At 33.4% G+C, this 53,760-nt stretch overlaps 7 protein-coding genes across 10 annotated transcripts; 3 read left to right on the top strand and 4 right to left on the bottom strand.

The window, feature by feature from the left end:
• Positions 1–6: 6 nt before the first annotated feature.
• Positions 7–1,394, bottom strand: LOC114753286 (basic leucine zipper 19-like; the record flags this gene model as incomplete). Its single annotated transcript, XM_028941960.1, has 2 exons — positions 1,209–1,394; positions 7–731 (listed from the first exon to the last, which is right to left on the bottom strand). A coding segment is annotated over exon 2 (669 nt), but the record flags the coding sequence as incomplete, so codon positions are not given.
• A 1,466-nt stretch (positions 1,395–2,860) lies between these two features.
• On the top strand, positions 2,861–6,462 carry LOC114753287 (structure-specific endonuclease subunit slx1-like). 3 transcript variants are annotated; one of them, XM_028941961.1, is made up of 3 exons: positions 2,861–3,186; positions 5,032–5,138; positions 6,012–6,462. In XM_028941961.1, the coding sequence occupies exons 1-3, from the start codon at positions 2,957–2,959 to the stop codon at positions 6,191–6,193; spliced, it is 519 nt and encodes a 172-aa protein (XP_028797794.1). In that variant the 5' UTR covers positions 2,861–2,956; the 3' UTR covers positions 6,194–6,462. The 3 variants fall into 3 exon arrangements, with proteins under 3 accessions (XP_028797794.1, XP_028797796.1, XP_028797795.1); XM_028941963.1 differs by having other exon boundaries at positions 6,113–6,191; XM_028941962.1 differs by having other exon boundaries at positions 6,110–6,182.
• Positions 6,463–7,735: 1,273 nt separating this feature from the next.
• On the bottom strand, positions 7,736–9,218 carry LOC114753285 (acyl-CoA--sterol O-acyltransferase 1-like). Its single transcript, XM_028941959.1, has one exon. The coding sequence runs from the start codon at positions 8,975–8,977 to the stop codon at positions 7,817–7,819; it is 1,161 nt and encodes a 386-aa protein (XP_028797792.1). The 5' UTR covers positions 8,978–9,218; the 3' UTR covers positions 7,736–7,816.
• Positions 9,219–12,820: 3,602 nt separating this feature from the next.
• Positions 12,821–14,689, top strand: LOC114753284 (serine/threonine-protein kinase-like protein At3g51990). The gene has a single exon (XM_028941957.1). The coding sequence runs from the start codon at positions 12,986–12,988 to the stop codon at positions 14,459–14,461; it is 1,476 nt and encodes a 491-aa protein (XP_028797790.1). The 5' UTR covers positions 12,821–12,985; the 3' UTR covers positions 14,462–14,689.
• An 8,760-nt stretch (positions 14,690–23,449) lies between these two features.
• LOC114753283 (protein transport protein SEC31 homolog B) lies at positions 23,450–34,539 on the bottom strand. Of its 2 annotated transcripts, XM_028941956.1 has the most exons (23): positions 34,328–34,539; positions 33,908–34,253; positions 32,782–32,836; positions 32,537–32,659; positions 32,282–32,378; positions 32,136–32,172; positions 31,929–32,034; positions 31,795–31,852; positions 30,996–31,093; positions 30,755–30,874; positions 29,769–29,811; positions 29,453–29,574; positions 28,645–28,772; positions 28,003–28,555; positions 27,800–27,892; positions 27,101–27,286; positions 26,782–26,995; positions 25,774–25,871; positions 25,508–25,678; positions 24,822–24,944; positions 24,470–24,716; positions 24,122–24,360; positions 23,450–24,030 (listed from the first exon to the last, which is right to left on the bottom strand). In XM_028941956.1, the coding sequence occupies exons 2-23, from the start codon at positions 34,222–34,224 to the stop codon at positions 23,935–23,937; spliced, it is 3,324 nt and encodes a 1,107-aa protein (XP_028797789.1). In that variant the 5' UTR covers positions 34,225–34,253; positions 34,328–34,539; the 3' UTR covers positions 23,450–23,934. The 2 variants fall into 2 exon arrangements, with proteins under 2 accessions (XP_028797789.1, XP_028797788.1); XM_028941955.1 differs by having other exon boundaries at positions 33,908–34,539.
• Positions 34,540–41,949: 7,410 nt separating this feature from the next.
• Positions 41,950–44,794, top strand: LOC114753288 (bidirectional sugar transporter N3-like). The gene is made up of 6 exons (XM_028941964.1): positions 41,950–42,001; positions 43,171–43,207; positions 43,358–43,568; positions 43,656–43,820; positions 43,942–44,061; positions 44,549–44,794. Exons 1-6 carry the CDS (start codon positions 41,950–41,952, stop codon positions 44,792–44,794), a joined length of 831 nt encoding a protein of 276 aa, XP_028797797.1.
• Positions 44,795–46,254: 1,460 nt separating this feature from the next.
• LOC114753282 (lactoylglutathione lyase-like) lies at positions 46,255–47,195 on the bottom strand. Its single transcript, XM_028941954.1, has 2 exons — positions 47,179–47,195; positions 46,255–46,780 (listed from the first exon to the last, which is right to left on the bottom strand). Exons 1-2 carry the CDS (start codon positions 47,193–47,195, stop codon positions 46,255–46,257), a joined length of 543 nt encoding a protein of 180 aa, XP_028797787.1.
• Positions 47,196–53,760: the final 6,565 nt, after the last annotated feature.

Genomic DNA, 53,760 nt, shown 5'->3' with positions numbered 1-53,760 from the left:
TTCACAGTTCCCTTCACATGGAATCATAAAATTTTCATTTCCACAGGTACCAACCTGAGATGATAATCCTGCCTGTTGATCAAAGCATTGGAAATTGGTCTGACACTGAAGATCAGTCCCGCGGTCTGTGGGCAGCATGTTGGTGTGCCCCTCTTTAAAGATTGAGGAAGAGCCATTACACTGCTTTTTATAGGGGAAAACACCCAACTCATTGTCAATTTTTCCCTTGAGGTCAACCAGGATGCTCCTCAACCTCAAAACCTCAGCTTCAAGATGTGCATGCCCTTGTAGCTTCCTAACTAATTGCTGATTCTGCAGACGCAATTTCTTAACTTCCTCCTCTAGGTAAGCAGTCTGTGCCTTCTTCTTCTCCCTATACTTTCGAACAGCTTCTCTATTACCCGAAGGCCGTTTTCGTTTTGTGTTGGTATGCTCCTTATCATCTGTATGATCATCTTCTTCAGACGCAATGACTTGGGTGTGTGTGTGGTAACATGTGTGGGTATGTGCTGCATCTGGGCCAGGAGGGTTGCAAGTGTGAGTATGGGTGCATGTTCTGGTGTTCCTCAAGAATTCATTGATTTTATTCATGGATGTTGAAGACTGAACATTGCTCGACGATTCTGGATTCGACAATAAGAAACCATCTGAAAGCTCAACATCTCCATCATTCATATTTCCTTTATTTGCTTTGAATGATATTGCAGTGGCTTATCGACAGAAGAGAATATCTGCAACATCCAATTTTAAAGTCAAGGCAAATGCAAAGAACTCGCAAATGATTTTGACTTTACGTTACTGGCACCAACTCAGATAAAGCAGAAACCGATTATTGTCTCCAGTTGATAATATTCAAGAATATATTCAAAGAAGCATTTCTGTAGTCCTGAAGAACATATGAAACGAAGCCACTATCTCTAAAAGATACGTGAAACATCAAGCCCAATCTAGATATTCATGGCCTAAGATTTCAGAATCAGCTTAACAATTTATAGATTACCCAGATGGATTCTCCCCACTATAATCCAGAATCGAGAAGAAAGGCTAATTTTTGATATTGAAATAACAATTGGGGTTAGAGAATCCGGGCAAAAATTGGGACGCGAAGACAGACAGATTATGAACACCAGAAATTAGAATCGGAATCAGAGAGAAGAGCCAAAAGAAAGGTACAAATCGTTGAATAAGCTATAAATTTGAAGCACAACCATATACAGTAATCATGGTAACTGCGAAAATCTGCTACTTTAGGCCCAAAGAAGCACCTCCAGAAATCTGAATCGCTATGCCTCTGTTCCTCGATCCTGGATTCTTCTATACTTCTCGTCAAAGAAGCGTAACTTGTTGATTGAGATTTTCCGCTAAACTACAGTTGGGCTGACCCCGAAGCTCTATGAAAGATATTTTAATTAAATTATTATGGCAATTGCTAATTAAAGTTTTTCCTTTTTCTATCAGAAGGGGGGGGGGGCACTTAAGAACTGGATTCCATAATTGGATACTAAAAGATTCCATATCTAAGAACACGCATAACAACAAATTTGTGTGTGTCCCAATTCGTTTGGATAAAACGTGTTTGTCTGCATATTAGGAGTGTTTGGATAGGATAAAAAAAATTTTAAAAATATTTTTACAGATATACAAAATAAATATATAAAAAAGTTTGTCTCATCTTGTTACTTTTGGGTGCTTCCAAACACCCTTTTAATCGATTGCATTAGAAGAATTAAATTTTTCTTTGTTCCGTTCAATATCAATATATCTGTGAAAAAAACTAAGCCAAGTCATCAATAGTTATTTATACTCCTCCTCTCCTCTCTCGTCCACAGCATATAATCTTTTTTTTCTTTAAAAAAAAAAAACGTTTTTGGGGGCATTTTTACACTTTCTTCTTTCTTGGACCCCCTCTATTTATGGGCAAGGATAATGCGGGGCACACTACTGCTTGTCTGATGTAGGGAACTTTAAAACTTAAAAGTGGCCTGTTGTTGTTTCTGTCTATTTAATACCCACGCCACTGGGCATTGGCCAAGCATGACAACTACGTTTGGCTTTTCTAAGTTTCATTTGTCTTGGTGCAACTGAATTTATGAACTTTAATTTCATGAAACTCAATCATTAGTTTTTATATTTTAAAAAAATTATGTATTTTATGAGGTGTTAAAATTTTAAATGGTTACAATTATAGAGATTGAACGGCAATAAGTTAAATGATTGAATAATACAAAATCAAAACTTAACAACCACAATGTAAAAATCAAAACATTAATTTTTCTTTATAATTTTGTTTTGTGCTATGGCACAATACCCATGCTTCTCAATCAATGTTCCCCTTTAAGATTGAATGAAAGAAACCTGAAAAATAAGTTATTTTTTTTAAATTATAGTACTTATTATGAAATGGAGGGAGTAAATGTTTTTTCTCTACAAAGTACAAGGGTTATTTTTTTTTTTAACTCTTATCATTAGATGAGATGTTGAGTATTGTTAACTCACAAAATCATTCAATGTCATTATAATATTTAATATAAAAATATAAATCACTTCTTAAAAATGAATTGTAAAATTTGTGAGAAAAAGTGTGATTATAAAAAAATTATGACAAGTGAACAAGTAGAGATTTTCTTTGGAAAAATTCTTAAAAAATATCTCTTGACTTTCAAAGCTCTAAATTAGCCTTATTTATTATATTTTGATAGTTTAACAGCAATTAACTACTTTTGAAAAGTAAATGATAATTTTTGTAAGAATTATTATTTGAGATTTTGAAATTAAAGAGATTTTTTGTTGTGGGGGGCTATTTTTCTTCAGTGCAAATTTCCAGTAATTTTTCCTAATTTTTAGCAGAGCAATGGAGGCGTCAAGCCGTCAACGAACAAGGTGAAGGACAATAACGACAACAATTTTCCCATTCTTTGAAACGGGAAAGCTAACCCGTTTAAGGTAGTTGATCTGTATGATGAGAGCGTTGTCTAATACATTTCGCTCTGTTAAGCACCCAATTGCTAACCCTAATTCGCCCAAATTATCTTCCCCATCTTCATCATCCTCATCATCTCCTGTTTCGAATTCACTTCCCGAATTGAGGCTTAATTCCAAATCATCCTCTTGGTGTGTTTATCTCATCATTGCCACTAGTCCCCCCGTCAAAACCTATGTTGGTGTCACGACTAATTTCACTCGCCGGTATGTTCAATATCAAGTCTTTTGATTTCATGATGTTTTGGGCTATTTGACAAATGATTTTTGTGCTCAATGTGCATTTAGCTTGGATTTCTCGAGGTTCAATGGGCATAGTATTGTTTTCATAAATTATAATTATATTAGGCTTCAGGAATTCAGCACACAAGTATTGTTGAGTATATCTGAGATGAAATGGATCGTGCTTGAATAAGCACGTTTTGTCTACTTGGTACTCAGATTATTTCTGGGGCTTAGAATCCGTATGAAGAATTTAGGTGTGAAGTGCTGATTCCATGAAATAACTATTTTTGGTTTGAGTTGGCAAAGAATGGTTGTAGAAGAATACAATGCCTTTTTGATGGAACTTGTAACTTTTATAGGATATATGTGGCATGCTTAAAAATTATGTTTCGTTATGGAAACAGCAGTTTTTGACACCAATAAAGCTGTCTGTTTCAATTGGGAATTGGGGATAGACATACATGCACATCTCCTTATCAATATTTAAAATTTTGTACATTTGGAAGTTGTATATACTTGCTGTTTTCGAGTAGTTGGTTTGATTTTAATTTTAACGATTCATCCAAAAATTAAGAAACTTCTATGGTTATTTGTGGTCTTGATTACTTGGAGCAATTCTTACTACTTAGTACTTACTAGCTGCTCTAAATTTTATTTTTACAAGTTCATTTTTTTTTCCTAGCTCGTGCCAACCAGTGTGATACTGATATTTCTGAACCTTTTGCCAAGTTTTATAGTAGATCCTATGTTCTTGGAAACAGCCACCAAATCCAGTGTATTTTCCCCATGCTTGTTGACATAGTTAATTACTTAATATATCAGGTTGTTTGTTGCTGAAAAATATGGATGGAGCTTTGTGTGCTGAAGAAAATTCTTCATCTAGAACAAGTATCCCTAGAGATTATAAAGCCAAGATCTAGCCAGGATCCATTGTTCACCTATGTTACAATCAACCATAACCACTTACTTTAGCAAATGGACTGAGAATGATCGAGAGCCTACATTTTGCCAGTGAGATCCCTGGAAGTGACTCGTTTGCACTGTTTAATAACATTGCAGGAGAGCAAAGAATACAGGACTGGCAAATTTAGTTAGCACTGAAGAGTGCACGGCATATAATCTGCAATGCTGCCCTGTTGCCAATGGAACCTGAGTACCAAGATTAGCTAATGTCATTAGTAAGTTTGCACTGGATTATTAACATTGCATGTCAAGTGAAAACTGTTTGTTAAGTCATGCATAGGGATTGTCAAAAATGCAAAATTTAGGGAACAGAAGCAGATGCAAAATGGTACAGAGGATAAAAAGTTCATTAATACTGAAAGGGGATGAGCAAACAAGAGCAACGACTTAATGCTGAAGGAAGACTAGTTCAGAATCATCAAAGATGCTTTTGGTGCATAATACATAATTATGATGGAATTGAGGTTCTCTCTTTCTGCTTCTCACCAGAAGTGGAAGCTTTGAATTGTTAGACTGACTTTTGCTTCTGTGATTAGGATATCGAATTTGGTATCTACATAAGAATATACTTATAGGGTGCAAAAGCTATCCTTTTACATGTTACTCCAGCTGTCAGCAAGTCAATTCAGCTGATTAAAAGTGAATTAATACTTTCCTGTATGGCATTGATAGACTGCTGTTTTTTTTTTTTTTTAAATTAATTTTTTAAAAATTGTGTAGCTAATGCCTAATTCTGCTTTCTTCTCAATTTTTAGAATTTTGAAATGACATCACAGTTCAGCTCAAAAAAAAAAGAAATGACATCAAAGTATGTCATGGATTTCAAGAAATATATATTTGATGTACATATCTTAATGGATGTAGTTTGAAGCAACATAATGGTGAAATCAAAGGGGGTGCAAAAGCATCCCGTGCCGGCAGGCCATGGATCTGTGCATGCATCATTTGTGGTTTTACAGACAGAAGTGAAGGTATATATCTAGTTTGCTTTTTCATTTTTATTTGCATCTAATTACGTGTTCTGGAGAAAAGAAAATGTTGATTTGCTGCTTACCTTGAAGCTTATATAAAAACTTTCGATGATCAAGAATGCTGATAGCTATAGTAGTTATTTATTAATTGTAAAATCCATACTTTCTTAATATTCTTGAGAAGAATGAGATGAATGCTATTCAGTTGCTTTTAGCATGTTCATCCCATTGGCTTTTGTCACTGATCAACGTGAACTCCAGTTGTCACATTTGAAAACGAAAGCGGAGAGCAAATTTGTCTGATTTTACTTTCTATTCTTTCGGTGTTAAAATTCTAATCATGCAATATGTTTGGTGAACTTCAATGATGTGTTAACTTTGCTGAAGGGAATATTTCCGAGTTTCATACATCATGCAACCCTCAATCCTATGCTAGATGATAACCATGAATTGATTCATTTTGAGCTTTGACAAAAATTTCCAGTGACCTAATATTTTTAGTCATGTTGATAGCTCTATTAATCATCTAAACATTCATTTGTAATGAAGTTCTTTTAATATTGCTTTTAATTGTTCGCATTTCCAGTAAAAGCATAACAAGTAGATGTTTTTAGACGCTCTGCATCACATGCTTAAATGTTTCAGAAAATTCCTTAATGCATGCTAGTATATTCATCGAAAACCGGATAATACCTTGGAAAATTTCAACTGAGTCAGGTCCTTTCTGAAATCTCTAGTTCCGCTATTTTGAGATATTCAAACTCAAGATATTATTGTCGTATTTTATGTTTAACCTCTGTATAATTTGCAGCATTCAATATAATTCTTTTTTTTTTTTTTTGGTTGAATATTTTGTTGTTTCCCCCATTTTAGCTTGTATGTTTGAATCAAAATGGAAAGCTTCGTCAAGAGAAGTTCCCCGGAAAAGGCAAAATAAGCAGATTGATGATTCATCAACTGCATTGCTGCAGCAGAGACAGGAAGCTCTAAACAGAGTGAAAAGTTCACTTGATTGCAATCACTTGCAAATCAACTGGCATTTGAATCCATTGTGATTCACCGTCCAAGATTTTTAGTGACGTGCCTAACGAATTATTTAATTGCAATCTGTCCAAATGCCAAGGACAAAGGACACGACTCCAAATATTTCAAGTGCAGTTGTACCATATAAATTAAAGGGTTCTTGTAAACTAAAAATAAATATCATTTTCCCTCATTTTTATCTTGCTCCCATTTTCTTTTTTTCCGACTTCTCTCCTTACCCATAGAGCACTGTAAAGAGACATGTTACTGCTAAAGAGACAGGAAGATCGTGAATTTACAACAAGAAGTCTTATTCCACTCCTAGCTGGATTATCCTCTCATGTCATTGTATTATGTCACTAACCAACCTTTTAGACAAAACACCCTACCTACCCTAATTTTCAAAAAGGCATAAAGTGAAAAGACTGGATGCATTGATTATGACTTCATATGCGGCCTAACTAACCTCTAATCCTCCTTAGCTTCAAAACAAGATCTATTCGTTCCATTCCTCCGGTGGGGCATCACAGCTGCAAGCGACATGCCATGCAGATCAGCACGCTTGCTTCAAGTAGTGCCGGCTTTCACTTCAGTGTCCACTGACTTGAAAGGAATGCCAAGTCCCTTTCATCAATTGAACATAGGTCGGGAAGCATTTGAAAATAAGAGGTAATGATTGTGGTTAAGATTAAAAAAATATGTTAAAAAGGTATTTAGTATGAGCGATTACTTGCTACTTAGAATTGGGTTAATCTATATATATGGGATTTGAGAGTACTATGGGGCTAATCTAATTTAGATGGAGAGGTTAGTTTGCCTGCCAACATTCACTGTCCAATGAAACCAAGTATAAATTTTGGTTAAATGATGATGATATCCTCCCCCGTTATCGATAGAAAAGCTACTTAATTAATTCAATTAATTTGTTTATATCATTAGTTAATTATAATAAATGTTTTTTTAAAATATTTTATATGTTAGTTAAATTAATTTGACAAAAAATAATAAATATATTCCCTCTTTCTTTCTTTTTTTTTAATAAGGAACAATCTCTCTTATAGTTTTGTATCTGAATATAAGAAGTAAATCCTTTTTGCCTGAAATTGTAAACTTATCTTTTCATTTTTTTTTCCCCCATTAAATATATGCAATTATTATATCTCTGCAATAAATTTTTATTCATTATGTCTCATATCCTTTTTTATGAATAAGTTTATAATTGGAATATTTATCAATTAATATTTTAAATAATGTGATTTTAGTAATTGGCGACAATGTGAACTGATCGTTTATAATAAGAATAAAGTATAACCCCCTATTCAATTTACTTGTCGATGTCTACCTGTAATTACCTTTTTTGGTTCAAATATAAATTTTTTTTGGCCAATATTAAGAATTTTTTCCTAACACATGCACTTACTATATTTTTTTTACTGAAGGTTGAAATTCACAACCTCACATTTAAAAAAATTTCAAAAAAATTTGGTATCAGTACATTAAGAACCCCAGGAAATTTTTTTAAAGTAAAAATTAACATTGTTACATAATAAGTTTATATTAATCAGAAAAATAATTTTATTACTATAATGGAAAATTTTGTTTCTAATCAAAATGCTTCCAACAGCGAACCGAACTAGGCTTGATGGCTCGATGCGTCAAAGCGGGAACGCGTGACTCGCATTCTTAACAAACGCGCCCAAGGCTGCGTACTCCTCAAACGCCCTTACGTCCACCTTACACCGTACAAACTCCGGCAAGAACAGCCAGAAGCTGGTGGACATAACAAAAACTACGGTCAACGGTCCCGACACTGCCCTCGGCAACAGCCACCTTCCGTTCACCGCCTTTTTTAGCGCAATCTCCACCATCAAACATAATCCATGGAGGAGGAAGAACCACGTCATCCTGAACGACGGCTTAACCCGTCCTATGTAATACATCATCAACTCGTGCATCACCCCCGAAACCACAAACGTCCCCATGACCGCCGGAAGGGGCGCCCACTTTGGGCCGGCGATACGCGTGACGACGTCGAGGGTAGGTTCGTATACGGTCGGTCGCAGGATCCTTGTCACCATAAGGTTCCATCTCCTACTCCAGAAGTCTTGTAGAGACGATGAGAGAAATGGATTGTTGAACTGTGGCTCCAGCTCCATACCCAGAACAGCTCGAGCCATGGCTGCGGCTACGGCTAGGCTGAGCTCAAGTAGAAAGTAAATGTGCAAAGCGTATAAACCCAAGATGAAATTTGGGTGAATGAGATCACTGTAGTCATAGATCTTCACCATAATGGCCACAAGTATAGCCTTTATGGGATACTGTAAAGGGGTTATATACGATTTTCTGGCGATTGTGGAATTAGGGTATGTTTCAGTCTGGGATATTTTGGGTTCCTGGGGATTAAGGTTTTCGTTTATCCCACTTTGTTTGGATAGTTTCGAGGCCAATTTTGATCGGATCTGGGAAATTTTGGATTTGTGTTGTGGAATCATCTTGATGGGAAGGCAAGCGAGAAGCACGAAACGTCCCAAGGAGATGAAGGATGAGTGGTCGGAGCTGAGAGGACCTTTAGCAAAAGCGAAGAGCAAGAGTTTGAAGTTGGCGAGCCAGGAGACGAAGAAACCAGTGATGCCTGAGAAATGTACAGAGGAAATGCTGAGAGGGAGGAAGAAGAAGAGGAAGATGATGGGAAGCACGCAGATAAGTCTTATTGAGCCTTTTGGGACAATTTTGCCGATCCAATAGCAATAGCACAAAGATATGCATACTGTGAACCATACCTTACCAAGTTTCATGATCTCATTCACACCATCCATAATTGCTCAAAGCAATACAATGTCTAGTTTGTCTGATCTTAGGATGAATGATCTCTGCAATTTTTTATATTGATAGGGGGAGGAATACTGAGATAGAATATTATAATGAAATGAAAGGCAGAGGGACTTGCATTTTTTCCAACCACTTGTTAGACTTTTGATGTAGACTTGACTGTGTTAATTGGAAAGACCACATTAAAAGTTGCAGACCACCCGGTGGATTTGACCAAAATCCACCCACCCACCCATCCAAACAAAGTATTGATCAAAGTACTTCCTGCAAATGCTGAGAAAGTTCTAGTTTTGCGTTGAGGAGAAAATTTCAGTCCTGACAAATTTTGCAAGAATATCTTGGCCCTTCAAGAAAGGGAATGAAAAGAGTATGAACACACCAGGATCAAGTTCTTTTTACTGTTTCCAGATTCCTCCGTAGATATATAGGTAAAGGCCATTGACAGAGATCATAGAGTTTCAATATGGATAGATTATTCTGATTCCCTTGATGCATTATTCAACAGGTTTGTGATGAAACTATGGCGGCAAACACAGTTCCTTCCTTCCTTGCAGTGATCTCTGTCTGCTCTGGTTATTTCTGGAAAAGGATCAGCATCTGTGGCTCAGAGCATGGTAAAAATAAGGGAGGGGAAGAAAGCGTTGGAATGAAACTTCCTGTTAGTGTGTTGTGTTTGTGTAAAAAGTGGAGGAGAATGACTGAATTCTCCCCCCTCCCCTTTTGGGTTATTGATTTTCTAACATTATCCACCCTATATTTAGTTTTTTCCCCTTTTTGGTTTGGGGTGATTCCTATATTCAATTCTTCCCCCAAAAATTGCATTATCAATAAATGAGCTCATGGCTTCGGTAATTTTCAATATAATTCAAATATACATGTTATCTCTTGGATGTAGATTCATGCATTGGGAAATAACTTTTGCCTTCTTCTCCGATTATTGTTTTTTTGGGGCCAATCCAACGGACCCATTATCTTTTTGGGGATCATTTTCTAATTATGGGCCTAAATATAAGATCCACTATATGTCTATAACTGTTTTTTCAGATTCTCTGTGTCAAGTATCAGACCATGGTTTCCCCAATTTTTGCATTGGATAGGTCTAATACTTCAGATGAGCAGTAAAAAACAAGAGTTTGATAATATGGGCCGGGCTGGCCCGGTCTTTATGGGCTGGGCCCATCAGGATAAAGCCCTGTAGCAATGGTTCTCACTAGACAAAGGCGGGTTGGAAATTAGGGATGTTAGATGCCAGTTTGCTTTCATTTTGGTTTTAGTCTCCTAAATTTCAAACCATAGGTTTTGGTTCATCAAGTTTCTTTTTATTAATAAAGCCCTATAATTGAATTATAATTAAATAAAAATTTGGACCATTTTGTCCTTTGAGGGATCAAAACCTGTGGTTTGAAATTTGATAGATCAAAACTAAAATGAAAACAAACTTAAAGAATCAAAATTTGTATTAACCCAATTTTATATAATGCATGGGAAGTACTTTTATGAAATATAAAGTTCATAAAGAGATATATTATCCATAAAATGTGAACAAAGTAATGCATGTAAAAGTATGTCTAACTTTTTTCAATGGTTTTTTTTTTAAAATCATTATGAAAGCAAGATTCCCCAATCTGGAGTGCAATACAAAGAATTGAGAGTGACTGGTCATAGTTCTTACACATCCCACATTCATTCTTATCTTCTTCAAACAAACATGAGTGGATCTCAAGAATTACATCTTCCAACAAACATACCAAACTCAAAGGGGCAAAAAGTAGAATTAGTGCAAGGCTGTTGATAATAAAATTTAGAAAAAAAATTTAATAACTACGCTCCTTAAATGAATATAAACATTTTCACAGAAAAATGAGGTATTTGGACAAATTCAAGAAAAATCAGGTATTTGGACAAATTCGAGGCAACCACACAAAAATACAAGGGGCCAGCAACAGACAGAATGGGTTGGCTCAAAGGTGGCGGGCCCTCAGTCAAGGTAAAAAGAGGTGGCGGGCCCAAAATGGGCAAATTTCCAGCAAGCTTGGGGGAGGTGGTCCGGTTGACTTACACTTTTAACATATTTTATACAGATAAAAAAAACTTAAAATATACTAACTCTTAATTAAAATATAATAGCTTTTTAAATTTACTCCTATTTAATATACAAACCTTTCAAAAAAAAAAAGCTATCTAATAAAGGATGAAATAGTACATTTATGTTAAAAATTTAATAAAGTAACTTATAAATAGAATAAAAAAAATCCTCTCTCTATCCTATAAATAGGATTAGAGAAGTATTGGATTACATCTATCTAATTTGAAATTTTCAAAACAAGAAAGAATTCCATTTTTTTACATAAAAATTTATAATTATTGTTATAAAGTTGAGAATTTAGGCAATAAATTGATATGTAATTAGATATTTCAGTTGAGGTAAATTTTTGAGAACACTGTGTTGTGTGTTGACTTAATGATCCCAATCAGGTAAGGAAGGTTTTTTTAAAAAAAATAAATTGGTCTTTTGAATTTATGTAGGAACTTATTATCTTATATTCCAGGACAAGGTGGATTACATATCTTTATCTATTGTAGTATTATATAGAAGTCAATAAGCCACATTAACTATTGCTTATGAATATTTGTGATAGATTTTATTCTTATTTAAAAAATATTTTTCTTTAATATTCTTCTCCACTTTCTGCAAATCTTAATGAATATCTCATCAACATGACAATAGATGTTTTTGGAAACATTTTTTTTTGTCTGAAGGCAACATTAACAAAAAAGACAATAACAGAAAAAGAAACTAGAATTTTGTAAATGCTAAACAAAGAATGGTAACAAAAATTTGTTGTCATTTGTAAATTCAGACTTGTCAATACAAAATAAAGTTGTGTTACCAAATATGATTTGAAATTTGTAATTTTCAGCTTCTTTTTCTATCATTCTCTCGTACATCTCTAAAATAAGAATGCTTTTAGAGTTGATTTTTATATTTTAATTTGATTTTAAAAAGTAGTATGGTAAAAGCGTTTAGTGTGCGTGTGTATAAGTAACAAATTTTTTTTTTAAAATGAAGAATGAAATGAAAAGCAGGCAAAGAATATGATTCTCCTCCTCATTCTCAAGCCACGATTTCTACTTATAATTTAATAAAATTTGAAGATTAATTTTTTTTTGTGGAAATGTAAGGAAAGAGAATGTCCAGTAAAAGCTTAATACTCAAAGTTTCAGGAATTTAAAAAATTGGTTAAGTGTGTTATTTATAAAAAGTATATATTAGTTTTTAAAAATATTCTATTTAGTCATTTGTATTAGAAATACCTATGGATAGAAATCTCTTAATAAGTGAAACTAATTAGGATAATTTGGAAAGAATATTATAAATTAAAGGGACAAAATAGATTAAATTCTTACATTTATAATTAGTACAAACTTCTTGATAACTCTTACATTTAGGTTTGAAGGAAGTACTTATAAAAATGGGTTATTAATTTATTTTCCTTATAATATTTTTAACAGATTATTTTCATTAAAACATACATTTCGAAATAATGTAACAATAAAAAATAGATTTATGGTCTAAAAACTTGAAAGATTAATTTCTCCAAAGCAAGGTTATAAAAAAGGAGTAAAAGCAAAAGAGAAGGACATAGAACAGAAGAAGAAAAGTAATAAAATCAAATTAAACTTTGACCAGAATTAGAAAGACATTTATCCAGACATTACGCAAGACAGTACAAAGCTTCAATCTTTTTTTTTTTTTCCTTGTTTATTTTTTAGTTTATGTATTATGGTCTTCATCATCGTGATTTCTTCGTAGACGTGGGCTCAGGGAACTCCCTCCCCCCCTCTCTCTCATCTCCTTCTTCTTCCTCAGACACCCCCCCCCCCATAAATGCCCTTCACCGTCCCCTCATCTCCATCTTCATCTGATTCACGTCCTTCCCACCTTCTCTTCGCTTTCACTTCTGTTTCCTCGAACCGCTGACCAGTAATCTTTGATGGGGTACTTCTCCTGCAGAGCTGAATCTGCCGTTTCAACCTCCAATTCTGTATCCCCATCTTCCTCTTCTAAACCCTCCTCTGCTCAAAAACCTGAGAAGCCCATCAAGATCCAACAGTTTGATTACAGTGACCTCGAGGCCGCCACTAATGGCTTCTCCGACCGAAAGCTCCTAGGCAAAGGTAGCCATGGCTATGTCTACAAAGCCGTTCTTCGAGGCCGTCCTGTCGCCGTCAAGAGGCCTTCGAGAGCTTACGGTGCTGTTCTTCGACGACCCAGTTCGTTCTCTTCTTCGTCGGCGCCGGAGATTACGAACGAGGTGGACAACGAGATCGACATCTTGTCGAAAATTCAGAGCCCGAGATTGGTCAATTTGGTGGGTTTCTCGAACGATTCGAAAGATAGACTTCTGGTTGTGGAGTTTATGAGCAATGGAACCCTCTACGATGTTCTTCATTCTTCTGCACGACCACCCAATTGGGGTCGGAGAATTCGATTGGCTCTGCAAACTGCTAAGGCCATCGATACCCTCCATTCCTCAACCCCACCTGTAATTCACCGAGACATCAAATCTGCAAATGTTCTAATAGATCGCAACTTCAATGCTCGATTGGGAGATTTTGGATTAGCCCTGCGAGGCCATGAAGATGATTATAGACTCAGGTCTACTCCTCCAGCAGGTACTATGGGGTATCTTGATCCTTGTTATGTGACCCCAGATAACTTGAGTACAAAAACTGATGTGTTTAGTTTTGGGATTTTGCTGTTAGAGATAATTAGTGGTAGAAAAGCCATTGATATTACATACTCACCACCTTCCATTGTGGATTGGGCCATTCCTCTCATAAAGAAAGGAAAGTTATTGGCTGTTTATGATCCAAGGATATCACCTCCTAAGGATCCAGTTGTTAGGAAGCAATTGGCTGTGATTGCTGCAAAATGTGTAAGGTCTTGCAGAGAAAGAAGGCCTTCAATGAAGGAAATAGTTGCTTGGCTTACTGGATTGTGTAAACTGGTACCTCTTCATTCTTGGAATGGTTTTAACAATCCCTGTATGATGATTGAGACTGTGGGACGTCCAATTGAAGCCAGAAGTGCCCATATGACTCCAAGACAAGACGGAGGTTTAGAAGGTGGAAATTTTGAAGCTTTAGATGCTAGATTATCTAAATCTGCAAATAGATATTCAAGGAGAGTGTATTCTGATCTGGGGTTCAGAAGCAACTTGATGGAACTTATGACTAACCCCGAGGAACCAGATAAGTCTGGTTATAGAGTTTCCAGCTCAAGGTTTGGTAGTGGAAGATATTTCACAAAAGGCATAAATCTCTACAGAGCTTGTGGTACAGATAAAGATGCGTTTGGTTTGAGTGAAGGCCAGATTGTTGGTGATGGGAGCTCAAATTTGTGTCCAAAACAAGAAGGTAATTCTGGATCAGATTTGAATTCTCAGACAGCTGAAGCTAATTCCTAGTTGATTGCAGAAAGATCTGGTTGATTTTTTTGGAGTGTTGCTTAGAGTTGTTAGCTTTCCTTGCTTGCACATAACAGCCATATGCAGATTTGTTGGTATGGAAGCTTATTGTTTTGTGGGTTTCAGAAATGACCTATTCATTGTTCATTTGGTATGTTTTGGGATTGAAGGGCACATTGCTGATGTCCCCTTAAGCTGTTCTATAAACCTTGTTAGGTGTTTTTGTTTCTTTTTTCTCTTTTTGTTTTTGGTTTCTTTTTTCTTTGAATCATCAAAAAAAAACAGAACAAAAGGACGTGTTTGAGAACAAGTGCTGCAGAACTGTAAAAATTCATATTTCTGCTTGTTTATGGAATCTCTTGTTTGTAGCCCAAAATTCAAATAAAATTTCAGTAAAGGAATTTATGTGCTCTTACTCGAAGGTTTTTGTTTTTCCTATTGTTGATTATCAATTCATCACTCCATCTTCTGCTGTCCATGGTTATGACAAACTTTTAGGTTTCTTGTGATTCTAGATAAAAAAATTATTACAAAGTAATAACAACAGAATTATTTCATCAAAGAACATAAATTACGCCTAGGTTACATAAAACTCAAACTTGTGACCTAAGCTGAGCTTCATTAATTAAATATAGTGTTAATGGTTTGAACTTTGAATTCATCCTACACTAATCATTTTAAATCTTAAGTCCAAGGAATATTCTTGTTCCAGAATGTCTTAAACTTTGATTGAACTAAAAATAGTTTTTATTACACTCAAGTCACATCACAAATGTCAACATTACATGTCCATAATTTTGTCAAAAAAAAAAAAGGAAAGAAAAGAATCTAATATCTGTAAACTAAGATAAGACTAAACTCTATTTCCCATATAAAAACCTGAATTAGTCATTAATCATCAAGCTTAGATTACTCACATGATCAGCATAATCCACACAATTCGTCAAAGCCCACATGATATATACATTGGGTTAATTATTGATCAATTTGATGACAGATGGTTTTATTTCAAAACAGCCAAGTGCTTACTAATTAACATGAAAAAAGCAAATATTTAAGAAAGTGAGGTTTAGAAAATGGGGCAATCTGGCCATATGATAATGATTTATAATAAGCCCAAAGAGAAAGCGACAAGAGATTTAAGAGCTCCATTTCCACAATAATGGACCCCATTGAGTGGATAGCAAAGTTTGTAATCGTCATGTTGTGTGAGCTAAGAATAATATATTTTCTTTTGCAGTATCAGAGACACTAAGCAAAGCAGAGAGAGAATATTATAATGTTGAGGTTTGCTTTGGTACACTAAGAAGGAACAGTACAATGCTGTGGTGCTTTGTATCTGTTTCTTTGTTCTCACGTCACGTGCCAATTTCCTCACATTAGTTTCAAACCCCTGCAAACTGGAAGCTGGAAAGTTGCATATTAGACATTATCTTCGGCTTTTTTCTTTTCAAATAATAAATTATATAACACATAAAAAAGAAAAAAAAATTTATCACCAAACTTCTTAATCGATTAATCATTATGTAAAGTGAGGTTAATTAACACTTCATCTGTTGTTTATAAGATCCAAATAATCAAATTGTATGATTTAAAAAAATTGTTAAAATTAGTTAAAAATAATAAACACATAAAAAATATTTTTTAATATACTCTTATTTATAAGTGGGTAAATGAGGGGAAATAATGATAAGAAAAATGATAAAAAAGAATGTATGAGAAAAATTAATCAAAGATAAAATTAGTTAAGATGTACTCAATATAACACCTTTTTGGGGCCATCCATAAAACACCAAAGTGGATCTTATAGAAAGGATGGAAGGGGTATAATTTTGCATAATGAGTCCAAGTTAGTTGAAGACAAATCAATTTAAGTCACGTTAATTGATATTATTTTATTTAATTAATAAATTTTAAAAGTTGGCCATTTGGCCTATTAGGCATTAGCTGGCTAATTAACAGGCTCTTCTTAAATGCTAATATGACACAAAGCGAGGTTGGTAACCAATATTTATTCCTCATATTAGACAACCATATCTTTACAATATCATATTATATGTGTTCGCCAAAAAAAAAAAAATCATATTGCATATATTATATAAAAAATATTGTTTATTGGTTTTTCTTATTTCTTTTATTGTGTTAGTTTCATGTTCATCATTGCAAGTCTCAAACCAACCTTTTCATAATGAATCTTAACAGTTACTCAAAATATTACTTCAATTATTTCCATAATAGCAACTTGATTAACTAATATGCGGAAAATCATGTTTAAGTTACATGAAAAAAAATCAATGTTAATTAATCACAGATTGTATCTTCACAAGCCAGGATTTTTTCTTTTAATTAACTAATAATAATTTAGGCATAACATTATCTGAGCTGGACTTTAATTTCATCACCATATGAGTAACCTTTTTCTCCTTTGAAAAGGAAAATAATACATAAGAAGAACAAAATTGACACTTGCTTACCTGAATATATATTCACATAAGTTTTAAACAAGAATTTTACTTGAAAATAAAGGATCAAACATTAAATATTCAAGAGTCTTAAAGAAGCAACCTTGATCCAAAATCAAAATTCGGTTTAAAATGAAATTAAAAAAATCAGAGCCTTTTTTCTTTAGATTATATAGGACCCTTCTGGCTGCAAAAGTTGGTGAAAAAGGTAACAAAACTTTTTCAAGCAACCTTTATTGTCCATTTATTTTATTTTTCTTTCTTTGTTACTTTTAATATTTTCTCACCTCACCAATAGGTATAGTTTATCCATAAAAATCAACAATTAGAAGGGTAATGCAAAAGTACTCTTAAATGTTCTTACCCACCACTTTAATAAGAATATTATCACTTAATTTTTTGAACAAACTTTTAAATGAAAAATCATGATAATTTTAATACATTTTATTTTTTATTCTTATTCCATTTGTATATTAAATATAACACATAATTTATTTTCCTAATTCTTATAGTGGCATTGAATTGGTAAGGTGGATCTAGACCTACCTTTTGGTGAAATGTTCATTCATATAATTTCACCTCTTTTAGGGACCATTTCTCATTATGGTTATATATTTTTTGGTGCATCAACCACCTAATTGGCTTCTTTTCCCCTTCTCTTTTTTTGTGGCATGAAAATTGAGATATATAATACATTTGTTATCATAAATATAACATATAAATTGTACAGAGAATCACATTACTCCATGAATTATAAACAATGTTATTCTTCTCAAGTTTTATATAAGTTGTTTTTCTCTTATTCAAATCTTTCTCCACAAATTTTATTGGGTTCCATGTAATTTTGGTTTCATGTTACCAAGTCCGGTTCTAAATATAAATATTTCATCAGGAGTTATTATATGAGTCCACTGTATTGAATTATATATTTTTTTATTTGATCAAAAGTTTCTCTTTATGAGATTCAGAGAGCAGAGGATTTTCGTCTCTCCCAATAAATATGTTTCCTGTTATTTGAACTTGTGTTCTTCTTTTTATAAGGATGAAGCTGCGCACCATCTCAATCAACAGTTTGCCGGTAGAATTATATATTTTTTATTAAGTTTAAAATGATGTTGTTTTGGGTTAAAAAAAATAACAGTGTATCATATTTATACTTTAATAATTATATTATGTTGGATTATATGTAGTTTATACATTAATTACCATTCCATTTGCTTGTATATTAATACATTTTTATTTAAATATTACTATTTTTAGGATTATATATAAGGGTAATTAATCTGTAAGTCTTTGTAATTTTAACCGATTTTGAATCAGGTCTTATAGTTTTATTTCTTTTTATCAGGTTATTATACTTTCACATATTTTTAATTAGGTCTTTGTATTTTTTTTTATATCAAGTCTTTATAAGTTCACCTTATTTTTAATTAAGTCTCTGAACTTTTTACTCTTTATTTTATGAATTCTAATAATACTATTCTATAATCATAAAATAGTATATATTATTTAATATTAGTTTATAAACAATAATATTATAAAAATAATGAATTATTATAATAATTTTATTTTTTGCTAGCAAGAAAATATTAATTGTTCTAAAAAATTTTCCTGAATTATTTAATTATATTACTTATATTAATTTAATTTCATTATTAATATTTTACATTTCAGTAATCTATTTAATTAAGTTTATATTTAATTAATAAATAAAAATTAAAACAACATGGACCTGATTAAAAATTTAGGAAAATTATAAAGACTTTGTAAAAAGAAAAATAAATGCAAGGACCTAATTAAAAACAAGTGAAAAAATAAGGACCTAATAAAAATAAAAACAAAAACTATAAGGACCTGATTTAAAATTGATTGAAATTACAAGGATTTGTAGATTAATTAAGTCTATATATAAATATCTTCATATATTTTAATTAGACAACATTACATTAGACATAATTAAATCGATCCTTTTCAACTATAACTAAACTATTGACCTTGAATCAACCTTCATTGTGCTAATAGTGGTGTAATGGAATTGGCCAAATTATGGGCAACTTGTTCTATTAATCTTATTATTAAAACATTTAACATCTACCAAAACAGGGCAGGATTAGCAATAGTCTACACTTCACCTTCAGAATATTAAATTAATCAATCGATTAATATTAAAAGTAAACAATCTTGACATGACAAGACACCACACGAAAATCCAATGAATGCGCCTAAATATGCTCTTTCCTTGTTAATTAATTGCCCCAAAGTGGAATAATACATCTTCCAATCCCATCATGCTTTTAGCATTCATAATCTAATAATTAATTAATTAATTAATTAATTAATAAAGCACAATCCAGCGCAAACCCCAAAAACTTTTTGGTTTGTTTGTATGAAAGTCAAATTATAATTTTAAAAATAATTTAATGACATATGAGTAAGTAGGTATGTTGAACGATTTTATCTTGATGTATATAAAAATATTTTTTTAAAATGTTTTTAAAGTAAACGAAACACATGCTTAAGAGCTTTATATGAACTCGTTTGATTGTGGGAAACAAATTCAACAGGATAATAGGAAAAGAAAGAAGAACTTCAAGAAGTTTCAGTTGTCGCATAAACAAATGTGATATTGTTTAATGCTTTTCTAATTCTAAATATAAGATCCTTTTTATAGTGTAAATTACACTACAAAAAGGATCTTATATTTAAGATCGGAAGAATATTCTTAATTATATTTAAATGGAGTAATTTGGTTAGAAGTTAATTAAAAATACTCTCTATAAGCCTATTATTTTCTTTCAAAATTTAAGAAAAATGAGGTAAAGCTAATTAAATGTCAATTTAATTTTTTCATTCTTCCAAAACAACTCATTTATTTGGTGGAGAGATATAAGGAAGACAAAAAGTCACTGTTTACCAACAAGATTGAGTTTAATAGAAAAAGCTAATTCTTCACGGCGTAATGAATTAAGATTCAAATTCTCACTAAGAAAAATATCCCTATAAAATAGTCATTACTCTAAGTTAAGAGTGAAAAAGACGAGATTTTTGAGAATGTCATAATATTTCATTAAATCTGCGCATGGCTTTTTATTAAAGTATGTTAGGTAAATCTCATAAATAGGATTGAAATAAGTATATTATAACCAACAGGGTTGGGTCTAACAGAAGGGGCTAGTCTCCCACAATGTGACGAACCAAGGTTCAAATCCCTACTGAGAGAGGTGCTCACATTTAGTGCCCAATAGTGCCTCAAATAGGATTGCCTCTAATAGGAAGATACATATGTTTTAGCAAAAAAAAAAAAAGATTATATCATAATTAAACATATGTCTATTGACTCAAAAATTGTATCGGTTGTGCTTATTTGGAATGACAACGAGATACTTTAAAAATAACTTTTCAATCATAACTTACGAAATACAATTTATGTATGTGAGAATAATTTTGTTTCGCCTTACATGAATAATTAAATATGCTTATAAACACTTAATATAACCATAACAGTCCTCATACCTCGCCTCGTGGTACAAATCTAAAAGGCCACAAATGAGAGAACACATTAATTATCCTAAACTTGTTTATGTTTATTTTAATTCATATTCTTATTAATCACACAACAACTCAAAAGATAAAGAAATATTATTAATTTCTTCATGTTACTTTCAAGTTTGATGCACCATTTATATAAAATATAAATAGACATATACAGAATTTATGAAACAATTACTTAAAATTACATTTATAGAAGCACTCCTTCCCATCTGATTCGTTTGATGAGAGGGAAACATAATTTGGATGGCACTTTTGAATAATTCAAAACCAACATTTATTCTTCTTACAATTTTTTTTCTACTAGACACGTGTATCTTTCTATCGGAAGCAATTTTATTCTAAGCGTTATCAAGTATTAAATGTGAGCATCTGTCTTAACAGAAATTCAAATTTTAATTTATTATATTATGATATATTAGTCTTTTCTGTTAAATTCAAACTGAGTGATATCCTTATTACAGATTAACACAACAGTGAATAAAACAAATAACATGACAATGTTACATCTCCAGCTGTTGGAGGAGCTAACCTTCTTAGTGGAAAAGAATCTCTTTTTTTCTTCAGAGGTTATTGACTTATTTCATAGTGAGTCCGAAATTTAAGTTTGAAAGGGATTTGACAGGGAGAGAAGGGGTGATTGGTGGAAACCAAAAGTAGGTTTGGTACAGACAAAGTGGAAACAAGCATCGAGGAAAAAGAAGACAAACAAGAAGAGGATGGATGTCCAACGTGGCGTCGTTTTTTCTAACTGAAACAGAAACTGAAAGAAGAAAAAGTGTCTTTTACTGTGTATCAGTAAGCGAGCATTTCTATATTCCCTTTCCTTTCCGCGGATTACGGCTTTTCAGCCATTGGAGAAACTTCCTTTTCCTTCGTTCCTCTTGTTCATGCATCTCACTCTTCCTTTGAATTTTTGAAGCCTTATGTGCACTAGGCAGCATACTGCAATGAAATCACACTAGCTATGGAGGGATCAGAATCCTCTCAGAATCTCTGTTTTCCCCTTTCCTCTCGTAATCTCATCTGCAAAAAAGAATGACTTAGATTTGATAATTTTTAAAATTATCCTTATTTAAATCTGAATTATCCACTTCTTATTTAAAGGTGGAGATGGGATTTTGAGAAAATGACAATATAAAGAAATTTTGACAGAATTTAGATTCATACAACATGTAGTACTCCCTTTGGTTCAAGATATAAAAAGTTAGTTAAGTTTTCTCATAACAAAGAGAATGCTAGTTAAACCATTAAATTTGTTTCAAATTGTTAAAAATTACCTATTTTATCCTTTTTAAAAATGTATTGAAAAATTTTCTTCCATCTCTCCTACATTTTTCCCTATAACAAGAATTAAAAGCGGAAACTTATTATTAATTACTCAACTTCTTATATTGTGGAGCGGAGGGAGTATTTAAATAAAGTGAGAGTGATTAAGTCAAAATTTTTTTCTTTAAGTGAAGACCACTCTCACTATTAACATGCATAAAAAATGAAATATCTTCGGACAGAGATGAATTCCACAACTAAGGATTATTAGGACATTAGGGATGCACTAAAAATCACATTTGGGAAGGCCATTCGCATCACTACATGAAACAAGATTTTTTTTTTTTTAATTGAAAGAAGCCACAGTATATTCATATTTTGGGAGGAGAAGGACAACTATGGAACAGAAGGATTTTTTTTTTTGGTTTGCTTTTATTGGCAAAGCCAAGAAAATAAGGTCAAAAGGCACTAATTACATGGAGAGCCACTTTCTTTGTGTCTGTACCTCAAAATGGCATCTTTTTCTCTTCAAATTATGAATTCAATCCACTTTCAAAGATCTTGTAATGTGAATCCATATCACTCTCGAGTTTTGCACCCTATGTTTTTATTATTAATCAGACAAATTTTATTGAAGCTATTTCTTTTTAAAAAATTCATCAGTGATCTTCTATAATTTTATTGACCAGTTTCTTCATTTTGGTGATATGGGCAATTTTAAATTGCAAATAAAGACAATCATTCGTCCATAACATTATAATAATTAAAGGTATTTACTTGTCATCAAAGCCTTCACTAAGTCTGCAATTATCATTTTCTCTGGAATTTGTATTTTTTTTTTGGCCGACAAAGTCTGAAGAACAACGTTGTGCATGGGCACCTGCACCCACACCTACATGCACCCCACTCAGTAACTAGAATCCGATGAATATAATGCCTTTGCCATCACTTGTAAACATGTTTTACATAAGTCAAAACAAACTCTTTTTACATACTCATCTCATATTTTGTAAATCACAAGTAAAAAACTACTTATAAATCACTCTTAACGGGCCCTAAATCGTTTACAGATTTTTGCCAGTTTCCCTTCCATTTAGAACTGGAGTCTGGAAATCATCATTCGGCTAAATGTAACTGTACAAATCCACTCTAGCTCATATAATCCATGAATTAATAAGAAAGTTGCAAGTTACTGTGATATGACCAAATCATAATTAAAGAATAAAGTGAAAAAAATAAAATTCAAGGCAGAATTTAAGTCCTCTAAAATTAAAGTTCCTCTAGAGGGAAAACATAACAGAGTATGAGCATATAATATATATGAAACTCACTCTCTTTCTACTCATCCTTTTCTGTAATAATTCATACGTTTATAATTTGAAAAGGAAAAATAAATAAATAAAAATCTTAGTGACACACTTGTTGATGTGGCTTTCTAGATTAAACGGATACATAATTGTCGACGGCAACGGTAAACCCAAGACGGGGCATCATGCAGGTAGACTTTCCAGTGCCCTCGCTTTATCCGTATTTTAAATCAACAATGGGTTTATGGCACCAAAAGCAGACTTTCCTTCCAACATTTGTTAAACTGTTAACCCAGTCAGCTTTTCCATCAGTCTAGGCTTTTCGGACACCATGAACTGGCAAACAGATATTCATTCCAGCCTCTAAACACTCCATAACCATGAAAAGCTCAAGAGGAAAAGAAAACATAGAAACAGGGGTTACATTATTCAATCCTTTGAGGGTCAATCAATAATAATCATATGACTATGGCAGTACAAATTTAAAAAGAAAACAATTAATCTATAAAGGTGACGCTGACATCATCATTGACACAACTTTCAGCAACCTAACAGGGGTGTGGGGGGAAAAACCATCTAGGAATTTCTGAAAGGGGCCAAACCAAAAAGAAGACTCTCCTCCATCTTACACAGAATGGATGAAAAACAATCTGCTAAAGCTTTTCTGATCATGTACCAAAAGCTACCTTTACTATCTGCTTTTAACAATAAAATAGATACGAAAGCAGCGGGCATTGCAAGAAATTGTGGAAGAGCAAAGAACGAAAACCCAGCATCTGCAAAATCTAGAGGTGGTCTTGACTCTTGTGTCCATTGATGAAATGGTTAGCACCGTAAGCAGCAGATCCCATAAAATTTTCCAAAATCAGAGAGGATCTGCATCTTCTTAACTTAGTCTCACACTCTGCCTTGTTTTGATCATTCGCTTGAGTGAGCCTAACCAGGACTGGCATTCATCCCACTCCGTGGTAGTGAGAAGCACCTGCAGCATAAGACAATGACAGCTAGAATGTAAATATGATAGCTTTTAGCAACAAATTTTTGTCTGTACTTCAACTTTCAAATTGCTTTACCTGAATTTGCAAGGCAGTACCAAAATCACCGTTGTCTAATGCCTGACATAGCTGAAGCAGCTTATCAGAAGCATTTTTAGAGATGTCCCCGCTGTTCAATTTGGCAAACAACCCACCGAGTTTCTTGGAGTTGTCTTCTATCTCACGCTTCTTAGCTGGATTTGCACGTGAACCTCCTAGTGCTTCTGATGTCTCATTAAAAAGCCTTGTCAACGTGGTTACAACAGGCCTTTGGTGCACTGGCAGACACAGCCAAAGCAAGCAAAAGTCAAATGGGAACACCAGAGAGTTACCATAGGAAGAAAATCCACTTCATCAGAAAAACAAATACAACTGTAAACAACTTACCAGGAACATTTGAAGTATCTGCTGTCTGCACTGTAGGAGGTGGAGCTGCTGGCGATGTAGTCGGTTGTACAGATCCTGCCTGAGGATTCCTGACAGGTGGTTGCATTGATCCCACACCAGGTCTTTGGACGGCGCTGGGAGTAGGAACTGGCATGAATCCCCTTGAATGAGGGGTCGGTGCCACAACATGCGGTAATTTCTGGCCATGAACAGGGCTTGGAGGTTGGTAAGGTGGATTGCTAGGTGTCTGAAACACAGAAAGGCCATGTATAAATCTTCTAGCAGCCAGACACAATAATTTGATGATATTGAAAGACATGAAAATTAGAAAGAAAGAAAGAAATAAACTGACAGAATACAATTGAGAACCCAAGGTGGGCTGCTGATATTGCGCTGCATTTTTTAGAGTAGGAGGAGTCTGAGGATCAAAAGATCTCAAAGGAGGCTGTGTGACGGCAGCAGGAGAGAAGTTTGGCTGCAGGAAAGAAGACAATTTGGAATAAAAAGCAATAGAAAAAAAAAATATTATTAAAAGAAAAAATAAAGAACTCTAGCTATCATGCAGTTCAAAGTCCAGAGTGTAATAATGCACAGGCAGTCTACTCTACTCGTGAAAAACAATGACGCTGAATATACCATTTTTTGTGCAATTCACTACCCATTTGGGAAAGAAACAGCTTACAAGGAAAATCAGTATGTACTTCTGATCAAATGTGTTGTGTTCAGATTCTGTTTGGCAACATTCACAAACTGAATAATTTTCTCTTTCGGCATTTCAAAACTAATCTGGCCAAAGATTAGGTGTTTCAGGGAAATAAATATACATATAAAGAAAAGATATCACTCAATTGAAAAATCTTGTAGCAGATTAATATATTTTCATATAAATTTCATTGAGGCGCATAAATTGCTTCTTCACAAATCTACAAGTGATTGTTTATTACTTTATCATCACACAAACTGGAGATTTGATAAATAAATCTACAATTCTCCATTGGGCTACAGCTGTTCCTTCTAACTATAAGTAATATCGCATACCTGAGGAACCTGATGGGTCTGTGACGGAACAAATAAATTAGGCTGTTGAGGTTGCTGATATGGAGCGGGAACTGTATACCCTCTTCCATATGAAGTATCATACTGTTGTTGATAGTTTTCATTATATGCAGTTCCAGGAACACTTTGCTGCACTTGTGCGGGTGCTGACTCCTAATAAACAAGTGATAAAAAATTAAAAACAAAATCAATTGCGGCAAGATAATGTTTTCCCCAAAAAGAAAATGTTGAAGAATAAAGATACAAACCTGATAATTTCCACCATATGAAGAATTATCAGCACCATAAAAAGATCTGCTCCGTGATTGAGAATTTTCAAAAGCAGTAGTAGCCTTTAATTCCAGCTCTGCAGCCAAATTCGAGAAATATACAGGAAAAAATATAGGACTTTAAAATGGTAAAAATAGAGGCTGGAAAGCATAACACAATTACATTAATATTACAATTATTTGCAATCACATAAAAACAGAGCTTCAGAATCCAGAATGCTTAAAGATTAAAATAACTAGCCGTACTCCACCATTAAAAACTTTTCCAAGTGATCAACAATTCGACAAGGTGAATAGCATATATGATTCTTTTATCTTATGGAAAAGGCTGTGCTTGTATGATTGGGAGCGAAAAACTAACCACTGAAATCTCATAAAATATCTCAAACCAGCAACCACATCACATAAAGACACCTTTTCCCAACACACACTCACAAAACAAAACTTATTCAATGGTTTTTGGGCTGTACATCAATCACAAAGTAATAGAAGCATCTAGAATATTGAAACTTTTCCATGGAAAGGAATACTATCAAGCCCATTATTCTGTGTGTTGAAACTGCTACATTCGTATTAAGTCACTAGATAGATAGCTATTATTCAGAATAATATTGTGATCAAGGGAAGTTTCACCATTGTCTTTTATCATGAAAGAAAAATAAAAGTATCCATGACAAGGGCCCTTTTCATATACAAGAAAAGTCTATAGTAAAACCCCGGGAAGAGAAGGTCAAAAAAAACCCCGGGAAGAGTTTATCTATTATGCAGTTTGTTCAGAGGCGACTAGCACAAAGCTATCCTAGGGACATCATATTATATCCTGCATTTTTCTTATAAGAAAAATTTTAAAATCAGAAGCAAATTTCAACCAATAAATAATATGTGAATGCCATCAATCGACATACAAATCAAGCAATAAAACCAGTTAAAGGGTCACATTCTAATTATCAACTTGAAAAAAAGAACAGGTGCTACCAAAAAGCTTACCAGGTTCTGTATAAAGAGCAATTCTATCTTTTAAGATCACAAGTTCAGTTGGAAGCTCATCAGATCCTAAGAGTTTCAGATACTCCATTGCAGTAGTTAACAGCCCTTGACTTGCTAAAATTTCAGCATATTTCTCAACAAGCTTGCAAAGAGATGAACTAAGCCTCTTTTGCCCAGTTGCTACAGCAAGAACAATAGTCTTCTCCATCAACTCCTATCAAATTACAAGATTTCGTCAACCATCCAGCCTTTATAATTCTCAGTTCTATATCAGTTTTTTCATTTTGGGGGGAAAAACTTGAACTTAGTCACTCATTACCTGTAGAAGCTGAACATTAGATTTTCCTTCATGCTCACTCTGCAGTCTCCTTGACCAAATTTCAACTGTTTTATCAATATTTCCAGCACATATAAAACAAAGTGTCGCAGCTAATGTATCGCCAGCCACCATAAGTTTTGAAGCAAGTGCGTCACAAAGCATTGTCCACTCATCTCTCTGTGCAAACTGTAAGTAGTTCATAACTAAAGAACATCAGTTATGCAACAGATAAACTCCAGGGTCAACAGAACTGATATCTTGTATTTAATTTCTTATTGATATCTTTAAACTAATATGAAAGTTGAGAATTTAAGCTGATTATAAGTCAAAGGTAGAGAGCAAGGGTCCTTATTTAGTATCAGAAAACCACATTCCCCAATTATAATATAATCCATTAGTGGCAACAACACATAAATAACATAGTCGAATGGTAAAATATGGAGAAGAACTTGCACATCCTTTCCAGTAGTAAGAAAAAGGGGGGGTGTGAGAGAGAGAGAGATGACCCAAGAAAAAACTATTTTAAATATTGACGAACCAGTGAGCCTGAGATGCCAGATAAAACATGATAAAGTAACTTCTCTTTGATCAATTTTAAAATGATGTAACAAACATTAGTAAATTAAAAAATGCAATCATCAATACTTGCTAAAAATTAAAAGAAGAAGAAGAAATCAGACAGGAAGCAACGAGACCTACACTGCATAGAAGAGCAAGAGTTTCCTTCCAAAACTTCAGAGGCCTGGAGTTCACAAGGCTCAAGAGGTCATTGCTCACCATTGCTGATACAATCTGAAAATGGAAATAACCCATAAATCACAGATAAGTGGTGAATTTAAGGAAAGAACTGATATCAGTCAGATATATAATCTAATGGAATATATGATTTAATTAGCAACTACCTTCAAGTATGGGGACCGGCTTAGCTTAAGGTATTGATCCCGTGTACTTTCCCACAAGGAAGCACTGCCAACATGAGCAATAACTAAAGCATCAGCCCACTTATTTGCAGATATGCATTGCGCAGTTGCTCCCTTGTAGTCTCCAAGGACCAGAGCACGTTGAACACTGTCATCAAATGAAGAGTCAGCACTCTCCTCCATTTCCAACTCTTCTTGGATTTTCTCTGAACCATTGGCATCTTCCACAACGAAGTTGCCACCAGAAGTAGACACAGGTGTATCAGTTTTGGGGCTAGGAAGATTGTTAAAGAAATCTTCCCCATTGTCAGAAGGGAAAACAGTGGGTTCATTGGCCGCCTCAAGTCCTACTTTATCGACAGATGTGTCCTCAAGTCCAAGACCACTTACTTCTTTGGTAAGACCATCTGCAACTGTGTCTTTTCCTTCACTAGGTACACTGAAACCAAGGTGAGTGAGTAGTTTTGTTCGTGCAGTCCCATCATCTTCAAACATAACCTTTAAGAAGCCCCAGGTTTCCCTTTCCTCCTCAGATCTGTCAAAATGAACAGATCAATAGCAGATTAAACGAGACATCAAAACCAAACAGTGAGAAAAAATGACTCTTCAGGGAGAAAAACATACTGTGACTCCTGATATTTTTTATCACATAAAGCCCTTAATAATGCTCTTTCCCCACTTTGTATTGCAGCTTCAAATTCAGATGACCTACTCACAAGACTGTCTTCAGCAGCCAAGTTGTGCACAAATACCTGGAATAGTACAAATAAGATAAACTTAAAGGAGGATGGGGAAATTGATGGAGACATTTCTCATAGAATACAAGCTGGCTGGTTAAAGTGGAGGAAAGCTACCGGAGTTATTTGCGATAAGAAGGTACCTGAGAAACTTAAAGGAAAATTTTATCGGACTGCTATAAGACCAGCTATGATTTATGGTAGTGAATGTTGGGCAATAAAGGGAAAACAAGAGCACAAAGTCGGAGTAGCAGAAATGAGGATGTTGAGATGGATGTGTAGTCATATAAGAAAAGATAGGATTCGAAATGAAAAGATCAGGACAAGAGTCGGTGTGACACCTATCCAAGAGAAAATGGTTGAAAATCGCTTAAGATGGTTTGGACATGTGCAGAGAAGGCCTTTGGAAGCCCCGGTGAGGAGGGTGGATCAAACAAGATGGAGTCCCATAAAAAGAGGCAGGGGAAGACCGAGAAGAACGCTGAATGAGGTCATTGAACGAGACCTCCTAATCAACAACATATCTAAGGATTGGGTTGTTGACAGAGTACGATGGCGTCGTGTGATTCATGTAGCCGACCCCACCTAGTGGGATAAGGCTTGTTGTTTGTTTGTTAGTACAAATAAGATAGAGTCAACAAAGTTTAACAGCTCAGCAGAAGAAATACAAGGACATCACAGTAATAATATTTCACCTCTGACGGCCCAGTTGGTGCACCTGCAGCAGATGACTTGGATTGAAATGACACCAGCTTGCCCCCAAAGCCAAATGAGACTCCAACAGGACGTTTATACCATTTTGGAGCTCTCAGAGGTGCTGCATGGAAAGGTAATATTCATAAAGATATCCTTGAGTCAAAATCTGAGATTAACTAACAAGACATGATGAGTTGACCTACACAATCCTCCCCATCCCCATAAATCACAAAAATAAAACGCTGCATATTAAAAACTTGAGCATGTCTAATGCTGATAACTGTAACAAATACATATAAGAAATAAAAGCGTCACCTGCGCCAAAATCATGTTCCCCAACACCATATCGACTGCAACCCTGCAAACAATTATAGATGTAATTAGTAATATGACTGGCAAAGGGATATCAAGAAAGGAAAAAAAAAAAAGAGATTACGCCTATAATGCAATAATAAAGTAAAAAAATATACATCAGTAATTTTTTTAGCTATTAATCTGATACTAAGTCATATGTTGCTATTAGAAATGAGCTCATTTAATTGCTTCATTTATATATATGTGCGTGTGCATGCACATGTAATGAATAGATAATAGATCTTCTTCCCTCGACTTTTATTTTCTATTTGGGATTAGGTACAATAAATATATAATTAAAAAGAAAGATCAGATCGTACAAAATGCTATAAATAAGCACAATCAGGCTATGCTGATATTGGAAAATAACACTTTCAGTGAGCAATAGGCTAATTAAAATGAATGTCTACTTTACAGTCAGCAGTTCAAAATCGGATAATGTTTACTGTCATAAAGAAAGACTTAAAGTGATTGAAAGAAAAGATTAAGAAATGAAGAGGGCCAACTAAGAATTTTATACTCATGACTTTTCGATCAATTCATGTTCACAATACCTGTTCAAAGAATACGCAAAATTTCATACCACTTCTAAAAGACATGAAGTAATGAAGAATTAACATGCAGAAAAATGACAGGAAGACACTAAACAAGGAACTCAGTTGATTAAATTTTGATTCACAATTTTATCATTCAACATATCAATGCAATTGTTAAAAAGCATTGCTATAGAAAAAGCATTTGATGCTGATTTTAGCGTATCATGATTACCACAATCTTCTTAGTGATCAATGAAAAATAGAGTATATAAGATGCAGGCTTCCCCTTATCCGGTTATTCCATTTCCATGTTACTTCATTCCATCCCAAGATAACTTCAAAATTCAACCATACTTCTCATTTGCAAAGCAAAACGGATATGAATGAACCAGCAGAAAAATAAATATGTACCTCAATGTTGTATATGCCAATTTTTCCATCAAAGGAAGATGCTGATATCACTCCAGGTATCTTAGGATACCAGTGAACCTCAAAATTCCAGTTGGTTCCAGCTGGCAATTCGCAGACAATCTTGCCAAAATAATAATGAAAATGAAAATAAACAGTCAGTACTGAACAAATAATGTGTAAAGTGTTACTTGCCAAATTAGTTAAACAAGATTTAACAGGGGAAAAAAGGGCCAAACACCACCTCTCCAGTAATTGTGTCCCAGCATATGGTGCGACTATCTTTGCCACAGGTTAGCAAGTAAGAGCTATCATTGGGACACCATGACATTGCAATTACACCTAATTAGAAAATTTAGCCAATATAGTCTTGTCAGCTACCCTTATAGGTGAACCAGGAAGCTAAACAGCAAAACCAAAACTAACTACAAAGAATCATTCACAGCCTATAGAATATACAAAATACCAGATGTATCACCTGCACAAGCCAAATAAAAGCTATCTATTTGATAATGCACTCAAGGTAAACATATCGCACTGAAACTAGCAAAGGCTAAAATTGACAAGGAAACCTAACTTAAGTTAATGTGCTTACTAAAGTAAAGGCAATCCAATCCTATCTCAAATGCAACCATGAAAATCTAATTAACAACCTTGACTTAGCAGCTTATGACTCTCAGTAGCACAACTGTTGGAGGAGCCAAAAATCAAATTAAGAGAAACAGGGCATTAATAATGAAATTTACCACCTGCCCAGACCTATCTAACACCATCTATCTCTGGTTTATTCATTTCACGTCAAGAGATTAAATCAAGGTCCATGGAAAGAGAAAGCAATGATAAAAAATTTAACCATCTACCTAGTCCTGTTTTTCAATTCTCAGTTTTTTCCATGTGTGTGCAAGTGAAGGATGGTGGAAAAAAGTCAACCAAGAGTCTAGCATTGATGGCTCGGTGTACATAGAGAAAGAAGCAAACAAGTGATGCCTATGGAATATTTGCAAAGAATTATATGTAACTTGACTAACGGAAGTTGTCGATACCTTTAGTATGTCCCACAAACTCCTTTATTGGTGTCATTATGTTCCTCATATCCCAAAGCTGCATCAATATTTTCACATGGTCAAACCTTATCAGTCAACAAAATAAATAGTTACTTCATCCCCAAATTTTATACCCTCACAGTAGGAGAACCATCTTCATCTGATGCAACAACAAGCTGTGTGGCAATATCAGGATGCCACTGTAAAACTGAGCACCGTCTTCTAACTGAATCTGAAAAGCTGTCATTTCAAATATGATACACCAGGTTATCAAAAATTTTGCATGCCCTTTACAAAACAAAAGCAAAAGATGGTGAATCAATAATTAGCCATCAATTTACCTTATCACTGGCTTTTGCTTCTTTAGATCCCAGACCACTGGAAAAAATTCAAAATGTTCAAAAAAAATGAAATAAAATAAATCTAGGATTCTAACCAAAATATGGTTGGGAATAATGTAAAGAAAATTTTGATAATCTTTTCTCACCAGTGGTCCCATTATAAGATGTTGATGCTAAAATGTGCTGGACTTTACTATTCCATGATAAGAATGAAACTTCCCCCTGGCTAGCAGATCCACTACCCTGCACCGTAATTATATACACTAAGATGTGCTGGTTCATCCTTAAAACTATACAAATAAAATAAAAAAAAAAGGACAGACATTCAAAGATAGAGCACAGATTTATCTAGTAAAACGCTGGCATTTCACAGGTACGCACTCAAAGGAAGGAAATCTGACCTTGAGTGGCGGAAAATGAGTGGGCTCCAAAGGATTGGCCAAATCCCATATGCAAATTTCACCATCATCAGCCCCAGATGCAAGAAGATTTGGTGCAATAGAATTAAATTCAAGACCTCGAACCTGAAACATAAAATTCAGAGGTAGCATTTTTTTTTCAACAGTTCGAGAAAATAATACATAGTCTAGATGAGGAAGAGCATTTACGAACTGCAGGCTCATTCAAATAGGAAAAGAAAACTTACAGGTCCTTTATGTCTCTCAAGGTGTGCAACAGAAGCATTTTCATTTGCTTCCGAACTGAGAAAATAAATCAAAAAAGTAAGTTCATTAGAAAAACAGGAAAATTTGTGTGCAACCTTCAAATGAAAAAAATCATAGAACCAAACATTCAGTTTTACGAATCTTTGGATCAATAATTTAAATCAAATCAAAGAGAATCTCCAAACTAGCAATCATGCACCCTTTGGTTTCCAAAGGTCAATGGCTATCCTTTATTTTCAAGACAACCATAAAATACATAATGATTTGAAAGTACATCATTTTTGAGTTAGGATCAATTATCAATTAATAGAAGTAAAATAGCCAGTATTAAAATCAATGCCCACTCACGTCGCCCGGAAAGAGACCACCATCCATCTAATTGCTCAGCAAAAATGGAAAACAAATAACATTAAATTCACAACAAATCAAATTTAGAACGATTTTCAAACAACGGTGCAATATTTCGACGATATATTGTTGTTTATAATTTTAATCTGCATCTCTTTTCCTTCCATATTTTCCCACCAAACCTACTCTAGGAGGAGTTGAAAGAATTTTTTTCAACATGCGCCGTCAAAAAGAAAGGTCAGCGAACGAACACAAAAGCACAAGAAACTTGAAAGAATTACAATGGCAAAATGCATGGTATACAATTAGCGGCAATACAATATCAAACAAAATTCCTATTCTAACTCAAAATAACAAGACATCAAGTAATTATTCAGAAATCTTCAATGCACTACACGGAAGAGCATCACAATACATGAAAGTTGCCAAATATCTAGTTGAATGCAATCAGCATAAAGAGCTTATAATCCTATATATCTTCATCGCACTCCATTCCTGAATTACTTAACTTTTAACAAGTATCTAATTTATGCATCTAGAGGCGGAGCACTAATCAGTTCATAATCCTTGAAAGCCATTTAGCGTGGATCCAGTAACAAACTGAAAGACGAAGTTTCAAATTGTCTTTTTGAAACTCTAACGGCAGGTCCCCTCATTAAAAACACTAAAACAGAATAAAATAAAGGAAGAAACATCCTCGACGACATTCAATTTCGAAGGTCGACCAAGAAACAAGGCTCTAAAGCAAAACTCAATTACCGGATCAGAGTAAGGGGATTCCAGATGTCAATGTTCCCATCAACCAGTCCACCGGCAATAAGGCCGAGACCAAAACCTTCAGACGAAGAACTGTTGTTCCCCCAAGATAGACGATTGAACCGCTCGGAACTAGGAAACTCGGCGACCAAAGGCAGTTCCTGATCATCCGACTGAAAATCAAGCTTAAATATTTCAAGATTGGCAGAGGAGCTGAATGACAGATCAACCGCCCCCGCCATGGTTCCGGCCGCCATGTAAGGATCGTCCGGCGCCAGAGCCACAGAGGCCGATCGATTCACCCCTTTTATGCACGCCATTGGATTCGGAAAAACCTAATCGCCCCCAACTAAAAACAAATTCAAGTGCTCACTCAGCAAAAGAAAAAATTGGATCTTAGAGATGGAAAATTGCGAAACTAACAATTGGGCAGATTTCGATCTGATCTGTGAAATGTGTGCGCGAGAGGGCGGAAAACACTCTCTCTCACGCTTCGCCCTTCTACTACTTCTTCTTCTTCCTAGCCTTCCTCTTTATTATCCTTCGCTTCCGTTTCTGTGTTTCAATATCAAATTTTGCATTAACGAGGGCTATGGAAGCGTGTTCGAGCTTATTTTCTGAGTTAATTTCTTCAACTTTGTGCGAGAGGCACAACTTCGGGCTTTGGATCAGAGAGACGAAAGGTAAGGGACTAAGGGTAACTTTGTCCTAGATGGACAACTGTCGGAGCTGGTGTATGAGGGGTGTACGTTAGAGACGCTGCATCAGATCCTAACCCCTTAAGGGAATTACAGGCATCGTCAGATGGACCAATTAGAGCTTGACGTGTCGGACATAATATGCGATTAAGGGAGCTTTTCTCTTTTTTCTTTCTCTTTTCTTTTTCTTTTTTGGGGATGAATTTGCCGAAAGAAATAGAAATGTCGACTTCACGAGTTTTGTTAATTACATCATCCATTCCCAACTTAATAAATAATATTGATTGATATTTAATATAAAAATTACTTGCCTGATTTAAATAGATTAAAAAATCAAATAAACTAGTTGTATCCAACAAAAAATCAAATAAACTAGTTAATTATAATAAATATGGTAAAATCTATCTAAAGTACTTCTACACTAAATTGTATCAGTTTATAAGTAAAATAAATTAGTTTGAAAAAATAATAAATATAAGAGATAAAGTATATTAAATAATATTATGTTTAAGATCAAACCTAATCATCAACTTGCTCTTTATATTAAGAAATAGAGACAGTAATAAATAATATTTTTATTAATTCTGTATGTATTTAATGTATCTATATCAACCTATTATAAAATTAAAATGCAGAATAGACCTTCTATCCAAAAAAATATGTATAATAAACCATACTATTTATAAGTTAGTAGTAATGCAAAATCACTCCGAACTTGTTTGATTAATAAAGTAGAAAGCAATGTGTTCAAGGAGATATCTCATCCATGCATTCGGAAACAGTTATTTAAAATGATAGCACACGGGTTAAGAAATGATTATTGATTAATTAATGTAAAAAATTTATAAAATGACTAAAATACACTCATTTAATGGGCTATTTTGAGCTATTTATTCCATCTTCCTTCTCCATTGATATTAATGGTAGCCTTAGGTTACTTCAAGGGTGATAAGGGGTTAATAATTTTTTTCTCCACATGTGTGTCATGTTATTGAAGATAATTCTATTTAATACATTGTTAAGAGTAACCCTTTACATTAGACACAATCCATATTGGTTAAGAGGTTTAGAATTAAGATAAAAAGGTGCTATATTTCCTTTATACCTTTTAAGAGAATAGGCACTTCTAACTCAAAATAATCCAATTTCAAAGTTGGGTCACGAGTCCAAAATCAATGCCTATAGGGCCCAATAACTTTTGAATCACCAAAATTCAAGTTTAAGAAAATAAAAAGAACTTAACATATCAATAAAAATTAAGTCTAGTAGATTCGGGAGTGTTTGGGTAGAAACCAAACCATGGTTTCAAAAGTGTTTTTACGGATTACCAAGCAAATATGTGGAGAAGGTTACCTCGTTTTGCGGAAAAATGCTTCTGAAACCGCGGTTTTAAGAATGCCAAACACCCCCGAAGTTGGATTCAATAGAAAGATCCTTGTGCTTAATGGAGAAAAAAAGACACTTATAATTCTACGATCCAAAATGTCCGAAAGGTTCCATATATAGAATCCAAAATATTCAATTGATGGTATCTATGAAGAATATCACTATCAATCATTTAAAACAAAGCCAATCCCAACTCCACGTAATGGAAATTTGCACAGGAAATTCACCAAAAATCAAAGACCACTAACTTTCAATCCACCAATACCAAAATCATATTCGAATAGACAGATCAAGATTATTCACGGCATAATCCCCAAATTTCAACACTTTATCATAGGGTTTGGCCCAACAAGCAAAGAACCTCAGATTCCACCCATTAAATTCATAACCAAGAGCAAACTTCATATAGTGATAAACTACAAATTACCATCATAAGCAATTTGAAACCCTAGTTGCCAAAATAGAAATCCTTATCAATCCACAAAACAGTCGTATATGATATGATTATCATGGCTCATCCGATGTCGGCTGAGCCATGCTAATCATATCACTCACTCAATGCTAGTCGTATTCCAAAATCTGAATCTAAAAGTCATTATTGTTGTCCAACATTGGCTGAGTCCCTACAACTAGCTAGATTTATCTGGTGCTGATATGACAAGATTTTAAGCTTTTCATTTAATTTACCAAAATTTCCCTGTTATTCCACTTCCTCCTAACCCTTTCAACCCTTAAGTCACATCAAAGACTCTCAATTCGATCAAAAAGACAAACTGGGATGTTAATTTCTTTTCAAAATGTGTGTGGAGATATATAATTTCGGGTATCTAAATGTTATGGGTAATAAGCCGGCAGAAAAATTTCATAATTGTTGGCATCCTAAATATATATATGGTGTGCTACAATCGTCCCATATCAGTATTGTGGATGCTTTAATTTGTTTATTTTCATTCCAGTAGATGTGTGTGCATGCATTGGGCAGAAAGGGATATAGGATTATCAGTTCTAGGTTGGGTTTCATGATCTTAATTTTATGTTGTTAGATGTTTTAAGATTGGAATGTTTTGTGGCTCAGTATTAGATGTTTTAAGCTCTAATTATAAGTGTTATAATTCTTTTGAATAATTAAAGTTAAAGGTAAGACTAGGGATTGTTCTTTTTGAGTAATCCCTACATAAATCAGTCTATTTCTAATTCATCTGCATTTATATCCAGTGTGATAGTACAGAAATCGAAGAATTAATTATAACGGCAATAATTACGCACACTAGCCATGAGGGTGTCTTTCACATCATAAAACAAAGATCTTGTTGGTAGTAGCTTCTCTAATTTGGACTTCTCTCAGCTCTTAATCAAGAGATTAGATATGATAGTAATATATATAATACAATTTGTGTCGCTTAAAATAATATAGAATATGGTATATGTTGTTATTGCACCAAAGGTATTATTAACTTAATTAATTAGTTTGCTATCTTGCCTCTGGTATGTAAATGATTGATTAGTTTAATTACTTTGGATGGATCATCGACGACGTGAGGTATCTTTGTAGAGCTTGGAATGAAACTTACTTTAATGCTAATTTAGCAGGGGGGGAAATCAAAGAGAAGGGAAAATAAGAGCAATAGAAGAGTATAGGATGATAAATTAAAAGAAAACATGATAATCAAAAAGATAATTATAGTTGGTTAAAATAATTATCGAGATAATCATTAAATGAGGATATAATTAAAAAAAAAGACTATCGACTATACCTTGCAGTTATAAGTTAACAAAAGTCTTAAAACACAAAAAAAAACGAATAATTTTTTAATGGAGGAAGCATATAAAATCCATAGCAAATTATTATTGTATTATATGAACTATGAATAACATGTAGCACATTATTTCTTCATGGATTACAGAGATATGATTTGTGAAGAGCTTCGTAGAGACTCGAAAAAAATGCCGTTGCTTCATTTATAAATAAAAAAAGAAATTATAAAAAAACACTTGTTAAATTTCAAAATGACAAATGGGTGATTTTAACATGTCAAAACCAATATAAAAGAAAATAGTCAACATGACCTATTTGTCTTTTTGAAATTCAACAGGTATGTTTTTGTTATTTTTTTTAAATAAAATGAGAGTATATACTTGACCACAATAAAACACATGTAGGGAAAAAGTAGGGAGAATGACTATGAAGAACATTAATTTATAAGAATATTAATGTAAAATAAGAACTCAGAAGATGTAAATATATAGAAGTTAGATTAGTAAAATTTGAAATTTCAGTAGTAAACAGGTGCTTATTTTGTATTAATTTTTCTATAGGATCCCTAATTGTCATTCTTCCAGGAAAAATATAGCACACGCACACAAAGCCAACTTTGTTTAGGGTACATAACATGGTATAAACCAAATGGATAGAGTTTGTTGCATAAGTGAGTTGATCATGAGAGAATCATATTGATTTTGACTAGAAACTAAAAGGATTAGATTTAGATGCAATAATAATTCATCATGTGTATCTGATGTTTTATATTAAATAATCCTCTTAATCTATTATTATATACAATTAATTTACAAAGTGATTTGTTAATTTATATGCATGCGTGCTTGTTTTTTAAGGATGATATGATGAGAGCATGCCAGAATGCCCAGCGACACGTAAAATAATGTGTGTTTTGTTGTCAAGTTCATGCTTATATACAAATGGAGAAACAAAAAGTCTATTGTTCACATGTCTTTATATATTATCCTTAACATATGTTTTGGTCCCGTTTGTCTTTCTGGTTGTTATACCATATGATTATTAATCAAAATACTGATTTATTTCATTTACTAGTCCGACTATGATAAAAAAAAACATAATAATTAAATTCATATATATAGTGAATGAAATAAAAGAATAATTATGTGAGCCCAAATTGAAAAAAAAGGGAATAATTTGGTTATATAATTTATACTGCTACTGCTATATATTTTTCAAATATTGAGACATATTTTATAAAATCCTATGTTAATCACTTTGTCCGCAGAGTATATACATCAAAATTACTTATCCCTTACTTAACAAATAATTAATGATTGGTAGTATTAAAAAAGGTAAAGTTGAACAAATCTAAAATCTTAGCTATCTAACCATTTTTCTTGATTCACATGTTTTAGTTAAAAATGTCTTATAGTACTTCTTCTCATTACTTTGTCTTCTAAAATTATAATTTTTTTCCTAAACCCCCTCAAGGTTTTGTTTTCTATCATATATCTGGAAGCAGTTTATAATGCAAATATTAAAACAAGTATTTTTTAAAAAAATAAATACATATTCATTACAAATAATTAATTTGAAAACTATTTTTTTAGCTCTTATCTTTAAAAGCGGACAAAGTATTAGTATTTTGTTAACAAATGAAGAGGGGAGCTAAGAACTAAGAAGGTGAATGATTTTGATATTGCATGGCCGGGGCAGGTGCTTTCCAAAACTGGCCGGTCGGGGACCGGTCGGGACGTTTTTGTTCAATTCAAGTTCAGTGTGAAATTGTGAATCTCTCCTATTCACATTCTCCGGCAATCCCTTGTCATCACTTAATAAATTGTCGCTTAATACAGTGCTTAAATTTTTGTGAAAAAAAAAATTGATTATAAAATTTGAATTTAATATTACAAAAAAAGCATTGCTTCATCGTAAACACTTTTGGATCATATTATATATGACCAGTCGTTCTATTATTGAAAAAAAATAATGTTTCATCTGAAATTTTGTTCAAATATACAAGTAATCAGTAATCACCCAAATTTTTTTAAATAAAAAAAGTCACAATAAAAAACATAACCTTCACATAAAAATTGACCATGATGCAAATAAAGATTAGTCCAGCTAGGAAAAGGTTTACTCATTATAACTTATAAGATCATAAGTTCAGATCACGGTACTAATAAGAGGACTTTGTTAGTAGGTAATATGTAAATATTTTTTTGCTTACTCTTTAAATAATTAAATCTAGAAGTATGTCCTGACCATGATAATCTAACCCAACTCACCTGATTACTATGAGAGCTGTGGGGCTAATTTTTAATCATAAAAAAATAAAAAAAGTATATATTTTTATAAGTGAACTATTAATAAAATAATATTTGAAACTCACAAAATAAATATATATATATTAATTCTACATACCTGGCTTACGCCATTGAAACCTCATCTCCTCCACTTGGGCTATTCTCCGGCCACAAGAAAACGGAGCAAGATTTCCAAAATTCACTTATTTCCCTTTTTATTTGGTTATTTCAGTCTGGACACTCTTTTTGTGAGTTTGACGCCATCCAATTAAAGCAAATTACAGAAATTCATGAGAAGAAGTAAAACATGAATCTATCCAAACGCTTTTAAAACGTGATTATATGTTGGTGTTCCCCATTTATTTCTGCTTTTGTTTGTGTAAAAAATCGCTCTGCTAATTATGATACTGCGTGTATACTTAAAATTAAATAAGGATTGAAGTTACACTTTTTTTAATTTAAAAATTCAAATTAAAATATAAAATTAAAGGACTAGATGCAACTTTGTCATCAATATAATAATACTTCACCTTAAATTTTACAAAAATTTCCCTAAACCTGTAACATTTATGTGAATAACTCTCTCGCTAAGATAGGATTTAGATTTAACATATAATTTACGCATGACTTAAAATTTTTAAAATCCTCTATATACATAAAGCCAAAGTTTAAGGGGTTATTACAGAAAAAGTTGACTTACGAAAACACTTCGTCAATAATATATAGTTTTTTGATATTAAAAAACAGAATAATGCAACAGAAAGCCATTCATAAACATAAAAGTTTACGAAGATCCAATATAAATAAATATAAAATATATTAATTTAATAGTCGCGACTAGTTTAATCACATGGTCGGTTTAAGTTTTTTTGATCAAACCTCCATCAACTTAATGATTGGCTCGGATTTTCAATACCCTAAAATGTTAGTAGCAACCCATGTTATTGAAAAAACAAAAAGAAAAAAAAATTAATCTATTGTTTCATAAATTCTGACTCAATACCATTTGATCCCTGAAATTTTAAATCAGTTACAACTCAGTCTTTCAACTTTTGTTCGACGTGATTCAATTCCTATATAGTTTGACAATTTAGAATATTAGTCTTTATGTTTTATAAAATAAAATTACATATTTCATGAGATTTAGAAACCAAAGTTTTAAATGATCTAGACAAGTTAAAATTCAAGGACCTGGTTTCGGTAGAACCAAAACGATAAGTATTGAGTTGCATAAAGTTGAAGTTAAATAACCGAATTATAACCAAGTCAAAACTACAGTTAGAAAAATATTTAACTTTGGCGAACCAAAAAGCATGGGGAATGAGGCGAGGGGGGAGTTATAAAGTTGAATAATAACGCATGGGCAGTCCAGAAATAAGGGGAAGAAAGAGGAAGTAAGGGTGAAACAGAAAGGAAGAAATTTTGGGGAGTGATGGAGGCGTGTTATGTCAGGAAGCAGAGAATGAGAAGGTGTGAGTAAGTAAGTGAGAGATTTGGTTTAGGTGACACGTGAACGACAAAGACAAACACAACCCCCTTGGCTTCTCCGACCTCTTTCTGTATAACCTACGTATGAAATTATGTATGGCTGCTAATAACTCCTACTAACTTGTCCTAAACAATCACCAATTTGTTATAACTTTGATGTAAGATCCATCATCATGTGCCACCCCCTCCTCCTTCACGTTCTCCTCCTCCCCTACTCAATCCCTTTCTCTTTATAAATACCCTCCTTTCTCTCCTCATTTCTCTCTCGATATCTATCCCCCTACGTTTTCCTCGTTCTCTGTGTGTGTGCCCGTGTATATATATACACAAACTGGGGTGTCGAATAGCCGCATCCCAGGCCACAAGCTTCAATATAGTAGTGCTCTCGATCGCCTGAGATTAGCTCGAGATCCTAAATAGCTAGCTAACATGGCCATCATGAGCTCTCAACATACTTTGGCCCTTACCTTTGGCATCCTCGGTATATATATGTGGTCCTTTCTCTTTCTAGAGTTTGTCTGTTTTTCTTTTCTGGCTCTTGAATTTCTTATACCAGTTGGTTTAAATTTTCTACTTTTCCATCTTTGTAGTAATCTCTCTCTCTCTCTCTTGTAGTTGAACTCTCTGTGCTTCAAATTAAAAGTGACTTATGGGAAGGGTTTTGTGAGTCCTACGCTGGTACTTGATAAGGAAAGCGGGGTTTATTTATTAAGTTTAGGGACTTCCCTAACCAACTAGTCTTTTAGGATAGGCTTCTCCTGTGAGTCATGATGCAGTATGTTTTGTAGCCTTCACTGTTTATTGATGAATTTTTTTGAAGTAGAGAAGTCTACGGGTTGGCTTGGCGTTTTGAAGCTCAAAAGTGGCTTCTTGGTGTCATAAGCATGATTATAAATTTTATAAATGTTTGGTGGGACTTTTGAGCCATCCCACTTATGGCTCAAAAGTAGGATTAAGCCGCACAAATTGATAAGCTCCTAAGAGTAATTTATTTTGAGTTTTACCGTACTTGTGGTTTGGTAGGAGTATACAATTAAAACAATTGTTACATTGTCAGATTTTCTCACTCTTTCTGTTACTTTATTCTCTATCGTTTTCTATCTCGATATTCAAAAACCTTTCATGCTCATTCTTATTATTAAAATAATATTTTAAAATGTATTTGAGTGATGAAATTTTGCTTCTTCACATTAAAATAATTTAAATTTATTGTATTATGTAAATTCATTTTCTTAATCATTTATTATTATTTAATAAAACTCATGCTCACTTTGGGTAATTTTACAAACTAAACTTACTAATTTAAATTTATTGTATCATGTAAATTCATTTATTTATTACTTTTCATTATCTAATAAAACTCACACCCATTTTAGTAATTATACAAACTAAACTTACTTTTATTCAATTATAATCCAAACAACATTTTACTTAAACTAACTTTTATAAAATTCAATCCAAACACAATTCACATTATTTGATTTAACTTTTCTTTAATCTAACTTTTTTAAAAGTCAAATAGACAATAAATTACTTTTTCAATTGCTAATCCAAAATGACCCTACATCTCCTATATATTGGTAGTTGTTTATTTTTATAGCTCAGTCACAGCCAAGTGCTTAAATATTTCTCTTGTGTTTGGATTCGCAGGGAACTTCATTTCCTTCCTGGTATTTTTGGCACCTTTGTAAGTATATAACTTCTTCTCCCCCACAAACACCCTTAATTTTTCCGAACTATTATATATATGTGTGTAATAATGTGGAAGGATTTTAAGGTCGGTATATGAATGAAATGATGACATGACATTAATTTGGAAAAATGAAAATGAGGACAGGCCAACATTTTACCGGATATACAAGAAGAAATCAACGGAAGGATTCCAGTCAATCCCGTACCTGGTGGCGTTATTCAGTTGCATGCTTTGGCTCTACTATGCCTACCTCAAGACCCACGCCCTTTTGCTCATCACCATCAACTCATTCGGCTGCGTTATTGAGGTCATCTACATTCTCGCCTTCATCACATATGCCTCCAGGGAAGCCAGGGTATGTGATAAACTACTAATTACTAATACACACACATCATGATCTTAATTACTTAATGAATATTAATAATTTGATTTGGTGTTGCAGAAGTTGACGATTAAGCTGATAGGAGCCATGAACTTGGGGTCGTTCGGTTTGATCATGTTGGTGACGCAATTTGCTATCCATGATGCTGCCCTACGTGTTCATGTGCTGGGTTGGATTTGCGTTTCCATTTCTGTCTGTGTCTTCGCTGCTCCTCTCAGCATCATGGTCAGTCAGTAGCTCAATGGTTTTAGCAGAAGCTATTCCAACATGAAACCAATTACTTGTTCAAGTCCTCTCCATATATCTCTTTCACTTCAATTAAATTGAATCTATCTGTGTTTTGCAGGCACAAGTTATTAGAACAAAGAGTGTAAAGTATATGCCATTCACCCTCTCATTTTTCCTCACACTGAGTGCTGTCATGTGGTTTGCTTATGGCCTCTTCCGCAGGGACATATGCGTTGCTGTAAGTTCACACACACACACACACACATCTGCATAAACTTTGAATTGAGATACATATATCCCGGGGTTTACTAATATGAGAGCCGGGTTGCATTTGATCCTAAATACTACCTCCAGTTCTTAGTATAAGACCTCATTTGATTTTTATTTGGTCATAAATATAAGACCACAATTCACTTTGTCTTTCATGTTCATTCATTTTTTTCTCTCCAAATAGTCCTTTTAATAATAGTAGTTTTAGCAGTAAACTTGATTAGTAAAGATATTTTAAGAAAGATAACAGTTATTTACCATAAATAACTAACTTAACTTATTTCTTTAATGTACTCAAATTAGTTAATTAACTCTTATATTAGATATGAATATAATTTGTCTATCATATTTGACATTCTCTTTTGTATGTCTCAAACTAATATATCTAACTTTTAGACTGGTACATACATGCGTATGCCATTTGGTATAATTAGATACTGTATTTGTATGTGTAGGTGCCGAATGTGCTGGGATTTGCGTTGGGGTTGATGCAGATGGTGTTGTATGGGATATACAGAGATGGTGGGAAGAAGATGATGGAAGGAGAGAAAGAGGTGGGGATGGAGGCAGTGAAGGAGGTGGTGGTGGGAATGAACCAGAGAGGAAGCAGTGAGGTGTTTCCAGACCCAGTGGGAATCGTTGTTGCTGATGAAGGGAATAATAACCTTAATGTTGCTGAGTTTAAGGATTGTCCTGTTTGAGTTTCTCGGATTAAATATACATATCAACTTATTACGAGGAAGAAGAGAAAGAGAACAAGTGGGGGATAGAGACATATGGCCAATTGGTTGCATTCTTTCCGTGGAACTTTCCATTACTAGAAAGACTCTTATGATCATCGACCAACATACACACCAAAGCGGGATCATCAACAGTAGTTTTATTTTGCATTTTTCTTCTGTCGTTACTTGCCTAGCTATATGTACTACCGCAGGTTTCCTTATCATCATCATTATCGTATTGCGTGCGTGCGTCCGTCGTATTTGTAACCTTTAATTTCTATAAATGGAAATTTTGATGTTTCTTTTTACTGCAGATCGATCATATCACCCTGTGTACGCCCCAAATCCTTTAGTTTTCCTCTTCTCCTTTACATATTATGAATATGGCTCACTTCATTTCATCACCTCGATCAGCTTTCATGCTATTTTCCTTCCTTGTAAATGTGAAAATTTTAATTAATTTAGAGCAGCTTAAAGAGCCATTCTGCAATATTACTCCTGAAATTTCCAATACATGGAAAACCTTCCAAACAAGGAGGCTAAAGTAAGATGATATATCTGCCTATATATGTATGTATATAAAGCACCGATACACACACACACACAAACTAGCTCTAATCCTTGATTTTAGAACTATTTAACTAATTTAAGTAGTTAAAAAAAGTTAATTAAGTTAGCTATTTAACTAATTTAAATTTTCTAAAGTATCATTTTAATCATGACACCGTGACGACATACAAAATAAAAATAATAAATCAGATCAAGATATTTTAGACTTTTGGTGTTTTAAAATTCATGAATTTCAAGATAAAGTAGGTTTATTCTCTGTTTACAATTTTTACTACAAAACTAAATTTACATATATTGTCTTTATGTTAAAATTTGCAGCTTAGGCTTTTTATATGTTAAAACTTACAAATTTAAATAAACTACAACTTTAGATAACCCTTTATCAAATCTTCTTTTCATCCAAAGAGTTGAGCCACTTGGCCTCCTAGGCTAGCTATCCTGTCAGTTTGAGCTCAAGCAAAAATTCTGTTTTTTAATTTGTTTCTCATTTCTTTTCATTAACAAATCCTTATTTTTTTTAAAAAGAAGAAAAAGAAATTATAGCAAGCAATTGAAAAATAGCCGAAATGGATCTCGGAGACACAGACAAAAATGAAAAAGGAAAGGAAAGGAGATATTCATGATACAAATAGATATTTGTCACGAGAAGAGTTCAAAAGAATACTAAATTATTCCTAAGAAAAATAAAACCTAAGAATACAGAGGTAGCTCAAAACCTTAGAATTTATGTCGTTTTCCCTCTTTTTGTCCTCCTTCGAACAGCAGATGGAAATGAGAAACAAACATGAAGAGACATAAAAGAACAAAGGAACAGATATATGTAATGAAAATGAATCATGAAAGATAATGACAAGCTAGAGTGGCGATTATTATTTTGCATGGCGGTGGGCGGTGGTGTGGTTGGTTTCGACGGGAGGAGTGTGGTGGTCGGAGGGAAGCTTAAGTTTGGGGAGAGAAGAAGGAGAAGAAGGAACAAGCTTGAGATCCTCACAGTTACAAACCTCAACCATGAAACCATCAGGATCGTTGAAGAATAACTGATTCATTACTGTCCCATCCTCTGCTTCCATCGTCTTCTTCATGTACTTCACATTCATCTTCTTCAACCTCTCCTCCATTCCTTCCATGTCCTCACACTGAAAAGAAATATGATTGTCCTGGGGATCCAACTGGTGAGTTTTGGAAGGCAATTTCTCATCATCCTGAGACTGAACCAGGTGGATGCCTACTCCATAGTTAAACAACCAAGCTCCTTCAAAATCCAGAACTTGAGGCCTCTCTATCTCCACAAACCCTAGCACCTTCGTGTAGAACTCTATCGATTCCTTCACGTCTCTGCAAACCCTCGACACGTGATTCAGAGCCTTCAATGGAGCTGCTGCTACTTCTTTTCCTCTGGTTTTTTCTCACCGTTTCTTTCTCGAACCTCCTGCGTCTCCGCCATTGTTGTTCTCAGGGTTATGGTAAATCACTTAGTTCTGAGATCTCTGAAGGGTTAGGGATGAAGGTGATGATGATGATGATACAAATTTGAGCTTTACTTGCAATGAGGTTGATGGATGTACGCAAATGTGAGGGGAGGTACGTGATACGTGTGTGAATCTAAGAACGACACGTCGTTTTGTTTGTGGGGGTGAGTGGGCTGATGAGTTCTGGAGGGATGCACACGTGTGTGCTGTTTTTGTTTTGTTCTTTCAAAAGAAAGTTAGCTATACGTAATTGGATTTCAACGTTGATGAAATTGGACTAGCTAGTTACCCACCAGAAAAACATAGTGCTTAATGATTGCTTACCTGCACTTATGAATCATTTTCCCAATATAATTTTTTCAGTTTTGTAAGAAGCACCGTCTTAGAAATGTTTTGTGTGGTTCTCGTGATAGCACTATTCATTTTGTGAAATGTGTCATCAGAAATTTCATACTAACAATATTATTTGATGTTATCAGACATTAAATACAGGCACATTTACTAACAAAAATTTAAATATTGTTTTTTTTGGGTTGCCTACTCAGTTTACTGGACCTTTGCTCCGACTATATTTATATCTGACCCGCGTCGTGCACCTGGCTGTGGTGAGTAAATCTCCCAACAGGGATTTCTGCATACGCTGAGAATCAAATTCGAGACCTCACTTAAGTAATTCTAAACTGCTTACTACTTAGACCAACTCTTGTTGGTAACAAAAATTTAAATATTGTGTCGGCATGTTATGAGTAACGAACCAATCATGTGAGATCCCATCCTAAGCTAGCCAAAACCTAAGAGGAGGCTACTGAGAACATGTGGCCTTAGGACTGTGAAGATTCAGTGAGACTCCACGGCCCACTCCAGTTTTGTTTTTATATTCACTGGGCTTAGTCTCTTCTACGAAAAAAAATGTAACAAAATGAATATAAGTGGTATGTTTTAAGAAAAATAGAACAGTTGGATGTAGCAAAAAAAATAAGTCTAAGTGAGTTAGGTTTAGGAGTTCATCAAAATCAGAGCATGCCTTCAAAATTAACACCAAATAATAAAGTCATCACATTAGTAATGAAATTTAAACTCACAACTTTGTAAATTATAAATTGATTTATTATAAACTAGATCAACTCTTGTTAAAAACAAGTTTTTACACTTTAGAAGCGGATCATGGTTGAGAGTAATAAGGAGGAGAAATTCTTTAAAAGGGGGTTGGCCCTTGCTGGGAACAAGTCAAAAGATCGCATACAACAAAATAAAGTGCTAGGGAAGGGAAAACAATGGAAACGGAATGAGTTTTGAATCAAGACCAACAAATACCGTAGTTTAGCAAACAAAAATGTCTGAGGTCATCTAAAGTAACTTGAAGATACCCTAAATTATACCTAAAAAAATGTCTAAGGTTAAACTTTTAAATGTTAACAAAATATTTTTACTCTCTAGCACATTAAGTTTACTTTTTAAAATAATAATAATGAGCATAAAATATTATTTAGAGCTAATAACGTTAGAATTAAAAGACTAAAAAGTACTTATAAAATTAAGAGAAAACTAAACTTTTTTATAAAATTAGAGAATAAAATGTATACTTTTACATTTTCAAAATATATTATTATTCCAAGTTTTAAATATAAAATTCACTTTGTAGTGCAATTTACATTATAAAATAGATCTTATATTTAGGATGAGAGGTAGTATTGAATTATTTGGTACATGTCACTTTTTGAGATCAAATGAAAACTTTAAGGAACATCAATTTTACATCACATAATGTCTTCGTTTAACAAATTGTTGAAGGAGATTAGAAAGGAAAAAAATCATCCATTTCGGTAATATTAATCAAAGTCAGTATATTAAAGTAAAAATATCACAAATTTTTAACACATTAATTTCGAATAACTGATTTCGTCCTTTTATAATATTCTTGAATTATGTAAAAAAATCCTACATTTGTTAAGGAAGGAAATAATTATCGTTTACATGAGAAATTCTTGCGTGCACTGGGAGTGCCATGTAATCTGTGATCTGCCCAATTAAATGAAACCAACTCAGATAGGTTCAGTCTCACCTGGCATTCCTGGTCAGAGCAAGAAAAGATTGTGGGTCCCACAAAAATTAATACCTAGCAATTTCTCTCTCTTCCTCCCATTTTCACTGCCGATATTGCCCTTCTTTCCCTTTGATTGAATCGCTGACAATCACCCTAAAAATTTTGCCTTCATCCCTTGAACCCTATAACCTATTTTACCAACGCACAATATATTAGAATTATTTATTTATAATTTTTATATTAATTAAGTTAAAAAATAATAAATACTTTTTGGCCATCACAAAATAATAGATGCATAACTATATATTAAAATATTTATTTATATCTGATATGCGTTTAAATAAAATTTAATGATAATGTAAAATTGTGGGAGGCTTTTTTAATATATTTTTGCATCTAATATATATATATATATATTTAATACTGCAACTAAAGTAAGAAAAATGAACTAATAAATATAAATAATTTTGTGTATGTTTATCTTTGAAACAAAAATACTACCTTTAATTCTAAATATGAGTTAGATAAGAAATTTAATTTAGTAATCTTAATTTATTTTTAAAAAAAATTATATTTTTTAAATTTATTTTTATTAATTGCACATAATAAGAATATTTTCATGAAGGAATAGTTATAATGCATGGATTAAAAAATATTTTAAAAAATTAATACATATTTATTATAAACAATTAACTTAACTAATTCTTTTAACATTTACAAACTAGTTATTTAACTTTGATATTATATTAAAAACTAATGATATTATGTGTGTTTGTGAATTCAATTAAAAAAATGAGAAAGTTTATCTAAATGTGACTCAAAATTCAACAATTATTTTCAATAATTTAAAGTATAATTCTCTGTACATATTTTAAGTAATGAGATCATTTTTCAACTCAAAAAATATATAACTATGTATTTATTATTTTATGAGATTTTTTGGCTCATTTTATGAGATGAACTTAATTAATATAAATGTTATAAGTATATATAAGGAAAATATTTTTAATATATTGCGGGCAATCCGGATCAAAAAACAGTGGGACGGGCACGTTGTTGAAATGGGGTTTAATGGATGAAGGGTTTTTTGGGATGGTTTTCGGCGTATTGGTGGAAAAGAAAGAAGGGCAATGTCGGCAGTGAAAATGGGAGGAAGAGAGAGAAATTGCTAGGTATTAATTTTGTGGGACCCACAATCTTTTCTTGCTCTGACCAGTAATGCCAGGTGAGACTGAACCTATCTGAGTTGGTTTCATTTAATTGGGCAGATCACAGATTACATGGCACTCCCAGTGCACGCAAGAATTTCTCCGTTTACATACTCCATCTCATTCTTAGCATAAAATCAAAAGTCGATAAGAGCTAAACTGTTAAAAGAAAATAAATGTTTTAGGAAAAATTGCTAAAAAAGTCCCCCAATATGTGGAATCACAAAATGGGTTCCTGAATAAACAAAATTACTTGTAGATACTAGGTCTTAAATTGCAATTATGAAATGATGGAGAAAATACCAAAATGCTATTTCTTTTCTTCTCTTCTTCCTCCTACTTGCTACTTCTCTGTCTCTCTCTCTTCCTCCTCCTTTTCCTCCCCCCTCCTTCCTCTTCCTTCTCCTCCTCTCCTAACCCTCCTTCCTCATCCTCACCCCCATCTCCCCCACCCCACTTCTTTGTTTCCACCCTTAGCCTATTTCACATCTTCAACCTTGCCAAATCCCTAGCCATCTAAGAAATACAAAGCACTTATCATTGTTTGCCATCAGACGCTATCATAGAGGGAGAGAATTACCATGACTGTCTCCCTTGTAACTTCTCTTGAATTGATCTCCTCCACATCTCTCACATGTTTGTGGCACTGTGAACATTGAACGGGCCACTAAGAAGTCGCCGCACGACCCCTATTGGATCATTAAGCGACAGTGAAGAGCGTGTCATCTTTTGCTGGTAGCTTCACAACATTTTTCAAACATGATTTTCCACTAGTCTTTCAAATTCAAATGGCCAATTACATAAACTGGTTACTATTAAAGCATCTCTGATTTTTTGTTATTTGGCTTAGCATTATTGTAATTTTGCTTACTAATGTTGTAACTGTAGACTTGTTACTACAATGGCAGCAATATAACATGAAAATCTGAAAATATTAGTCATTTGTTTATGGGCAGAACAATATTAACATTTTGTATTTATCAGTTCTAAATGGTAATAATGTATATCTATTTAATGTTATGAAGTTAATGAGAAACCTAGTCATAGATTTGTAATTTCGCTTACCAAACTTGTTATTTGATTTGTTATTCTTGTCATTTAACAGTGAAATGTAGAAATAATGTCAACTTTTCATGAAAATTAATTTCATGAGAAACCTAATCACATAATTGTTATTTCGCTTATCATTCTTATCATTTGGCCTACTGTTCTTATCATTTGGTAGTAAAATGTGAAAATAATGACAGTTTTTTTTAACTTAATTTCGTCATAAACCAAATCACAAGCTTGTAATTTCGCTTACTAAACTTGTTATTTGGTTTACTGCTCTTATTATTTGGCTTACTGCTGTTGTCATTTGGCAATGAAATGTGAAAACAATAGCAATTCAAATTGAAACATTTAATAATCTCAAATTCAAATGTCTTTTCAGTAATACATAACTATCATTAATAATTTATAACGGTGGCGCTTATCAACAAAGTAAAAAAAAAATTAAACATATCTTAAATGCAGTAACAGTATGTACAATTTATCCTCATTTGCCTATTAACACTATCTATAGAGATATCCTCTATTTTTTGGTCTTCCGTCCCTTGTTAGCTTGTGCAAGTTAAGTATAGCAAATAATAAATTAAGTATATCAAATAACAACTTAACAATTTTAAATAACAAGTTGAGTTTAGCAAATGACAATTTAAATATTACATATAACAAGTACATCAAATAACAATTTAACTATTGCAAATAACAAGTTGAGTTTAGAAAATCACAATTTAAGAACAATATATGACAAGTTAAGCATATCAAATTACAACTTCATTATTCTAAATAATAAGTTCAGTTTAGAAAATCACAACTTAAGTATTATCTATGAGAAGTTAAGTATATTAAATAACAATTTCCCTATTACATTCAGTTAAGCAAATCGTATACCGGGTCCTGCAAAATATTCAACATGCAATCATTGAAACTACATCTAATAGGTAGTATGAACTCAAATACCAAATTTGACTATCAGAAATTATGGCTAAGCCATCATAGAAACAAGTGTATAGTTACACCACCACCAAGGGAAATTGCAATAATGGTATGTGAATAACAAAAAAGTAGTATATATTTGACGTCAATTATTTTTTGTAATATTTAGTGATAAGTGCACACTAAGATAGTCTATCCACTTAATATTCCCTTATCACAAAACATATTACTTACAAAAATTGGTATGCACATCTACCAACACCTAGGGCCCTTCATATTGGGCCCTTCTCGGTCCTATTCCTATTAGGACGGGATGGGCCTGTTCTGAAATTTTTCAGGACGGGACAGAAAAGAGATTGGGATAGGATGGGACGTGGGACAGCCCTATCCTGTCTTGGTCCCGAATATATTTATATATATTTATATTTTTTCATTTTATTATATGTATAACATATATATTAACTAATATATAAATATATAATAAATGCAAACCCTTAATTGTATCCTTTTTTCTTTTACTGCGCTGCCCATCCAAACTCATTACTCTCTTGCCTCTTGCTATCACTTGCACAGTCAAATGGGAAATAAAACGATAGAGACAAAAACGTCGAATAGGGAAGCACAAATCTCATCAGTACTTCCTGCATGCACAAAGCAACAAAGAGATTGAAGGCAAGAAAAGAGGTGCGGGGCATGACAGAAGCTAAAGGTATTTCCCCTCCCTCTTTGTGTTTCTTCTCCACTACCTCTCTCTCCTTGATCTCACTATTCTTCTTTCACTCTTCATCTTTTGTGTTGGGTTATTGTTTTTTCTTTCATTTGGATTTTGATTTATTCTTAGAATTATTGTAATAGAGTTGAAATTTGAAATAATGAATCTCTTAGAAAGTGAAAACTCATACGTAGTTTTTGTTTGCAGTCTTGCTTGGCTCTGTCTTTTTTTTTTTAAGGGACGTCCTAGTCCAGTCCCTGTGTTGACGGGACCAGGACAACTTCGAGATGGGACAGGATGGGACACGGGACCAAAATGCTGTCTCGTGTGTCTTTCTTGGATGGGCCCGTCCAGTCCCATGAGTACCCCCTGCCAATACCCTTCTCTCAAAAAATTTATGAGGGGTGGAATTTATATACACCAAAACATTAGTTGTCCCACATCTAAAGTAACTTCAAGATGAGTTAGGATTTTGGTAAGTCCTCTTCGTGTGTCCAGATTAGTGACACCTAGTGCAATAGTAGACTTTTTTGTTTTGCAATTGTGATTTTTGCCTTTTAGTTCTTGGTTTCCCATCTTAGTCATGAATTTCTTATGACAGTCTCAAAAAATTCTTAATCCTACTAGCATAATAACAAGTCAAGACGCATGTATTTAATTACAAGTTTAGTTATTTAGAATAACAAGTGTAGATATGAAAATTACAAGTGTAGTATGTTAAATAACAAGTTGTAGATATGAAAATTACAAGTGTAGTATGTTAAATAACAAGTCTAGATACAAAAATCCAAGTGTCCTATGTCAAATATAACCTTTATATAAAAATTACAAGTTTAGTAAGTAAAATAACAAGTTTAAAGTGAGAATTATAGGTCTAGTAGATGAAATAACATGTTTGGATGTGAAAGTTATAAGTTTATTAGTGTAATAACAAGTCTGGATATAAAAATTGCAAGTTTAGT

Source organism: Neltuma alba, unplaced genomic scaffold, assembly GCF_004799145.2.
Source record: "Neltuma alba isolate B1F8T4 unplaced genomic scaffold, ASM479914v2 tig00007829_pilon, whole genome shotgun sequence".
NCBI classification, from domain to species: domain Eukaryota; kingdom Viridiplantae; phylum Streptophyta; class Magnoliopsida; order Fabales; family Fabaceae; genus Neltuma; species Neltuma alba.
Note: the sequence above shows the minus strand (reverse complement) of the source record. Positions and strands in the feature narration are given on the sequence as shown.

Excerpts from the sequence above, each read along its gene's own strand:
- LOC114753288 (XM_028941964.1), top strand. The coding sequence starts at position 41,950 with ATGGCCATCATGAGCTCTCAACATACTTTGGCCCTTACCTTTGGCATC. Across the intron at positions 43,569-43,655 it reads ATGCCTCCAGGGAAGCCAGG|AAGTTGACGATTAAGCTGAT; the intron begins GTATGTGATAAA and ends TTGGTGTTGCAG. Across the intron at positions 44,062-44,548 it reads GCAGGGACATATGCGTTGCT|GTGCCGAATGTGCTGGGATT; the intron begins GTAAGTTCACAC and ends TTGTATGTGTAG.
- LOC114753283 (XM_028941955.1), bottom strand. The coding sequence starts at position 34,224 with ATGGCGTGCATAAAAGGGGTGAATCGATCGGCCTCTGTGGCTCTGGCG. Across the intron at positions 31,853-31,928 it reads ATGGTTCTCCTACTGTGAGG|CTTTGGGATATGAGGAACAT; the intron begins GTATAAAATTTG and ends ATATTGATGCAG. Across the intron at positions 29,575-29,768 it reads GGAACATGATTTTGGCGCAG|CACCTCTGAGAGCTCCAAAA; the intron begins GTGACGCTTTTA and ends CTTTCCATGCAG.
- LOC114753285 (XM_028941959.1), bottom strand. The coding sequence starts at position 8,977 with ATGGATGGTGTGAATGAGATCATGAAACTTGGTAAGGTATGGTTCACA.
- LOC114753284 (XM_028941957.1), top strand. The coding sequence starts at position 12,986 with ATGGGGTACTTCTCCTGCAGAGCTGAATCTGCCGTTTCAACCTCCAAT.
- LOC114753287 (XM_028941961.1), top strand. The coding sequence starts at position 2,957 with ATGATGAGAGCGTTGTCTAATACATTTCGCTCTGTTAAGCACCCAATT. Across the intron at positions 3,187-5,031 it reads ACGACTAATTTCACTCGCCG|TTTGAAGCAACATAATGGTG; the intron begins GTATGTTCAATA and ends TAATGGATGTAG. Across the intron at positions 5,139-6,011 it reads TTTTACAGACAGAAGTGAAG|CTTGTATGTTTGAATCAAAA; the intron begins GTATATATCTAG and ends CCCCCATTTTAG.